Source organism: Mercenaria mercenaria, chromosome 17 (assembly GCF_021730395.1).
Source record: "Mercenaria mercenaria strain notata chromosome 17, MADL_Memer_1, whole genome shotgun sequence".
Classification (NCBI taxonomy): Eukaryota; Metazoa; Mollusca; class Bivalvia; order Venerida; family Veneridae; genus Mercenaria; species Mercenaria mercenaria.
This window is the reverse complement of record NC_069377.1, coordinates 3,060,447-3,121,394: the sequence shown is the minus strand read 5'-3', so window position 1 is coordinate 3,121,394 and position 60,948 is coordinate 3,060,447. Positions and strand designations below refer to the sequence as shown.

Here is a 60,948-nt window from a genome sequence, read left to right as displayed (position 1 = left end):
TTAAAAAGTTAGATACACAAGATTTTTGTCTATAATCTATAAAAAAACATAAAAGAGCCATAACTATAGTAAAAACACTAACAGCAAAAGTTCTTTACTTCATGGTCATCTGCACATCAAGCTTGTTCATCTGTGAAAGTTTGAAGTAGTGTGAGTGGAGTTGGACACACAAGATTTCGGGACGTACGTACGGACGTTCAGACATCAGCAACGCTATATGTCTGCCCCCCCCCCCCCCCCCCCCCCCCCCCCCCCCCCCCCCCCCAACCCAACAACCACCACATACATACATACATAAATGTGGCGGCATAAACATTGATATGAAATTGAGAAGTAGAGGACACAATTGCATATACGTAGAAAAAGGGCAATTACAATTTAGTGGCATTCAACATGCATATATCCATTTTAGACATAAAATTCTATATTGAAACCATGCAATTATTTTACAATACAAAATGTTGCGTTTTGTTCAACTATATAAATGTTTGTCATCGATCAGAGAAAAGTTATTAACGAAAAACAATATCATTTTTGCTGATTTCTTCTGTGTGAAGGAACCAGCCACACAGTTCACATATTAATATCGGAGTAGACTCCTATTCTGTTATTATTTCAACGATGTAGCTAACAGAGAAAATAACTGTCTTATACAGTAGATAATGCCGATATGTGGCTAGTTTTAAAGTAAAGCCGATATAAAAAGCAGTATCAACAGATCGTGGAATATAGCTTGATATCCATTTACTAAATGTTTTCATTTCCGCTAATTATTTGAACACATGCGCTATTGTAGACGGGAAAAGGTGATTTTATTCAAGGAAAAGGAGTGTAGTTTTAGATGGAAATTTGTTGAACTACGAAGGAAACATTATACAATATGATTGAAAATGTGTGGGCAATTTCATGCACCCAGTTGTTTTTCAGGTAATTTTATATTTGCTAGAACTTTTGCGTAATGTTTAATTCTTACACATTCTTATTATTAGTATTATTATAATATTGATATCCGTCTTAAACTTTTTCAAGACGTATGAATAAACAGATTCAAATTATGCGTCGTTTTGTAGCCTTTTTTGTTATCAAATGTTGTAGGGCACCAAATAACTCTTTTATCAATATTTTAAATAGCGCTGAAATTTTAGTTTTCAATACAGCATATGTTTAGAAATAAAAATTACTTGTAAAAGGACACCAACATTAAAAATATAATATCAAACCTTTCCGTTGTACGATTCTCTTCACTTTAAACCTTAATCCCAACTCTAAAGAAGTCCAGAAATAACCATAATACCTAGAGTTTAAAATTGATTTAGAACCTTTACATAAAAGAAAATGATATTTACACAAATTAATGACATTTTTGGTAGATATTCGACCATATATGAATTATTTGAGAGAATATTCACCTTTGTTTTCCCCGAGTCCGCTCGTTTTATACACACACATCTTTCGCTGCCTGTTTTTTTTTGCGGAATGAGGTTGTCAAAAATATCAGTGTATATTTTGTAATTGTGTTAAATTATTAGCAACACACCTTTCTAGGAGTATGGTACAATTAAAAAAAATGTACCTTTGAAATTTTCAAAGAATCAAAGATTTGATTAGAACATATATATATATATTCTGTTGAAAACTGCTTGTATTTCACGAGTAAATATGAACAGGCAGAAAAAAAATCGGTATTGTACCTTTTGTATTGTATGTTGCCGGACTTAAAAAATTTTCATTTAGTATGCATGGTCGGACAGTTCTATAAATAACACACGCTTAAACTTCACTCATTTTCATTTTAACATCGACAAACAATGACGATTTCGTTCGGTAACAAAAACAACAAACAAAAAGACGGAGGTATATAATAAAAGGGTTATTACAACAGTAGCTCGATATGGGATTTTGTATTCGGCTCTCATGGATTTTGCAAGGACGAATCACACTCGGCGGCAAAATCCACTTGAGCCGAATACAGCTTCCCAGATCGAGCTACTATTATGATAACCCTATTATATTAAATATACTCACTTGTTTATATGGAATGTTATTTATACAGACTGCAAGCCAAATAGATATACAGAAAATCAAAATCAAAAAATATATGTGTGTATTTTATCAATATTATTTTTCAAAACTTAAGTTGATTACCAAATTTAAAAAAATGTATATATATATTGTAATAATACTATGTTAAAAATATAAGTGGATGCTTATCAAAATTTAAAAAATATATGTATATATTGTAATGGTATTATGTTTCAATATATAAGTTGATGCTTAAATCGTATATCAAGTCAAGATAATTCTTATTTTATTTTCAGGTCTAATGCTGGCATTTCTGCTTCACATCGGTATCATAAACTCAGGTATTATCATGTCGGATTGTTTGTCTTATTTATTAATTGCTTAGATATTTTATGTTGCATTTTTGACAAGAAATTCAAATAATCTATTCTATTAAGTGCAATTACCAGGTAAGAAATAATTGAAAAATGACTCTTTTATATTGTGTGATTAACACAAGTGAAAATGTTATTGATGTACACAAGGTTTGTATGCAACAAAACATTTAAAGAGTAGCCATAACACACAGTATGTGTCTGTGTGTGTTCGGGTTTAACGTCTTTTTCAACAATTTTTCGGTCATATAAACGACGGTGTCTACTTGTAGCAGTGAGCACAATGACCAACTTTATAGTGCTGCCTCACTAGAATATCACGCCGTAGACAGGTGATACCCCACCAAGTCACATTATACTGACACCGGGCTGACCAGTCCTAGCACTATTCCCTTAATGCTGAGCGCCAAGCGAGGTAGCTGCTAGTATTATTGTTTACGTCTTTGGTATGACGCGGCCGGGGATCGAACCCATGACCTCCCGCACTCGAAGCGGACGCTCTACCAGTGACAATCGGAAAGAATCAATGTACATGTATCTCAACTAAGAGTACACCAGTATGGTTATTCTACACATATGAAATGTGTTTATTATACTATCCGACCCCGCATATTTTATAATATGAATTGATGTAATGTTAGTGTAAAGCAAAAACAAACCCCTCTTGATTACCTTAGATATATATGGACCGTTTAATGACAAAACCTGTATTACTGACAGCAAATAAAATTAAGGTAACAAAACGTTCAGAGAAAAATATTAAGAATATTCTTTTACCTTTCAAGTCTGAAATTTTGAGAAATTTTTCTTCACTATTTCTAGAGCTACAGTTCCTTTAAGTAAATAACGGCACAAGTCAACAAGGTTACGAAAATGAAATCAGTTTTTCATGTAATTTATGCAACAAATCATGTATACCACTTACTTGATATCATAATGTATCTTTTGTTTCACCATGGGACTTCTAACAAATAGTGTTTGGGTACTTCAGTTGTCATGACAATATATAAATAACATTTATTTGTAAAATATCTCGGAAATTATTTTGTCTTACAATGTTATAGTTTCTACATAAACACAAGAAAAGCAATTATTTTCCAACTGTTATGCAATAAATATATAATGTTACTTATACTAGTTTTCTCATGGAACGGTCAATATGTATAGTTTCGACATAAGTAAATAAGTCTTGCAGGGCCACTCTACAGAGATAAAAACAACACGGGATGTAAATCATACCACTCGATTTATATAACAACATACGCTGACCCTGAATTCATTTATGTCAAAAACTGTGTACAAGATTAAAAAGGCACATGTGAATGGAAAATGAAATAAATATGTGATCATTAGGTAACTAAAACATGAACAGTATTATTTAGTTAAATCTTTTAAGAAAGTTTAAAGAAAAGAAAATTGTGTTAACATGAGATATGCAGTTTAAAAAGTATTATATTTCAGTTGAGTTATACAAGAGCAAATATATACTTCCGGTTTTACCATCAACGCAGTACACTTTGCATGACGTCATTATATTACCTGAGAACACAGATGTTGTTGAAGCATCAATTATTTCCAGGCCATCGTCAACAGTGTTGGCTACGCTGACTCTAACACTGGGACATGGGTTTCGGCTTGGAAATGCTTATACTCTACACAATTCCTCATTAGAGTCAGGTTGGTATCATTAAATTCCAGTAGGCTTTTCTAATTTTTATAGCTTATTCAACGTTTAACAGATTTTTTTTGTAATGGTTTCTTTTGATAAAGTAGATTGTGTTAAGAAAAACACACCCAGACGCAAAAATTCTTATAAAGATAAGACGCCGAATATTATCTATCACGGTTTTCACGTGTAACAGCTAAAGGTATTTAAGCTTATATATTGTTCTAATGAAATCATTTTGCTTATGATAAATATTAATATTTAAAATATATTTGTTTTCCAGAATTATTTTACTTTACTAACAAAAGCGTAAATCAGTAAATCTTATCTATATAAAAGGAAGATTGTTTCTGATAAAAGTTATTCCCATCTGATAATTATATTTGAATACAAAATGTTTAAAGCTTAAAAACTATCATATTTTTACAGGATTACAAATTATGACCTTGAGCAAGACAACACTTGTTATAGAACTAACGACTGGTCTGTTAAAAGTACAATCCATTGATCTATCCGGGCAAAGCTATTATATGTCTACGTTTAAAGATTATGCGGACACAAATTACGATATACAACTGTTAATTCAATCGACTGTAACCGACACGACTATCAACCTTTGTAATGCCTACAATAAAGCCGACGAAACGGCAATTAGTAACGAAACACAATTTTCGCAAGAAATTCCCAAGATGGTCAACTGCACAACAAAGAAATTATTCCTTTTTGAGAGATTGCTTTTAAATAAGGTATCAAAGGTGCAAGGAATTGAGATCACCTCGGATCATCCAATTAGTATTCTACAAGGATATGAGACTCGTTCGTCTTCCCTGTTCAGAAATGGAGAGGATTTCAACACCTTAGAGCCAGAGAAGAATGACTCCCCAATCAATTGGCATATTATTAAGCCTATCTCTGACTGGAGTAATCAATTTGTTCTTATTCCCAGTGAGGACAGGCGTGAGTTTAAGCTTTTGCTAATGTGTAAGTATGTGTTAATAATTTGATACATTGACCAACAAGGCAAAAAAGAGGTATGAAGTTTACATTTAGAACAAAAATATATGAGCCGTGCCATGAGAAAACCAACATAGTGGGTGTGCGACCAGCATGGATCCAGACGAGCCTGCGCATCCGCGCAGTCTGGTCAGGCTCCATGCTGTTCGCTTTTAAAGCCTATTGGAATTGGAGAAACTATTAGCGAACAGCATGGATCCTGACCAGACTGCGCGGATGCGCAGGCTGGTCTGGATCCATGCTGGTCGCAAACCCACTATGTTGGTTTTCTCATGGCACGGCTCATATTAAGGCTGGCTTTCGTTCTGATAATTAATTAATCAGAGAGTAAAGGAAACCATGTTTCCGACTCAGTCCCTGAAAATATTTTCATTTACTAACACATATGGTACGATTACAGGCCTTTGCTGTTTTTAGATATGAACATATATAGTTTTACCCATTTATGCCGGTGTTACGGGCATGAGGGATTTTGAACATTTCATTACATCCTCTGAATAAACTGAATCGACATGAGTCTGTTGTTAATTTTCTAGATTTTAAGTCCGTGTGACAATTGCAAAAAGCCGCTCTATACATGGCCTCAGTGTTGGAATTATCTGTGGTCATTTTGGATCATGAAATCCACCCAATACTATTTATAATAGCGTTCCACTTAAGAGGTGCTAGGGGGCGTAAAAAGAATTTGGTCTGCATATATCATTACCTCTCATGTTCAGAATCAATCACCCGTGTCTGCTTTTATAATTCTTGGAAGCCTTCTATTTTTCCAATCAATTCCCATACATGTATATTTCTTTTTTATTTCTGTACGATAAAGAAGAATGCCACAAAATCCGTAAATTGGGATGTATCGTCCCATCTGGAGCGTTGATTCTGTACAATAAAATTGTATTTTCATTTTGGGTACCTTAAGGACAATATAATTTCTTGAAGAATAGAAAGCGTTCTTTATTCTTTACAATGCATTATGTTTCGTAAGAATTATTGAAACTGCTCCATTATATAGTTTTAGACGATTCCTTTTTTATAATAATGTCAAGGGTTTGTGTCACTCAATATGATATTTGTAACTTATGAAATTCAACTTCCGAAATCCATTTTTAAAATTGCCGCCTAAACTGTCTAAAATATAATTACGTCTGAAGTATATGTTATGCTTAATTTTTTTATTTCAGTTTAGTTTCAATATTGCATATGAATAATATATTTCTTAAATATTTATACCAGAATACTTAAGCACTCTAAAAAATCTTTTGGTTAATCTAAATCTGCTTTATAACAATCGTCTTGATATTTTACAAGGGCTTTGTAAGATAGGAAAATGTTTGAAATCAGACTATTTGACTGAAAAGGGAATCAAAACTTGGCACATATCGTTGCAATTAACGAATTGCATTTAAAGGCACATCTCTGAATTAGTACTTGAACACTTTTCGAAGATCTCAAAATGATTTCCATTATATAGACCAAGACTGTGAAACTATCAAAATTGCACGATGTCGGTTAAAGTTGCTTACATCAAAGCTTCAGAAAGTTTTATTATAAATGCAGCTATAGCCTGAAAATAACATTCGTCAGCAAATAAAGTATATATTACCAGTCAATTATTTGTTTTATCATTATAATTTCAGCACTTGTCAATACTTCTGTGTCCATCCAAACTGACGAAGACATCATACGACTAGCTTTGACAGCGAAGACACCCGCAAATATCAGTATATCTAATGAGCCGGGTCATACGCTCATTGTTACCGGAAAAGACCAATTTTCTATGAGTTGCGTCAAATCAGACGAAACAAGTTGTAGAAACGAACTGCTCCCTTTTAATGTAGACAATATGGCTTCCAATACCAATGATAGTAACAGAAAAGGAACTAAATCAGACGAGTATCAGTGGGTTTATATAACAGATGACACAAAGATATTGATATTTTGTCCTCTTTACATATGGATAAGTTTGTATACTTCGAACGGAACCATAGAAAGCACTGAAGAAATTCACTTTAACATTAGCAGCATATATATAAAAATTACAACTTTCACCAATTTTAGTTACGGACTGTATAAGATTTCATTTAATGATACGATGAATAAATGTGATATATTTTACACATACAAATACAGTTCACGTGGAAATAGCACAACTAACTTATATGATATTAACTACACAACAATACCTTTTTCTTCGTTTTCCAAAGTGTCTGAAAAAAGTTTGACTGTCTCTGAAAACTTCGTCACCTCAGATACCACCTCAAGAAAAGCAGAAGACGAAATGGGTGATAACTTGTCTGTCAAACTAGTAGTTTCAACAGATAAGAATACAACAGCAGATGACAATAGAAAATGGAATAAAAGTGCCTCACTACTGTCCCATGATGACATAGCAGCTCCAGCTGATGAAAAGAGCACAAAGTCGACTGTATCGCACAAAATAACAAAACAGAATAATGAAGTGATCGACACAACAAACAAGAAAAGTAATAAAGTTACCGTGGATGTTAACAACGGAAATAGAAGATTCAAAGCAGTAGTGGACATTTTACATTCAAACGAAGGAAGAAGAGATAAGTTAATTTCAAGTTCAGCCAAACAAAATAATCCAACATACACTTACACATTTGACATTAATGAAAACTTTGTTCAGGAAGGTGATGGCAAAAGTCCTGTTGCCATTATTGCCAGTCTGGTGGCAGCTATTCTGGCAGTAGGTGCTATCATTCTTATATTTTTGCTCAAAGAATTTATCTTACGAAGACAACAGATACGGAAGACAAGAATAAGACCATTTATATCATATTATTAACTTGATTTGACTGTCATGCATGCTTCATGGTATCTTCAAATTTTAAACTGTTAAATTACATTCGTGATAGTGTCTCCTTGTATTGTTTTGTTTTAGTTGAGAACTTTTAAAATATTTTAAGTCCTAAAAAAATATTAAAAACTTTATTTAATCTGATAAATTACTTTCGTGATAGTATCTCCTTGTATTGTTTTGTTCTAGATGAGAATTGAATATTTCAAACTTTAAAGTTCTAAGAAAAAAGGTTTTAATTCACGAAATTAATCTTTAAGGAAGTTCGCATAAATATAAACATTTTTTATATAAATCAATGGAGTCACCGTGATTTATAAATTACGCATACAAATTGATATTGTCAGTCTTTATTTATTTAGATATTGAATCCGTAATAATAGTCGGCAATGTACGTGTGATTAAGGACTGTGAAATAATAAAAAGTTTCATGTTGTCGGTTTGAACTTTTGTGGTTTCGCATAGAACGGCTTTTGTGTGCGGATACGAATTCGTGGATTTTAAGTTTTGAAGATAAAAATCAGGAAATTTTTATTTGTTTGATGCAATTCGATTTCAGTAATTACGTAACCATGAAAAATTAGTCGTCCACGAAAATTAATGATTTCATAGTATTCACATATGCTATTTCGGCATTCTTCGGTCGTAAATTTTGCTCAAACTGGCACGTGATTTTACGTGCTAGCAAGGGAATGCCGAAATCGCAAGCAGAGAGAATGTAATGGAATTGAAATTGTGAAACAACTGTCTTGTTGCCACTCATAGGGTAAGTCCAATCCTCAATTCTTCTATATCATTCTAATAAAAGTAAATAATGTTTTAGCAAAGACTTAAATTACAAATTTACATCACGTGAAACATTCTGCTTCATCAGAATAAATTTCATTTCAGGCAGTTATGTGAATCAAAACGTATACTTTTTTTGAGTAATTGAAACAAAAAAAAATCTTGTTCAATGAAATAGTATCTAGCTTTGTCATAGATATGCATCTGGTTTGAAATCAAGCATCCGATCAACTATATAACTAACTGAAAAAAAAACAAAAACATAAAAGTTACTATTTGCGATGTAGTCCAAAATTATAGATGACACTTTGGAATTTGTAAAGTGCCTACCTATCGTTTGCACTACATGTATGTAAAATACATGTATCGGATAAACTGATACAATCTCGTAGTACTTATTTATAGTGACAGTATGAATTATGTCCCCCTTAGTACACTGAGTAAGAATAGTCTTCTTTGAAACATGTGCATTAAGTATTGTAATACAGACTTCCTTACTGAAAAGTGAAAGGTGAATAATTTTCTCACCGACAGCAGAATCTAATGACCTGATATATGTCAATGCCATATATATAAGATGTCGTGCATACTTGTATCAAATAGGCTTTAATGCGTTCTGTTTGGATTTGAATTTGTATATATCTGGAAATTAACAGTGTTGTTAGTTGTTTAAATATCTATTAAATGTAATGCTGATTCAGTAGCAATTTATTATCACATTTATTGTACTCCAGTCCCTAGGGGTGTTTCGTGTGCAAAAAAGGTCCAGAGCTGATTTATACATCAATGTGTAGGGGAATTTCTCAACTTTCAGAAAATCTTGGGTGCATTTGCCGCATCATGGTACGTTTTTAGAAATCCAAGATGGCCGCCAAGATGGCCGCCGAAATTTTAGAAATACACTAATTTTCACTTTTGGGTCCTTATCTTATAGAAATACGAATGGATTTTTATTCTTATGTTCTAAAACAACAGAGAACACATTATGCCACTGATTTAAAGCCATTTTTGTCAGTTCTTGAGATATATATCGGAAAAAATATTGAAAATATCGTGAAATTTTCACAAAAAAAATAGCCAAAAAATGGATATGGTTGTAAATTTTCATTTGTCTTATTTAAAGGTTCGATGATAGTGACCAATTTTAGTGATTTGTTAAATTCGACAAAATTTTTCATTACCTTGATACCATTTGTCTTGTATACTGACACCTCATTGTTAGCCTATGGCTAAAATAAGTGGGTGGGGTAAATTGAAGTTTTGCTAGGAATACATTTATTGAAATGTATGAATTTTCAATGATGTTTTTGTTTCCTCAGTAATATGAAAACGATGTTTACGATGTATTATTGTCACTTACAAATGTGGAGATAAAAATACTATATTTCGTTAAAAATAATTGGTCAGTTGTGGTCGTTGCCATGGTTACAGCAGTTATATAACGAAAGTACTATTAGAACTGTTCAGGTGAGTTTGGTTTCATGAGAAAGTTAAGAATAATGTATATACTATTGTCTAAATGACAAAAGATCGAAAAACTTTATGATTCATTGTAGCAAGACCGCGAAAGCTCATTTATAAGTGTATAGGCACTCGGACAAACAAAATTTCGGATAATATTTAAATGCATGTTGGAAGTTTATAGACACTTGTGTGATATTTTCTACCCCACTCACATAGCACTTTGCGGAAATGATTTGTATAATGTCATATCTGCCATATTAAATTATATAATTATATAAAATATAGTGCCGCATAAATAGTTTTGGGGTATATGTTTTATATGTGTTTTCGGTAGAAGTATATAATGCAAATGTTATTATGTTTGAAAAAGTATACCATAAAACATAACTTCTATACTTTTATTCCAACATTGTAAGAATATTTATAAAAACTGTCTCAATATTAAAGAGGACGGGGTTTAAATTGCGCTAAAAAATTCAGTAATAAAACCTTTAAATGATTTCTGAGAAGCACCAAGTTCTGAAATTCTATTTTCAATTTACTGCATTTATTTTGGCGTTTAAAACATCTGTTGTGCATATAAATTTCAACACATGATCACATAATCATGATGTATTACACAAATTATGCCTTCATGTACAATACAATAGCAGTTGTGTTCATCAAAACATTACATATTTAAAATACTAACATTTTTCACAGGCTTGCATGAATACTACGACTGATACATTGCTACACAATTCCATTGCATTGTAGAAAGTTCTTACAAAAGCAAAAAATATTCTTGAAGCAAATTCGTGGTTGCGGGTTACAGTTTTATACAGGTAAAAGTTTTGTATAGTGACAATATTGATGTACAATGCCATTCATTCAGCATATTTCACATGAATTCTAATTCATTCACAAATTACACATGTATTAAGAAATTAAACACACAGATTACGAAATTAACACACAATACATCTGTATTATTGAGCCACTAGTAACATATATCATATAGAACTTCACGTATTTGTTTAATGAAGTTGCAGTCGTATCACAACCAGTTGAGAACATAAACTTACCACAGCTTCATATTGGTATGTTAAATGTACAGAATGGTGAACAAATATAAGAAAAATTCAGTTGATTTAATATACCAGTAAATGCATATAACGCAATGGATATATAATATACAGCCTGCGCAAATATTTACTGTCTGATCAAATTAATTGTATCAAACAAATTCGCAACCTATTTTAAAATCACAGATGAAGTTATCACAATTTGTATACTTCGGAGCATATGCATATTCCTAAATGTCTATAATACAATTTATATTCTATAAACTATAAGCTACATACTTACAGAAAGGTATAACGTTTTATAGTTTGTTATGCATATCCATATATAAGCATACTAATACAAAAAGTGTCAATACCAATATCATAATGGGTATTTCAACATTGTTGACACATGTACATAGCCTCTGATTACAGTATTCACATACATTGTTTTTAGCAAAGGTGCATTATCGGAAAAGACAAATAATGAACACGTTGTTCCACCTGTGTTTTTTTTTCATTTAAACTTAATAACATTCTTTCAATAAAGTGATACAGCACAAGTCTGTGTTATTATCTTTACATCCTAAAGAACTACTGGTACGAAAACGAGTACATGGGGATTTTTCAGAATGGTCCTAAATTGCTATTGCTACAGTGGAAGAATATGCAGCATGGTATTCCAGCTTTTTTGGCAGGTACATCGCTTGATTGAAGATTTCTTACATCGACATACCTCCACAATACTGCCTGAGACACTTCGATGATCATTAACTGGTAACAATAAATATAATCTGGAGCCATTTTAATGTTCATATCCATATAGGGCTGGATCCACATCTATGTTCTGAAGACAGTTTATCTGAATGTAGCAAGAGTACAAACACCGAAGTATGTGTGCACGCAGAGAGTAGCTACTCGGCGGCAGTGAATTTAAGTCGATAGCCTTGCTTGTGTAGTACATGGAATATCCCAATTCACCCATTGTTTTATATTCAAAGTCGTTCTTCAGAACTTTTAGGAGAAAACCACTCTGCTTTTGCCATGATTTCTTCCCGATTTTTATCATTTATTGTTTTCCCAACGTCTGACAAAGATGTTTCAGGCGATGCCTTCAATGCTAAATGCTTTGTGCCTACTTTATTGGTCGTATCACATCCAGTCAAAATATGAGCGGCCGGAAGAACACGACACAACTCAGCTTTTTTTCAGCAGTCAAATATAGTGGAATATATCTGGCCGTGTCACCTACTCCAGTGCGTACCCACAGCTCTGCCAAACCACTATTACTTAGCCTTTAGAAGAAGTGAAGTGCCATAACCATAATAGCTGTGTCACTTAAAATCGCCACAATACGCTAGGCTCTAGAATCCGTAGCACGAAGAGCATGTGGAATCAGACGCACGTCAGCTTCTTCGATTTGTGACTTTTGAAAACAATATATAATCGAAACCGATGAGAAATCATTGCAAACTGAGCAGAGTAGTTTCTCGTAAAAGTGCTAAAAGAACAGCTCTAAATATAAAACAATGGGTGAATTGAGATATTCCATGTACTACACAAGCAAGGCTATCGACATAAATTCACTACCGCCGAGTAGCTACTCTCTGCGTTCACATATACTTCGGTCGGTGTCTGTACTCGTGCTACATTCAGACAATCTGACTAAAGTACTTGATCTTCTAAACGAAGATCTGAGAACGACCCATTCACATACGTCTTCTGTATATTTTGGATATTGCTATTTTTATCTTAACCAATCAGACGACTTGTTCGAATGTCAAAGAGTAAGAAAAATGTGCAGTCATTCCAGGATTCGAACCCGGGACCCCTTACGTACAGAGCAAGTGGCCTACCGACCGAGTTAATCGGCTATCTTACGTACTTTGACATAAGAATTGTAAATATTAAAAGTCAAGGCTACAGGTAGATTTGCAAGATGTTGTAAGTTAAGCTCTGATTGGCTAGCGAAAGGGTCGTCAGAACAAGGCTATGAATAGGTCGTTCTCAGATCCTATAATGCGTAGCATAATAGGAGATGTACTTTAGTTAGATTGACATTCAGATAAACTGTCTTCAGAATATAGACGGGAATCAAAAAATGGCTTACCGTTACCAGTTGACGACCATCGAAATGGTATTGACATTAAAGGGCTGTACTACTTTATCCCCGCCACAAGTGGTAGGGGTGGGGTATAGCTCGGTCTCCGTCCGTTCTTCCTTCCGTCCGTCCTTCCGTCTGTCCCTAACACTTTTGTATCCGCTCCATATCTGCTAAACTACTTGAAGGATTCTTATGAAGCTTAAGTCAAATGATCAGCTCATCAAACGATGTACAGAACTCATGAATCAAGGTCAAGGTCACAACTCAAGGTCAAAGGTTTTCGCCTTCCATTTTGTGTCCGCTCTATATCTCCTAAAATCTTTTAAAACTTTAATCAAATGATCACCTCTTCAAGATTATGTGCAGAACCCATAAGTCAGCCATGCCGACTCAAGGGCAAGGTCACAACTTAGGGTCATAGGTTTGAGCTTTCCATTTTGTGTTATCTCCGGAACCCCTAAAAAGATTTTCTTCAAACTTGGATCAAATGATTACCTCAATGAAAATGAGCGTAACTTGTGAGTCAGCTTTTCCGGCTGAAGGTAAAGGTCACAACTTAGGGTCAAAGGTCAAAGGTCAAAAGTTTGAGCCTTCCATTTTTGAAGGATATTCATCAAACTTTGGTCAAATGATCACCTCATCAAGAACTCATAAATCAGCCATGTCAACTCAAAGTCAAGGTCACAACTCAAGGTCATAGGTTTGAGTTCTGTATCGCCTAAACCCCTTGACGGATTTTCATGAAACCTGATCAAAAGATCACCTCATGAAGACAATGTGCAGAATTTATGAGTGAGCCATGTTAGTTCATGGTCAGGGTCACCGTTCAAGGTCAAAGGTTTACCCTTTCACTATCTATAACAGTGGCGGGGGATTTAGCTGTCTTTTAGACTGCCTTGTTTCATTAGTATGCATATATTTTGATATGCATAACGAACTATAAAACGTTACACCTTATGTAGCTTATGGTTTACAGAATATAAATTGTATTATAGACATTTAGGAATATGTTTATGCTCCAAAGTATACAAATTGTGATAACTTTATCTGTGATTTTATTTAATCAGCTGAATTTCTCTTATATTTGTTCACAATTATGTACATTTAACATACCAATATGACGGTGTGATAGGTTTATATGCTCAACTGATTGTGACAACCTTATACCATTGCAACTTCATTAAACAAATACGTAAGGTTCTATATTATATATGTTACTGGTGGCTCAATAATACAGATATGTTGTGTGTTTAATTTCTTAATACATGTGTAATTTGTGAATGAATTAGAATTCATGTGAAATATGCTGAATGCATGGCATTGTACATCACTATTGTCACTATACAAAACTTTTAACTGTATAAAACTGTAACCCGCAACCACGAATTTTCTTCAGGAATATTTTTTTGGTGCAATGAACTTTTGTAGCAATGTATCAGTCGTAGTATTCACGCAAGCCTGTTAACAATGTTAGTATTTTAAAAATGTAATGTGTTGAAATCTATATGAACAACAAATGTTTTAAACGCCTGATAAATGCAATAAACTGAAAATAGAAATTCTGAACTTGTGTGCGTCTCAAAAATCATTCAAAGGATACCTCATATCAATTTTATTACTGAATTATAAGCGATATTTACCCCGTCCTCTTAATATTAAGGCAGTTCTTATAATTATTCTTACAATGTTGGTATGAAAGTATAGAAGTAATGTAGGGTATACTTTTTCAAACATAATAACATTTGCATTATGTACTTCTACTGAAAAGACATATAAAACATATACCTCAAAACTATTTATGCGACACTATAGTTTATATAATTTAATATGGCAGATATGACATTATACATATCATTTCAGCAAAAATGAGGGGCATTGTACATCACTATTGTCACTATACAAAACTTTTACCTGTATAAAACTGTAACCCACAACCACAAATATTCTTCAGGAACATTTTTTGGTTTTGTAAGAACTTACTACAATGCAATGAACTTTTGTAGCAATGTATCAGGAATGTACAATGCCAATATCTAAGGGGGTAGTATATTTCAATTAAGTGTCTATAAGCTTTCAACATACATTTAAATGTTATCCGAAATTTTGTTTGTCCGAGTGCCTATACACTTATAAATGAGCTTTCGCGGTCTTGCTACAATGAGTCATAAAGTTTTTCGATCTTTTGTCATTTAGACAATAGTATATACATTATTCTTAACTTTCTCATGAAACCAAACTCACCTGAACAGTTCAAATAGTACTTTCATTATTAAACCGTTGTAACCATGGCAACGACCACAACTGACCAATTATTTTTAACGAAATATAGCATTTTTATCTCCACATTTGTAAGTGACAATAAAAACATCGTAAACATCGATTTTATATTACTGAGGAAACAAAAAACATCATTGAAAATTCATACATTTCAATAAATGTATTCCTAGCAAAACTTCAATTTACCCCACCCACTTATTTTAGCCATAGGCTAAAAATGAGGTGTCATTATACAAGACAAATGGTATCAAGGTAATGAAAAATTTTGTCGAATTTAACAAACCACTAAAATTGGTCACTATCATCAAACCTTTAAATAAGACAAATAAAAATTTACAACCATATCCATTTTTTTGGCTATTTTTGTGAAAATTTCACGATATTTTCAATATTTTTTCCGATATATATCTCAAGAACTGACAAAAATGGCTTTAAATCAGTGGCATAATGTGTTCTCTGTTGTTTTAGAACATAAGAATAAAAATCCATTCGTATTTCTATAAGATAAGGACCCAAAAGTGAAAATTAGTGTATTTCTAAAATTTCGGCGGCCATCTTGGCGGCCATCTTGGGTTTCTAAAAACGTACCATGATGCGGCAAATGCACCCAAGATTTTCTGAAAGTTGAGATATTCCCCTACACATTGATGTATAAATCAGCTCTGGACCTTTTTTGCACACGAAACACCCCTAGGGACTGGAGTATTGGGAAAAAAAGAGAATAAAAGAAATTGAAATACTTCATCACATTAATGGAAGTAATTCTAATGAAAAATACAGCAACGATTTTTAACCCTTACCCTGCTATATTTCTATAATGGACTGGTCCATCTTTCAATTTTGACAGTACCACTTATTACTCAAAGGGGTTTTCACTGAAAATTTACTGACTGAATAGCGAACAGTGCAGACCATGATCAGACTGCACGGATGTGCAGGCTGATCTTGGTCTGCACTGGTCGCAAAGGCAGGATCATCTGCCGCCAGCAGGCTAAGGGTTAATTTGGCTTTAGCATGTTCTGTTGAACGTTTATGCCAGTTGTTTAAATGCAAACATTACAGTCTGGCCGTGAAAAATGAACATAAATCATTGACTTCTAATTGTTACCTAGGGGACTGGGTCTTGTGCATAAGTGCCAAGCAATATTAAGATTTCTTAATGAATGGAAAAGGAAAGGAGAGGACGCAAAACAGATCGTGGTAAATTTTGACATCTGATGTGAACTTGACCTTTCATCTAGAGATCTGCGCACTACACGTTGTCTCCTCATGGGGATCATTTATGCCAAGTAATATCATAATCTCTTGATTTATAGCAGAGAAATGGGCCAGACAAGAAAATATATTGTGTTAAAAACTTGTTTACCTTTGCAATTACAGTGTGACCTTATCCTTTGAGTCTTCGACACCTCGTTTCATTATGAGATTGACAATTTTATGGTAATATTAGTGCCCAAATAATTGAATTAATTAGGAATTAAGAGTAATCTTCAATCTCGTAATAATACATTTTATCGTTGAGAAATATCCTACCTAAGCTCAATAAAGTAGTTCCGGATTAAAACGTAAAACATTTTTTCCGTCAGTTGTAATTGTTAACAATCTTGATAATGTCATCGGCCGTCCGGTCATATTATGAATGGCGAATTTAGAATTAAGTCTGACTAACAAATCAAGAACATTTTTCTAAATATAGAATTCCATTGAAAATTGTCTTTCTGGAATAATTCAATCAATTGAGGATTATACAGCAAATGATTTCGGAAAGAAGAAAACAAAACCTAAGGCTCTAACTAAATGAGAAAATATCTTCTCTAAAATAAATTACATTTACATTGTATTTTATCACATATAATCTATTTCTGTTATTGTCGAAACCTATATTTAAAGTGAATAAAATATGTATTCGATTTTGCAAACAAAGCACCAACAATATCATAAAATGATATTTTACTACATGTAAACTTAACAAAACGGACTGAAAACTTTCACCACCATTAGACGAAACATTTTTTTTCCAATCATACAAATGAGTGTAACACCTTTTAGTCATTGGTAGAAGGGTGGAGGGAGGGTAGGGTCAAGGGGGAACGACAAAAGTATCATTTACGGAAAAAGTGGAACTGAAGTATTAGAATGAAGCGGCTAAACCTAACTCGTGTTTCGGTTTTCGCTATCTGCAATGAGAAGAAAACACGTTTTAAAGAATAAAACACTTTGATATTTACCCTCTTTTGGTCGATCAAGAATTCCAGAGATGATATTATAAAGTGATTCAAACTGCAATTCTACTTTGGAATACGATTTAGAATTCTCTCAGTACCTCATACATTGTACATATATTGTTAACTGCACCTTTTCGGTGTTCATGCGAAATGAACGACAGAATAGGATCGGCAAATCCATAAAAGTTTAATTTGCCGATCCTATTCTGTCGTTCATTTCGCATGAACACTGTAAAAAAAGTTTCATTTCTAATATTTACATTATATTTCCTTTCCATTTGTTAACAAGGTTATATTATAAATTTCAGACATTTTGTTGCATTTAACATTAAAATAAGCTTCCCGGCTATTCTGTTCACCAGACGGAACAACTGTGGAACTATACGCGGACGTCGTCAAAACAACGGCCCGATATAACTAAGTAGCGTTGACGTAACTTTCGCGCAACATACGAAATGAACGTCAAATGTGGAGTCGCCGTAGCGCAGTGGTAGCGCGTCCGCCTTGAGATCGAAGGGTCCCGCGTTCGATCCCGACCACTGCCTTGGTGGTAGTGTCCTTAGGCAAGACACTTTAATTCCACATTGCCTCTCTCTCTGCTCTTAGAGGTTGGTTCCTTCTGGAATGAGTCTCGAGAGCCATTAATATAAGTTGTAAGAACTTGTTTGGCAATCGAGAATAAATAAATTAGTATAAACTAAATGAACGTCATAATTTTCAATGAAAAAGAATAGGGCGAAAGTAAATATTGAACAATACGTGTAAATTTATGAGAAAAATAAATCATACCTCGGACATATCTTGTCAAATTGATTACCTCTTAGTTATGTAAATTACGTTTTTCCACATGCGCCAGGAACACGGAGATGCGGGATGATCTCGGTTAGCACTGGTCGCAAAGGTAGGATAACTTGCCGCCAGCAGGCTAAAGGTTAAATAACAAACGACGTAAGCCTACATGTTGCCCCATGTGATAACTTGACAAAGGGTTGATACGATAACATAGTATAGACAAAATGAAAAAAAAAATACAATTATCATTTTTCTTATACCTATGTTTACAGTATATGTTTTCTTCTGAAATCATCTTGCTTTAATACTAAGAATATTTCTTTGCCTGTGTAGCACGCATACTAATCGGAAATATTATGTATTTAAATATGACTTAGGTAAAACGTACCGCAAAGTCATTTTAAAGACATAGATAATGGGTGTAGAACTTGATAAACTATTCTTTTAAGCCAACAGGTGAATAAGTTGCCACAACATTTCAGAAGATATCGTGTTTTTACAACTCTTATAAACAGTAACACACATTCTTCAAACATCGATGTAACAAATTACAAAGAGATATCAATTTTACTGACATTTTCAGTCCATAAAGGCATCAGCCACTCTGTTCACATATGGATATTGGAGAAAGATTATCATTTGTATTTCCGCGATGCGACTATAAGTTTACAGTCTCGTTGCAGTCAGTAGATAATGTGTAGACAATTAATGGCTAGTTTAAAAGCAAAAATCAGAACAAACCGACAAACTAGCATAATCAGTCGTTTTGGGAATAGAACCTGATACTCATTTTCTAAAATGCTTTCAGATATAATTAGTATTACACGTACTAAAATCGTCAAAAGCTTAAAACTAGTTTTATACACTCACAAACTTATGATATATATATGTGGCTTCTTTCCAGTTTGAATGCCAGTTTTACATTACTTATGTAACGGTGTATGAAAATCATAAGATACGATATCGGAAATACAGTGGAAAATTGAATACATAAATTCTGAATAGAATAAGGAGAATAGTTCTTCACAAAATGTATTACCAATGTATTTTCAGTTTGACGTTCTTAGAATTTCGACCTGTAAATAAATGTAAATAAATGTGTGTATTCGTTTGTAAATTAACGCAACTTGTTTTATTTTCCACAGTAGGTCAAAAAGATTTAAAAAAAATGCCTCGCTTTTCCAATATTTTTTAGGCTTTTTGATAAATTCCTTTATCAATATCATAATTATTGATTAACATCATGTATTTTATACTTATGTTCTATTAAATTTCAAACATTCTAAGATATGTGAATAAAATATTGAAAACTGTTTAGAAAAGCAAGTCGTGTGTTAAATTATTAACTGGTTTACGTCTGCGATGTCGTCAATATAATATATGCACAAAATTTTCTCACATCTCCGTTAGGTACATAGTATTGCATATGTGGCATATCATGCAAATTTTCTTCTGAAAATATGAGAATTGGCAAATATTTTTTGTAATTTTTGATAAGTAACAAGTTACTGAAGCATTTGAATAGAATCACATATATTTTGTTTAACTGGATATCAGATGTACGTCAAATATAAATTATTAAATACTTTTATCTATATATGAACTCATTAAAACGATTACAAACTGTTAATATAAAAACATAGAACAAAATCAGACATGTAATACCTGACTATGTCTGACACTTTTTATGAGAGGAAATGAAAAATTGACCATCTCTCCCCTTATAGGAACACTAGACCATGTGCTGCATTTGAGACCTGTATCCCTTACGAGGTCAAGGTCACCCTTAGAGGTTATTTCTTCATTTTTCCACTTTTGTCTATAACTTTTGTATTTCTATTTACACAGACTGATATTCAAATAACTTGGCACAAGTATCCACCATGATGACGATGTGTCAAGTCTAGCACCGTGATCCCTAGACAAAATCAAATTATAACTTTGTATTTTTATATACATAGATGGATATTGAATTAATTTTGCACAAACACTTATCATAACAAGACGATGTGACAAGTGTTACAAGTAGATCCCTAGCTCAAAGGTCAACGATGTTATGTCATTTTTGATCTTTTAGCTTTTAACTAGTATATAGATAAAAGGATATTGAAATAATTTTGTACAAATGTCCTCCTAACGTTTAATCATTTGATGATGATATAAATATTTACGTAACGTTCCAGTCCGTAAGTTCAGTTGACGTAATTTATTGTTCATGTGTTATAACAGGATTCACACATTTGTGTCCTAATATCACATCCGCGTCCTACAGATATAGTTGCGGTTCCAACTAATATGGCGCTATAACACAAATACCATATTTGCAATATGGTATATACATGATTTAACATGATAACAAAACATCTCTTGTACTCTAAGATGTCGGTTCAATAGCTGAGAGTGGATTTACTTGACTTGTGAGAACGAAAAGTTAAAACCTTTTGAAAATAAATTCAGAAACGGACAATTAGATAATTATACTTATTTTTATCTTTAGGTCTGTATCAAACATTAAATTTCCTAAAAAAGCTCTTGGTTTAATTGGTTTTTCCTATTTCATGTCTGAATGTTTGACACTTCGCACAGACAGCAGAGATTAAATCTTTCCCAAGTGACAAATCTGTCGTGGAATTTAAAATGTTTAATCAAGTTTTCTTTGGTATTTCAATTTAAATTTATTAGATTACGGAAAAGTATCTCAGTGGCATTTATAAAAAGTAGTCTGCTTTATACACAACTATGAAGACTAATAACTGCGGAGAAATAGTTCTATAAAGATTGGGAAAGCAGCATATTTCGAGGGGTGAATGTGAGAGAAGTGAAAGTGCAAACAGATAAAGAAGTACTGAGACTTCTTTCGCATTCAGCCATCGATTTGGTTAATAGCATTAGATAGTATTTATATTTTTTATTAATGCACGGGATGTAGTTGTTACTTCGGCTTTTTAACAAAAAACATTAGAATTTACTCTAATTAAGAAATAATAAATATGTGCCTATATTTTATCAGTTAATAAAATATGGGCAGGAGTTCGGATGCGTAATAATTAAATCACGAGTGCGTAGCACGAGTGATTTAATATTCGCATCCGAACGACTGCCCATATTTTATTAACTGATAAAATTATTGGAACATATTTATTATTTCGATTCTAACCACGCAAATTCTTCGCATTTAACAGCACTACATTTTTGCTCGATATGTCATTCGGCTGGCCATATGCTATTATAAAAACCTCCCCACGAATGGAACGCGTTGCATAAAACGGAATTTTCCGATATTCAGCAAATTTTAATTAAAGTATTAAGTCGTTACTTCTGTAAAAATGTTATTTTCAAAAACATCTAAGGTCGGATATAGAAATCAGAAGTAAATACTTCATTCAAAGTTTATATTATGCAGTTTCTAAAAATAGTGCACGTCACCAACATGATGGCACTGAAACATACACGCCAGAAAATTGCGGCGGCATATAAACACGTAAACACTTGAGTCTGGAAGATTGGAACATGAATTATAATTTATTTACTGTCAAAGTAGAATCTAGTTGACATTTGTGGTGTCTACAACGCAGAAATTGTAAACTACACACACGACTAGACAGATGCCGCTGGTGTTGAAGTTGAAACTTACCGGGCTGAAACATTTTCTTACGGTAAAAATATAAACAAATTAATTCATCAGTTAGAAATTGTTTGTTTCAGAAAATTTGATGTACTTTTTATTACTACTAATAGCACTGAAAAAGTCGAATATTTAGTCGGCATATAACAGAAGCAGAGTAGAATCTCACAGTCATGTTACAATCGTAGGGTGGAATGGAAAAGCTATATTTTATCGTAGATTCATGTATAGGCGATTTCACTATATGTTTATATAGCAACTGCTGCGGATCGTGTTAGAATGATTCTTATTACATGGTATTCGTGATTGTGCTTCACAAACATAGCTTAAAAATGGTTACATTTAATGAAATGCAAAAGCTTCCGCTGATTCAGAACCAGTTTCATTTGAGCATGTAGGTCCAGGTCTTTTGAGCATATGGGTCCAGGTCTAGGATGTCGCATATTGATAAACTTTTATTATGTTTATAATCAGCATGTAAAAACAGTATTGCCAGGCAACATGATTTCCCCTACTAATACTAAAAATTCAAATTTTATCGTCAGTGTTATATAGATTAGACGATAAACATTTATTTTATACAACATTTTATTGATGATATATATATATTATGTCTTATCACCTGCGACATTAAAAGTGTTTTGTTTCGGTAGTCATACAAACGCAGATGTATAGTTCAAGCTTTTACGGAAACGCCGAACGTACTAAATGACGTCATAATATTACCTTTGGACAACAACAATAAGTTCTTCAATTGCATCTACAGCTAGAGTTAATCTGACAAGTAAAAACTGATTATTCTTGAATATGGTACTTCCTTACAAATCTGTGGAATCAGGTTTTAAGCATTGTACTTATATAAAACTTCATTTGGTTTTGAGATAATAAATAAAAATAACAAAAAACACAGTTTATTCGGTGATAAAGATAATTCTATTAGAATATATTCGATGATGTTACAAAAGAAGTATATATTTAATCATTGCACCAATTCATAGCTTAATAGTTTCAAAAAGTACAATTACGGAGGTTCTTTAAGGATATAAAAATGTAGCTTGGTTTATAACGTTAGTCGTTAGGTCATTTTAACATTCATATAAAGGAGTCACAAAGTGGCTGTCTTCTGTTTATGCAAAAGTGAAATAAATAATAATTATCCGGCAGTCAAAATTTAATGGTCCTATATATCAGCTTTATAAATTCTAACTACATTCAAGTTACTGTTAAGAGTGAAACTAATAAGTGTTCTGTAAAAGATTTAGTCATTTTATATTGATTTCATATTTACAGATAAATCGTTACCAATTGGTATCTTATTATAATTGGAGACTCATTAACTGCATGTTTTGAAATATATCTTCTCCTTGTTTCTTGAAACTTGATCTTATTCTTACAAATGAGTTGCAACAACAATGATAAAAACACTATAGCAAATATTTATGATATCTAGAACCATACTATATCTCCTTCTCATATCTTAACAGGGATACAAAGTGTAACAACGGGCAGATCAACATAGTTACTAGTCTATTAAAACTGTCCTGCACCGAGGACTATAGACACATTCATCACATATTTGCATTAAAAGGAAATTTGGGAGAAAACCAGGATAAACATCTGTTAATTCAATCCTCAGTTCCCGATACCTCGATCAATCTATGTGTTCTCTACAATGAAAAAGAAGAAATAATATATAACTTTGCAAATTAAATATTTACAAGAAATTCCCAAGACGACCAACTGCTACAGAAAGAAAGTACTAGACTTAGACTGTTTGCAATTAAATAATAATCAATGTTGCAAGGAATTGAAATCGCATCTAAACAACACGTGGGTATTCTAGAAGGACAAGGATATACTGGTCTCCTGTGGCCAGAAATGAACGAGATTTCAACACCTCAATTATACTTCTCCCATCAATCAGCTGGCATACCACTCCGCCGTATAACAATAGCTGTAATATGTTTTTGCCTATTCCAAGTCAAGACAAATGTGAAGTTAAGCCGTGAATAATGTGTTTATGTATTAATAGATAATTTGATACACTGATCAACAAATCCAAACATTATTTATCTTCTTATTTCATTAGACAGGCTTTGATGTTCACATTAAGTAATAAGTTTTATTACATACCTATACAAATTCTGTCAAAAATACGGCTTGTATTTTATAAGTAAATACGAACAGACAGAAAAAATCCGTATTGTACCTTTTGTATTGTATGCTGCTAGACTACTTTCGTTTAATATGCATGACCTATTAAGTTCTATAAATAGCGCACACAAAAACTACTCTCAGTTCTATTTTAAACCATTAAACATTGAATTCCATAACAAAACGACATACAAAAATAGAGGCATATAATAAAAAGGTCATCATAACAGTAGCTAAAACTTGGATTTTGCATTCGGCTCTCGTGGATTTTGCCAGGTCGCATCTCACTCGGTGCTTGCGCGCCTCGTGTAAAATTCACCCGAGCCGAATACAGCATCCCAGATCAAGCTACTGTTATAATAGCCCTGTTATATACTAAAGACTACTCTTCCAAATAACTCAAGAACACAGTAGTAATATATAGCCAACTACGGAATCCTGTTAGGGACATCGCGTTCTCGCTCCTCGCCTTTCACAGAGCCAGGAGCTAATCAACAATTCTTAACAAACTTGTTATTCATAGGAAGATTTTATTCCTGTGTCTCTGACCATGGATGACTACCTGGTGCACATGAATTGAAGGTAATACTAACATCGGCATAAGTGTCCCATGTATGTGTGCTTTACACATGGAACATGGAAAAAACATTTGAAGTGTTTGCCTTATTTTGCATTTCTTCTCACTAACTTACTAACATACTTCCAGAGGAGTCGCCAATATGGTCGATTACTAAACACAAACAAGGAGCATATAAAACATGGAGTGTAAACGGTCGGTAATTGTCAAATACAATGATTGATACAGAAGAAAATTAATGTCACTCTAGCTGGCATAAAACCGTATACAATGAAATGACGACAGGCAGCAATACTTCTCACCCAAATACCTTTAACTATTTATAATATTTCCTGAAAATATCATCAAAACTATACTACATGTAAATACTTTTTAAGAAATCAACAAGCAGGGAAAACATGGTCGTAGCAAAGAAACAACAACGCATGACCGAGGACGTAGTACATGTACAATATATAGCTACACTGAATTCAAAATACGTTTGTATTTAGATTTTTATGTCTTTTGTTATTAGAAATAAAATGATTTTTAACTTGCTAATTAAGTAAATTGTTATAATAATATCAAGGGCGACTCTTTCAGAGAGATTGTGCGAGAACTTATGCAATTCACATTAATACTTGAACACAATGTCATCGTTCGAGAAAAGATCTTTCAGAACTGGCAACCAAATTTTAAAAAGATAAAAACCGTTGTAAATTCACATTTTTGTTTTAAGACAGTAACGATCAAAGTTGAATGGACACTATATCATTTTCTGCTTGATTTAAAGAATTAGGTAATACTAAACACTTTTTTGACTGCAATCCATGAATCCGAGATCTGCGTTCCTCATTGAATTGTAACCAGGAACTATATTTAATCAAAAGATGAATTACGATTTAACTTGTGCGGGTCTATTTGTCTGCTCTATATAAATATTCTGAAGATCGATAGCTTGACATCTATCTTGAATTTCTTATACTCGTACAAAAAGCAATTTATTTTTTCTATGGAGGCACTGCAAAAATTGTAAATAGAAGGATTGAATGCTATGATAGCGTTAAGACGGATATAAACCGATTCAGAATTTGCAAAAAGGGTCCCAGTGTGGTTCATAATATTTAACCTTAAGTAATATTTTACCTTTATACCGTTTGTAAACATGGAAAATGAAATAATAAACGCAATCACATGTTTGTCGCCGTGCCTGTGCAGTAACAACATATTATATTCTTGATAACAGAACAGAATAGAACAGAACAGAAATGTATTTACACATACAGAGTACATTCAATTTAAATAAAATAGAATTCCACTCAAACCTGAGTAACGGGGCACAAGAGAAACCCAAACCTCAATCGAATAATTTATAAAAGTAAAAAAGACATGCTCTTCTAAATGCTTACTGGCAGTCACGGAATGTAGTTATATATTAAAGAGTTTTCGAAATATTAATAAAAACCGGTGGGTAGATTTGACATGAGAATATTGACTCTCATTTTTCAAAACTTTTACAAGTTAGTCACAACATATAAAATGACTTGCTTTTATAACCTAACAATGTCGTATGAAACGTGAAAATCGTTATAACAGTTACATAAAAGATTTCTGTATTATACAGGTTTTGACATGTTTTTAATTCTATGTACAAAAACAACAAAAATCGAATTTCAAATTTCGTTCAAAAAAGAACCCCCTTGCGACAGGAGAATTTTCATTATTTTTTACGTTGCTTTCAAAATAAAGATGAAAATCTCCACATTGGATACATTTTCTTTAGGAAATTGTAGAATATTTTAGTTTCTCCTGGCATTTTCTGAAACTATCTGAGTGTTCATGTTGTGTCTAGAAGCAAAGTATAATTATACATGAATTTTACTTTTGTCATAGTATGCATATATGAGCCGCGCCATGACAAAACCAACATAGTGCGTTTGCGACCAGCATGGATCCAGACTAGTCAGGATCCATGCTGTTCGCTAACGGTTTCTCTAATTGCAATAGGCTTTGAAAGCGAACAGCATGGATCATGACCAGACTGCGCGGGTGCAGGCTGGTCTGGATCCATGCTGGTCGCAAACGCACTGTGTTTGTTTTCTCATGACGTGGCTCATATGATGTATATCAGAACAACTGAGCCACAATCACGTGACACAACGGAAGTCCGACAAACGTATTTGTAGTTTGTCACAGAATGAAATAAACACGTAATAAAAGTCAACTTCTGAGTGTCTGTCACTTTTAAGTACTTATTATTATGATAAAAAATGTAATAAATTCTTGAATTGCATATCATCACGTAAAAGTGAATTCTGGTATTGCTTAAGTAAATCTTAAACTATCCCTGTGTCAAATTCGGGAAATATTTTCTCAGCAGACATCACTCGCTAAAACGGCTTAAAACGTGATATTGACAATTTTTATCTATATCTATGAGTTAATTTGTAAAAATTCGAATTAGTTAAATAGTTACATATTTTCTGTGTATTTTCCCTTCGACGACCATCAATACATGAGTTTAAATTCAGCCAAACTCTGCTATTTGAACATACCAAGCTTCAAATTAATTATCGTTAAGCTGAGCATGTATTAATTTAGCTCTCTTGTGCTCTGTAACAGTTTTCATTGACTGTGATGTAAATAAACTCTTTGCATATTCCGGTTAAAAAATATACAGCCTCTTCCGTGCTCTGCGTGTCTTTTTATTGGATGATTTTATGACATATGTACTGTATAAATAAACTTCTGAGTAATATGTTGTGTGTGACGTTCTTTAAGTAATAAAGTACTACTTTATGTACGACATTTAATGTCTCGTCTGCTAATGTGCACACGCAATATCCAACAGTTTCTGGAACTATTGTAATGACACAATTTCTTAAGCAAATTATGTAAATGTTACTTTATCAGTATAGGCAGAACGTGTACGTATGTTAAATATTTTGAGATAAATGTTTTTGTAACCCGAATTAATATATGCTAAAGGGAATGGTTTTTAGAGGTTAAAAGGTCGGCCGACCAGCCCGGGGTTCAATGTGTTCTAGATTTCCTAAAACAAGCAATATCTTGACGGAAATGAAGCACCGCCATATAAACAATAGTAAGGTCCTTTTATCCTTGAGATAAATATCATTCATGATTATTCATGTCTTGTCACGCGAACATCTTTTAAATACGTCAGAGAAAACAAATTAAATGTCTACATAGCTACTTATAACAGTTGCTGCAAATCTAGCAGAATAGATCTTTCAGACATTGCCTGTTGTTAACTTCAGACAGATGAATAATCTCATATGAAAATACGACACAGCTAACTGGGATTTTGTCTTTTTACCATAGACGGTATCTAACATATTTTTAAAGGGTTAAGGTTCTAAAATCATTTTGGAAATATTACGTTAAATGTCGCCCACATTCTGGTTTACTGTGTATCTGCCTTGTTCTTGATAATGCATCCATTTAAATTCTGCACACAAAAGCAATACATTACAGCAGTGTAAATTTATAAGACAAGCAGGTCAAGTAATTGCCACACCCTCCATATTGTCCGACCTTAGTCCCTGTGATTTGTTTCCTCTTTCCATTATTGACTGGCTTTTCCACATTTCTAGAAGCGCCCCTAATAGCTCAATATATCAGTAGCGCAAACTATACAAGGGCAATGTTTTTATTATACAATCTATATTGTATATGAACAGTCTCAAAATTTTCATTTTTCATTATGATCTAGCAGATCTCGGCCTAGACGTCACTTATTTTCGTATAAGCTGTATTTTTCTTGGCGCAAACTATACAAGGGCAATGTTTTTATTATACAATCTATATTGTATATAAACAGTCTCAAAATTTTCATTTTTCATTATGATCTAGCAGATCTCGGCCTAGACGTCACTTATTTTCTTATAAGTTGTATTTTTCTTGGCGCAAACTATACAAGGGCAATGTTTTTATTATACAATCTATATTGTATATGAACAGTCTCAAAATTTTCATTTTTCATTATGATCAAGCAGATCTCGGCCTAGACGTCACTTATTTTCTTATAAGCTGTATTTTTCTTGGCGCAAACTATACAAGGGCAATGTTTTTATTATACAATCTATATTGTATATGAACAGTCTCAAAATTTTCATTTTTCATTATGATCTAGCAGATCTCGGTCTAGACGTCACTTATTTTCTTATAAGCTGTATTTTTCTTGGCGCAAACTATACAAGGGCAATGTTTTTATTATACAATCTATATTGTATATGAACAGTCTCAAAATTTTCATTTTTCATTATGATCTAGCAGATCTCAGCCTAGACGTCACTTATTTTCTTATAAGCTGTATTTTTCTTGGCGCAAACTATACAAGGGCAATGTTTTTATTATACAATCTATATTGTATATGAACAGTCTCAAAATTTTCATTTTTCATTATGATCTAGCAGATCTCGGTCTAGACGTCACTTATTTTCTTATAAGCTGTATTTTTCTTGGCGCAAACTATACAAGGGCAATGTTTTTATTATACACTCTATATTGTATATGAACAGTCTCAAAATTTTCATTTTTCATTATGATCTAGCAGATCTCAGCCTAGACGTCACTTATTTTCTTATAAGCTGTATTTTTCTTGGTTGAAGGATGCATGCTGTCTATTACATAATATTTTACAAGTATTTTATGAGATTTGAGATGTCAGTATTATTTTACGTTAGAAAACAACTATTTCTTTGCAAGTTAGCTCCCCTGGAATATTGTACTCGTACGTCAGAATACAATTATTTCTTTACACGTTTAACATGATTAAACAGTTGATTTCCCTGACCTGTTTTACGTCAGAACAAATCTATTTCTTTGCAAGTTAAAATTAAATGATTTATTTCCATAACCTATTTCAAAAACATTACGTTAAAAATATATACTTGGCGAAAAGTGTTTCGAAAGATTTTAAAGCAACTGTTCAAACAATATTTGAAGTTAAATTGATGTATTAGTTAAAGGTCCATTACTAAGGGAAAGTGAGTTGGCAATTTTTTTCATAGCCAGTGCATAGACTTCTGCAAGACACTAATTAATGAAGATTGGCAGGTCAAAATTTACAGAAGGTCTTTGGAACTCAAAGAAATGTATGTGTATTATGTTGAAATTTCAATGAATTGACATAATGACCCCCAGGTCTTTTTAACTTTCTTCATACTTCATAGAAAAATAATTGTACATATACTGCGATTTATTTCGAATTTCTACATACCAACTTTCATTTTCCAATAAAATGAAATAGTTTCTGTGCTTTTTAAAAGAAATTAAAATGTTCACTTTCCTTAGTATTGGACCTTTAATGGATGATATATGAAAATGAAAACATTGATTTTCATAGAACATAAATACCGTCAGTGTGCACGTATTTCACACGCGAACCTATTCTGTTTCTGTAAGTAATGACATAGTTCTGTTACATCACTTACAGTATATTTGCTGTGAAATGGATCTGTAAATACATTTTTTTAAAGGAATTATTATTAAATCTTATATATAGATACGTTTTTATCATATAAATACTATAGTTTGAATCAAAAACCGCCATTATGTCAAATCATATGTTATTAGTTGTGATAAATTGTGTACTTTGGCAAAGGGCACAAAAAGATCATAACCATCCAGCCAAAGTGCTTGTGATTATGGATAGTTTCGTCTATACTTTAATAGCCAACATGTATGGACCCATATGTTAAAATGTTACTTTATATCATGTGTACTATCCTTTTAACTGTCCGTAATAGAGTGCAAGATATATCAACGTAAAGTATATTTTTAACCTTTTAAATGATATCATGTGTAGTATATAGCTTTTTACTATGTAAATTGTACCAGTAAAATACATTAGAATGCTCTTGCTATTTTCCACTGTACTTCTCTAAAAAAAAAAAACACGAATTTTTATGGCATTTTTAAACCCGGTACTGTACTTTCAGTTTTTTTTATAGTTTTTTTTTTTAAATCTACATGCACTGCAATTCAAGTATGCTTTACCCAAAGTAATAATCAGAAATTTAGATTGTTAACTTTTTATATTTAATTGTATATTGTCATCGCAAAACATTAAACTTGACATGACGTCAGTTTCAAAACTACTGTTTAAAATAAATGTTTCACGTTGATCAATACTAAACTTACAACAATATCTATTCATTCTCACAACTAAGCATGTAAGATGGAGTTTAAAACTAAATTGTAAGTGGTCCACATTTTAGAGTTCATGAATTTTAAGTGAAACCCCTCCCTTGAGCATAGGAAAACAAAATATGTCAGAGATCTAAATAAATAGTACGTAATGTATCAGAAACGTTTAACTTGCAATGTAGAGATAAACTTAAAAAGCCTTGTAAGTGGAAACATCTTTGACAATCACAGAGTTTTCGACAGTAGCACTTTTGTACCTCCGTAAGTTTATACAGCATATCGATATATACTTGTAAATATTTAGTAACATTTAACGGTTAAAACATAACTTTCTATTGATGTATCTTGCACATTATTCGTATCAGTTATAACAAAGTTAATAGGTTAGTATATAAACTTTTAGAACACCCCTCGTAGCTCCAGAAGTATACATTATTTCGTCATTCATGTACATACACACAAAACATTCATGATAATTGAACTTTGGTTTAGAAAACATATGTAACTGAATCCACACTGAACAGAAGGAAATGAATACCTGATTAAGATCATTTATACGAAACCCTCTACCAATCCTTTATGTCATGTACTAGTCATTACTGGAGATAACAGAACAGTGTAATGCGCAATATATTAATACCCTCTTTGTGCATGAATATGGAGATTACATTAACCATTTATTACGTTTTATTTCACTGAATATAAAAAAAAATGAATTGGCTGTACTGATATATTGAAACGCAATGTCTGTCATTTGATTAAAAATCATATGGTTTGGTTAGCAATACTTCTCTAGTGTAAAAACCGTCTTAACGTTGTAATTGTATCCACCTCAAATGAGACGAAGAGCATAAAACTCACTTAAAAATACAATTTTCATTATTACATATTACAGCTGATTTAAGCGTTTTGCGACAAATCTGTTCAATTGATAAATGTTTTGCAAGGATTTATACATAGAATAAAAAGTATTGTTTCCAATATTTTTCGTGTTTCAAAATATGCATTTTTCTCCGTTCTTCAAACTTTTCGAAATACTGAAAGACATTATTATTAGCAGTGAAATATATCTGAAAAGGAAATGTTAAGAATATGCTTTGGATTCAAAAGAAAAGAGTTACTTTATCAAACATGATGTAATTGTTACAAACAAGAGGTCTACTATGGTCCCCAAGTTGAATTATTTCATTTATTTTTGAAACTGAAACCAACTCTCATGTATGGGAATGGCATATTGTATGGAGAGGCAGACGTTTGAATACTAAATTTATATCAAAAATTGATATACTGCACATACAGAACAAGACTTGTTGATATCATACATACAAATAAACATAACAAACCCGACGTGCTTTATATTTCTAAAACAGAATCAGTTCAGAAAATGTCTGGTTTTACTAAAAGTAAACTGCTTATGAAACAACGTACCAAGAGTTTAAGGGTATAAACTGGTCTATGATAGACTGGTGACCTATAAATATACACACTCCATGTAAAATGTCTTCATTGATAAAAAAAACCTTTAACGTAATGCATGCATAGCAAAATCAAACTCTATTTAAAACAAAAGGAATTCTTCTTCTTGCATGCCAGACAGGATTTTCACATGTTTTTGCCAGTGCTGGGAAAACTCGTTTACACCATCGGGTGTAAGATGACTCACTAAACCACTGAAAATGCGAAAAATCTTAAGTAAGTGATTAAGACATATAGCATATTTCGAGATCTTGATCATATTTGTACTTATGACTGCATTTATTTCATCCGATTAAAATCTTTAAAATCTTTGGTATCGTTAGGTGTATGATAGCCTTTTTATTCTATATTGTATGAAGGTCATGGTATTGACCAAATAGCCGTGCTCGATACTTTCTTGTCCCGTTTTTAATGCCATTGCAGCTTTTATTGTCGAAACCAATGTGCTAAATATATAATGTTCATCCTAAGAAATAACTTCAACGTTAAAGCTTCGATGTTAAAACTATCCAGTAAGATAATTAATTATCCACTAAGACAGCGGCGTAAGAGGATTGCGAGACTACAGGACAAGAAACCTTTCGCTGCTGAATTAATGTCTGTATGTTAGTTTTGGTTTTGTTTCTGCTGAGTTTAAAGTCCCTCCAATACAATTTCATGGTGGAAAATACCCTAGGTGCCCTTACAGAGCATTATTTTAGGAACAGGCGAGAAATTTATAGAACAAACCACCAACCCCCACCCCCCACCCCGCAAGCCAGCTGGGTTGGTTCCCCACACCCCAAGCGAGATTTCAAATCTAAAGCGGCGAGGGACAAGTGATTTTATAATGTTTCAAACCAGACGATTAATGTACTTCTTTTATGTAATTTTCAGACTGAAAGCAAAACGTGTGTCTTTAGCGATGTTGTCTATTGATATATAGATTGTAAAGAGTACGCGGCGCATTGACGTAACGTAAATGTTACGTTAATGCCATGATGATCACAACACCTCGAACATAACAGATATTAATTGTAACCCAGTCAGCCTTGTTTGAAAACATTTTAACGTTCCGTGTATGATAGGTAACGTGCAAACATATATAGTATCAAAGTACATGTGTTTAGAAGAAAAGCATCACCATAAGGAACCGGAATTTTACAGCGCCATGGTACGTAGTGCGTTTTCTAGAAAGAGTGGTTGTCTTTGACAATAAGAAAATGTAGATGTGGAAATAAAGCATAAGTATGTATGGTAGATTATATTTTGTTTACATTTAAATTCAACTAAACAATACAGGCTTGTACAGCTTTGTGCTGAATTCAAACTAACCTTCAGTATTTCAAGCTAAATTTTCGTTCTTTATTTAATTTTCCTAAAATAAATACCAATGATTTAGTAGATTTCTATTTATTCATCATTGCTCTAATAATAGTAACATGAGATGGTGATAAGATAATCCAGACAGATTAAGTACATGATAAATGCATACATCAATCCTTTCTCATCAGAAGAAAATTAAGAAAAAGAAATTTGTCCAAACTCTATTTTTGAATATATAAATGGCGATGATAACAGAATATGAGGCAAGAAAGAAAGAAAGCTGCTGATACAAAAAGCTACTTTATCAGTCTTGCTGTCATAAAGGCATCTATTATTTCTGCTACGATTATTAACTCGTGTAGTATCACATTTCCTGTAAAGCTATATATAAATTCTACGAGAAATATCATAAAGAGTTGTTGTCATGGTTTCATGTTATTGATGTGCTTGTAAATGGAACATTCATGAAAAGAGTGACAAGTAAAAAATTAAATCTGTATGATTCTCCAGACTACACCAATTTTTCATAGACTTGATAAGGTGCTTAGAGGAAAATTTCAATCATTAAAAGGCGATTTAAATTTCTGCAGCACAGTAATAACTTTTCAACGTCTTTCAGTAAGACTTAATTGGAATTGAGTTAGCACATACATTTTACTACAAGAATAAAGTTCTCATAAACATTAGATAACTCTATATAGCCAAAGTTATGGTCTTGCTATAATGCGGATACTGGATGTGTAGAGAACTGTACTGAACAAAACAGCCAACCCTGCCAAACCGAGCCTGCAACATTTTCATTTTTGTCGTGTTTAACGACCATTGAAGTTTCCACTTTTCCTATTTCTTTGCCAATATCTTATAAATTACTAACATTTTGTTTAAATTAAGCATATATTTAGATCAACATGTGAGAGTAATATCAAAATTTCAAGCAAGAGTAAAATTTATTCATTTATAGATATGGTAAAGACAACAACAACAAATCAAGTGCAACATGTACACGGAAAAGCATATGATATCACTTATCCACTATAACAAGATTTAAAAATAGCACTGTGCGGAAAACTCGGGAATTTGTGACAGCGACACCGGCTTCGTTGCTTGGTAGATATAATTTCTTTTTAACTAAAAAAACGTTTTATTTATTCTACATATATATCTTTGGAACAGTTTAACTTCAAGGCATTTTTCTTATGTGCATTACAAACTTCTGATATGCCAGCGTAAAGTTTCGAGTGTGATTTTTTCCTATGCTGGGAATCAGTTGATGCCATCCATTGTAGTTCAAAATTCACCTACCGTTTTAGTAAAAGTGTAGTTAAAATATTACGATGCCAGAACGAGTTGACTCCGACTAGGTGTTGTCCATCAACATTAACATTAACATTGAGTTTTCCTGCAGTATGGGAATATTTGGTGAAATGTTGATACTTCAAACAGATTAATGCTTGTGTGTAGCTCTATATCTGTGTTGTCAAAATTGTATATATTACAACATATAGCTATAAACTGTTTCAAAATGAAACTTGTGTGAAAGCTCAGCAATATGACAATTAGATACTTCATGACAGTCATATTGTTAGATATCCAAAAAGCATGGATAACTTTTTTCTCGACGATCAAAACCAAAGGGTATAACATACACTATACAAAATGTACATATAATGCATCCGTAAATTGGCTTTGACTGGCCGTCTGCAAATGTCACGTCTGTTATCTTCAAACACCCGTACTTAGCTTTCAGCCATTTAGATAAAACTGGTAATTTGATAACTGGTCTTTTAAGTCAACAAATGCATTTCACTTATCTCTCGGTGGACGATGCCTCAATGCATTGACAAATTTGACATTTGGTAATCATAGATTTATGCGTACAAAATGTCAAGCTCTGTAAATATGTTATGATATTGCATTTTTGATCATGGCTATTTTTAACGGATGATATTAAATGTTTATGGAGATGCACGATTGGTCAGTCCGAACTGTAACAAAATTCAGTTCCAACCATTCCATAAAATTTCCCAGTCGAGTAGATTTTGAATAGTTGGAACACACAAAATCACACCGTATTACCGGCGTCAGTGTGGACAGACCACTTCCGCAATGACTATAACCAACTTTTGTCGGAGAAAAACAGGAAGATAAGATAAGTAATAGTTTAATGTAATTGCAAAATATTAGCTCAAGTTCATCTGCATGAACCTGATGTCCATCGAGAGACAGGAGAAAATAAAGGTTTTTTAGAATCGTTTTTCTGAGGAGTAAAACATCAGTTCTGTCCCGTAACACGAAGCTGTTTTTGTTTTTTTCTAAATCTCCCTTGTTTGAATGTACTAAAGTAAACTAAGGTTATTCATGAAAATATTCATAACAAAAATATTTTACTCCTCTACTGCATAACAGATCATTTAAGGCCTTAACAACAATTCCAATAAACTTGAATATAATTAAACCTGAAAAGTATATCCCTCGGAAGCACCGAGTATAAGCTCTGAAAATTTGGGAAACATCTTTTTCAGTATTCATCGACATAAACAGAAATCAAACTCTGAAATGCTAAGACAGATTAAGGTAATGTACCCATAATGTAAATCGGAAAACTCCTGTGTGAGTACGCATGCTCCGTGTGCTATTTCAACATTCTCCGGTATGAACGGAAAGTCAGGTGCTTGTTTGAGCTACATGCCGTAATGCCATATAAGAGTACGTCACAAGAAAATAACTGATTGTCATTAAATCCTAAAATATTCTCTTAAGAATAAAATATACAGCTGAGCAAAGTTGGTCTTAGTCATTTGTCTTCCTTTTCGCCATGTAAAAATATTGAATATATACCAGTCCTATTTACATTTCAAACTAATTTTAGCGTTCATATTTTGTAGTATCATCTTCACATTTGAATATGGGATGTTAGTTGTTTGTTTTGCTTCAAATACGCCGCCCCCCCCCCCCCCCCCCCCACTATGTAGACATATCATTACGATATACATCATAATTTTTTTGAGATCTTTCAGATATTTTTAATATTTTTTAGATATAATTTGTTTATTAATATCTATTTTATCATATCATTCCTAACGAATTAACAAACTGCCGTTCCAAGGCGGTACCCCACTGTGTTCCTTTATTTGTTCGTTTTGTCCTCGTGTGTTTCCTTTGTATGTGTGTGTGTCTGTTGGCAGTGTGCACATCTGCGTGCTGTGACTTTCGTTTTGGGTAGCCTGTGTTTTTGGAACGTCGCATTCCCTGTTTGATATTTATCCATGTTTTTCATATTCTTAAGACATACTTAATATCGTCTTCATACTTCCGTTACTGATATGTAAATCAATAACGTTTATTTGCAAAGAACTTACATATAACGAATACTTATTTGTAAAATACACTTAGTGATGTGTAATAAATGATAAAAATTAATAAAAATGAGATTTATATTTACGCAGAAGTGTACTCCAAGCACATCAACGAAATTCTAACGTTGAGTACATACTATCGGTCTTACTTTTACTCACTTGTATCATAGGAGCTGAACAACGCAAGGCTGCAGACTTGAAGTTTTTGAAGCAATACTGTACAGTTCCTCCAGTGTTAGGAAACGCTACCTCCGATTGTATTACAGAAGATCAAATAACGCAATGTTTCTGTCATTTTTTTCTAGTAGTCATTGAAACAAACGACAATTATGACTTACGCATGTTACATTTTTTTCCATACGCAGATATCAGTATTTCAAACATTGACATGGTTGTTATAAATTATACAAATAAACTACAGCCCAAAAGAACATACACTGGCATAAGTTGTTATTTTGTTTGACAAAATATAAAATAACAGACAAATATATGACGTTAGAATCCATCAATTATATAATATGACCATCATCATTTTAGAAATTATTTCAGCGCTATTTCTATGAGGAACAGCTTAAAGCATAAATAAGCTCCCCAATAAACCCCTTCAATCTCAGAAGAGGCTTTCTGTATTTCCGCCGAAGTAACTGATTGTGACAATTATTCGTGGACGATGATATACATACAGACTGTCTAATCTTGACAACGGGTCTCTTTGGGATAATAAGTGTATTCTAGCGTTATTGCAACTGAACATTTAAGATGGAAACATTACCATATACAAAGATTTATCACATACTAAATATACAAAAGCTCTTTAACCCTTCTAAATTTCTAAAATGGACTGGTCCATCATTCAATTTTGGCAATACCATTTATTATTCGAAGGGGTGTTCACTGAAAATTTACTGACTGAGTAGCGAAAAGTGCAGACCATGATCAGACTGCATGGATGTGCAGGCTGATCATGGTCTGCACTGGTCGCAAAGGCACCAGCAGGCTAAAGATTAATTGTCATTTCAATCAATAATATGTCTCATTATTAATATTAAACTATATTCTCGGATATAGCGACCGCTTTAGACGGTGACAAATACAGAAAATCTGCTTGTGTTTAAGTTAGTTCCGTTAAGTACATTTTGTAATGAAAATTTATGGGGTTGTTCAAATTACGGTTGCCTGAAAAACGCATTTTCAGGCAAATATTCGCTGCGCAAAATAAGTTCGTACAAAAATGCTTGGAAAATTTTATGGCGGTAAATTTTCTTCTAGTTAATATGGTGTTAGAATGATATCAATTGAATATTCAATTTGTACGGCAATATGACGAACAAAATAATTCTTTATATCCATTCCCATGATACTTTATCAGCCTACACAGACTTTATATCAAACTGTATTACTATCCTTTTCATCCAAGAAATACTAAATAATGTCGAAAGGTTAGAACTGTATTACTATCCTTTTCATCCAAGAAATACTAAATAATGTCGAAAGGTTAGATTTTAATCGACAAGCAATTTATCATATCTGATATTCAGTTATACTGGGAAGCAAGAAATGTCATGGAGCCGCTGACTAGTCTCAGAAAAATAATAGATATATGTTCAGTCAACGTCAGTATTTTGTAAATTGGTTTGTTGTGTTTAACAATTTTTAGAAAAACGATATTGCATCAATAGCTGTTGCAATACCTTATAATAGAAAAATAAGGAAACTGCACAGGCCGCTCAACACGACAAAAACGAAAATGTTGCAGGCTCGGTTTGATTGAGCCTGTTCATGGACGGTAGTTGAAATGCAAGCTACCGTCCACGCCCTCTAGCCCCGGGTTGAGCAGAACTCAACATTTACACATGCTAAAAGTACAAAAAGCAGTTTAGAGACATCCGCAGATGTATTCAAACGGCGGTGAACATGGAACCTTCAATGATATACGTGTTGAGGCGTGTAATTCCATGAAGAGCGGCGTTTGGTCCCCAGAAAAAGTAATGGGTTTGCCCCAAACGAGAAAACAATGGGCAGAACTAAACAAACGGGAATTTAGAAAGGGAAAAAGGGAATCTGAGGTTATGGAGCCTGCATATCACAGGAACTGTCAAAAGACAAAATTAATAAGCAGGCACCTTATCCAAGGAGTGATTATACAATACTCATTATGCCATATTGTATGTAACGTAACAATAAATATCTTTATGAAATATTTGTTATTTTCCATGCTCATTGAATCAAACTATAATGTGAAGTAGTTTTAAAAGACGACTCGCTGCCAGCTTCTGTTGCTCTGTATGACTGAATAATAATCATGTTGTATGACATCAAAAATTCATCTTCATCTGTCTATTGTTGAAACAGCTAATGGATAGTAAAGAATAGAGGCGACTACGGCAGTGAAAACAACATATAAACATTAGTGTTGGTAAAATGGTTCATCCATGTGAATACACTTTTAACAAAAGTTCAGCCTTTAGCGTTTTATCATGCAAAGTGGATACACTTATTGACATACAAAACAATTTTATAAGCGAAATTGGATGGGAAATAATCGCAAATGTTTTAAGTTTCTCAAAGATATTATTTCTGTTTAGTTTTATTATTTAATAGATCTGCAGACTACAAAAACAAGTGTAACATGTTTGTATGTATATCATAAAGGAGAAAATATAAATAAATTAAAAAAACAAACATTTTTATTACATTAACGATGTATACTCTAAAGACATTGAAATTTAAAAAAAAAGACACGAATAATTGAAGCTTTTAAGAAATTGAGTAAATGTGTATACTCTAAAGACATTGAAAATTTGAAAAACAAAAAACACCTCGAATAATAGAAGCTTTAAAGAAATTGAGTAAATTTAGGAAAGTGAAATAAAATAACTAAAAGGAATTACATTTCCAGATTCGCTTATTAATTTAAGTTTAGTATTTACAACGGTATATTTTACGACAATTGTATAAATTATATATATTTAAATGATGGAGAAAAGTTGGCATATGCGTCTGAGATTTTATTCAATTAATTTTCTTTTTACTACTTACATTATATCTTTGCTGGAAGCATAAAATAGTAATAAGACTTTGTTTCTTTTATTATATTCATTTAAGTAATTGATGAAAGTGAAATAAATAACATTTGTTTACATTTTTATACACTTTTCAAACGGCAATGGCGTGTCTTTACTGGCTGTTACCGCCAGTAAACCTATAATTGCACGTAGGTATAGCCCGAGTGCTACTATATGCTTAGGAGTGCTATCATCATATTAAGATACGTCATTGTCCCTTAATGAATTGCTTATCTATGCCTAAACGCAGTATCGAACACTCGACCATTTAAATCATTTAATCATATTGAATATCGACTTTTACCTGACGACACAGAATAAACGAGGTCATAAAATGAGGCCACAGAATAACCAATTATTATGCCAGCTTCGGGTTGTTGACCATGAAACTACTTTTTGTTTATTCTATACTTGGGCCACCTGGACCACAGGATTCTGTTTTCAATGTTGTTATCATTTATACTAAAGTACGTAAGCGACAAGTTACTACTTATGCTAATTTAAAAGTATGTAATAAGTCACTATTTATACGTATGTACTAATTCTAATTAATATGTTTTTGTAACAGTAGAAGTGTTTAAGAAGACTCATTATTAATTCCAATACACACTTATGGTCAATTAAAATGAAAAAGAAAAGACTGTTGGATATTGTATCCTTCGTAACCTTGAACTTGAACTGTTTAAATGACATATACCATTATAAATCGAGTAAGATAACATGACGCGTTATAGGAAGTTTATTCTATTTTCTGTAAGTAATATCACACCTTCTATTAATACAGTAATTTTTGTCACGTTTCTTAAATCTTTAAGTACCCTAAAAGAATACGTTTATATCTTTAACAGTATTTTATCATCATGCAAAAGAACTGTCATTAAGTGGTATAAAACAAGATAGTAGAAGCAACAGTGAGGAACAAATATACCATTAAATGTGTACATGTTCACTGGTAAATGTTACATTAAACTCTGAAATTAAAATGTTGTCAATTGCATAAGCTACAAGAATTTCAGTAACTGAAACACAAAATATGTATACAAGTTTGACAAGGATAATAATATCGACACGAACCGTTCAGCGTCATTTGTTATAAAATGAACGTCGTAACAAATAGATTATATCATAAAATATGTATGAAGCTTGACATTTATTGTGCGTCTGTTCTCAAACTTCTACTGTTTCCGAAATATCAAAATTGCCAATGCGATTTAGGCATTTTAGGCATGTCCATGGAGAGATAAGTGAAATGCATTTACCAGCTATGTTTGTGACTTCAAAGACCAGTTAACAAATAACTAGTTTTATCTTCATGGCTGAAAGCTAATTCCTGCTCTTTAGAAGATAACATATTGCAGTATTGTTTGCAGACGACCAGTCAAATCACATTAGGGAATGAATAATAGGCATGGTTGTACAGGATGCACGTTACATCAGATGCAATTATTCATTCCCTAAAGATAATTTTACATCTATTTACTGTTTTAGGAAAACAAATATGAAGATATCTTGAAATGAATTCCTTGCTTAAGGCAAAAATACAATAAAATTCTGAACGCATTGACAGAACACGAACCAACAAACTGCAGTTATTGTGACCATTTACAATGAAAAAGAATGTTTCCTAATTTGTGGCATAAATGTTTTCATAACAAGCTCGAGAAATATTATTTCAAAACTCGAATTTCAGTAAAACAATATATGAAAAAAAACCCAGTAAACTATGCCTTTAAATATTAAATTTCCTAATGATGTAAATGTTAATATTTTGGACACGTTACGTTACATTAAAGTATTTTATGAAACATGTTAATTTACTGCAACATGCTACAATAGTATTTTAGAACATACCTAAATTATATTTTTTTTTATTTGATGCTAACTTTTGAAATACTGAATTATCAGTGAGATATTCCCCTATATCACTCACTGTGCCGGGACTTCTTTTTTTCAGGAAAGCTTATCTCCCCTTCAAAATATTCCATAATTACTTTCCTGTGTTGTTTTTAAAAATATTGGTACTGTATTGCCATCATAAAATTCAAATCATATACAGAGTCATGTACACCTAAACAATCCTATTTAGAACAAACAAGCCCTACTCGAGTTTTCAAAGGAAATGATAGCCTTGCTCTAGAAATGTTAACTTTGTTGTTTGAACTTGCTTGTTGTTTTTTTTTTCTCCGCACGTTCTAGCTCTTTACTATCGTTTGGTAGATTATACTGGCTTAAGCACATTTAGTTGGTTGTTGTCTCAGTCATTTATAAAAAATATCAAGTCAGTATTTTTGTCGAAGTAGTTTCCCAGCTGGGATAAGATATGTTTCCGTCGTCAGTTGTGTACTCTCCCATTTTCGCGACACAATGTTTTGCTCTATGCAGCTCTTATACCATTTTTTCCGAGCTATTTACCAAGGCCTTTCGGTTATTCGTCAATTGTTTGTGGTTTCCGTGTTTCTTTTTTATCTGACCTCCAGCAGGCTGGTCAACAAAGCAAGCTTCCAATGTTATTTAACGAACTGCTTGCATTGACCCGAAAAGTTTTTAAAAGGCATACAGTCTCTTTTTAATTATTGACATTGGTCAATATCTGTTAGCCGCTAACTGTGTTTATTGCTGGGCTTTGTGACATATTTTGAATAATATAATGTTTGCATACATATGACTTTGTGAAACAGTGTGTATTTCAAAAGCTATGTAACAAACCACTAATTTGCTTTTCTAACAAAGTGGCCGAGCCTCAAAATTTTATTATAATTCGTATGTTTGAAATCGATACCGAGAGTTAATGCCGATTAAATGCATTTTAGTGATGTCAGTAAAATAAAATACTACAAATTCACATTCCAAATTATCTAATGTCATGAAAACAGATCTGAATTTGTTATACTTTATGAGATTTTATAGTGCTACAAACACACATGAGATTTAAAGTTGCATTTCTATTGTGTTGCCTCCTCTGTTTGTAATTTGTAATTCCCAGCTTATTATGCAGTTTCAAGCTGCTCTTTGATAGAAACTTTCCTATTTTTTGACCCAAATGTACTGCAACAAGATATTTTATAGAGTTCTCGTAAATCAATTTTGATTTCTACTTTTATACGATGCAACAACCTTAAATTGTTTGTATTAAATACGGGAATTTCAAATTTGTAGAACATACGCTCGTTTTAACTTTTAAAATAAATAATTGAGCTGTATTTGTCATTTTTTTAGTTTTAACTTATTTAATACGACCATCGTTTCGGGGCGATAAAACTAGCCAGCTTATTATGATATTATTCCCACAAGCATTCTAATACCCAAGTCGGCGCGGATAGCTACGTCTAGCTACGGACAGAAACGTAGTAATCCGTATCGATCAGTACCTGAGCCGTATCTCAGAGTAGTCATTCGTATTAATCCGTACCAAAACGTGGTCAAAACGTATTCAAAACTTATTCCAAACTTGCAAGTTTCTCCAACTTTTGAACATGCACAAAAGTTTGAGCGAACCGTAGCCATTTGAGCGTGACTTTAGTCCAACTTGGCTGAAACTAATTCATCCGTAGTTAAACGTACTTAAACGTAGTTATCCGTGCTGTTACGTACCTCGCCGTAGCCGAACGTAGTTATCCGAGGGTGCTCGTACTTATGGCGTGGTCACACTACACGTAGTTAATCGTAGTAAGGAATGATCGTAGTTGATCGTAATTGATCGTACTAAGCGTAGTTACACGTAGATAATCGTAGTCAAACGTAGTAATGATCGTAGTTCGAACTTATGATTTGTCCGTAGTAAGCAAATAATTTTTCGACATGTTCAAAATCTGACTACGATTAACTACGATATTTTGACCCTACTGTGACCGTAGTTTGAACGTAGTTGATCTTAGTTAAACGTACTTGATCGTACTTAACAGTAGTGTGTATAATTCTTGATCGTAGTTCAAGAAAAACACATCGACAGTACGGTTCAACTACGATCAACTAGTGCTCCACTACGGCTAAACTAAACAAGCGTTCCACTACGGCTAAACGCTTTTCCGTAGCTCAACGTAGTTGATCGTAATTTGTCGAAGTTGTTCGTACTTCGATCGTAGTATATACGTAGTGTAACGTAGTAACTCGTGGTAAGACGTAGTGATACCCTAGTTAACCCTACCCGAATTACTCGTAGTTGAACGTAGTTGTTCGTACTTCAACGTACGACAAACTACGTTTAAAATGAACTACGACCAACTACGTGCTTGAACGTAAATGTGACCATTGCTTTAAGCTTAGTTCAACGTAATTTACCGTAGACCCTTCCGTGCGCTGGGCAAGTTGCAAAGCGCAGTAAAACGTAATTCAACGTAGTACCTCGTACCTATCCGTACTTATTCGCGTCCTGTATTGATTTGTTTGTTTCCTGTTTCTCACCATTTTTCCCGTACTAAGACGTACTGCTCCGTAGTTGTTTACCCACAGACTAATCCTATCCGCACCGTACCTCAACGCACGGACATATCCGTATGTGTGACTGTAGCTTTAGATTGGTGAACATTAGATAACTTCATAAACTTTGAAGCGAACACTATCATTTTTTAAAATTTTAAGTTATCCAAGGTCCATAAATCAAGACTGACTGGGATTACGCGGTTGGTTATCAAATGTGTTCTCGGTAATATGCCTATTACCATTATGACCAAGTTGGATGACCATTGGATAAGGGATAAGAACTGCTCAAGGTAGAGTACGGACACTTTCAGTTTTCGCAGGTCTACATAATCTATGACTACTTGGAAATCAAGATAATTAGCCACCTTGGCCTCCTCATATGCCAATAAACATTCGACTAAGTATGATGAACTTTGGATAAGATCTTCTCGAGTTAGAGAGCGGACATTGTTAATTTTTACAATTTTAAATAATTCAAAAAGGTCATGGATCTATGGCGGGTCGAGCTAGTTATCAAATTTGGTCAAACTACATGTATTATGCCGATGCAAAGCTTGGTTAATAAAGAAACATCAAATTTAAAAGCGGACAACTTTTGACGACCCCGCCTGCCGCGAACAGATGACCCCGCAATGCGTCATATTAAACATTACTACTCTAACACTAAACGTATACGGAGTGTTTAGTTTTTACTTGCTGATCTAGGTAAAAAGTTATAATGCAGCTTTAACACACGAGTCCGAAAAGATAAGCTTTCATTTTAAATGTTCACTTTGTAGACAAGGAATGACGATAGAACAGCGACGAAAATAGTTAATCAGACAAATAGTCACTTAAGCGACAATAATATTATTGTCATTGTATTTTAGCAAAGAAATATCATTATACTTATTTCTCTATGGATTCCGCGACCTTATTTGTATTAAAACACTGACATTTACTTTGGTACATAAAGCATACCCTGGTCCATCTTTATGACCTAATGTACTTATGATAATTGAAACAAATGGCAAAGGGGACTTTATCATAAAATGCCTAACAGTTCCGAAGTGGATCCAGAAAGTTCTAATCCCATTTAACTCCTCTTAGAATATCTAATCAATGTTTGACAATAGTATGCCTCGGTAGATTTTACATAAAGTTTTGGTGTTGATATTAAAGGAGCAGATAGCGAATCGTTGGTAGTATGTTAAAACCTTTTCAATATCACTGATAAATGCTTTAGGTACATGTGATAAGCATCTGCCTTGAACCATAATATTCACACACAAGAACTTTAACGCCACACACATTTATTGCAATTATTTCATTCTTGTAGTTTTAATGTTTGATATTCTTTTATTATTATTCACTATATCATTAATTAGGTATTGTGGTGTTTTTGTTATAGTTATGCACGTGTATTTCCTGTTTTAATTCAAGTCATACAAAATTCGTGCATTTACGAAACATTTTAATACATGTCGAAGTCGAATACAAACTCTTAAACAAACATTGTTTTCAAGATTTCCCGGTACTGATAAAAGTAACACCCTATTCGGTTATTTCTTTATCAAAACTATGTTTCTTAATTTTGTATAAAACGACAATATCAAACATCAACAAGTTAATTAGGCATTTGAGACTCACCGAAATAATACAAGGAATGGTTGTGGATCTAGGTTTTCACGTTTGACACCACATAGTGAACGTTTTTAATTACGTCCATGTCACCAAAACGTAAATATCAAATTAACATTATATCATTAAAACATGGCCACTGTACATTTGTACATATCTTTTATTGGTTGAGCGACTTAACGTATATTCGATATTCTTTTCCATCGACGACAACCGAATCTCTATCTATCCAAAATAATCTAATCCGAATGTTAATTTCATGAGCTGTAGTCGCGTTTTCAATTACAACCTACATTTCCATATTTGCATGCTTATTTTATAATAAAGATATGCATCACGAAAATCTTCTAGAATAAAACTTTCTCAAAGCTTAAATGGGGCGATTAAAATGTCCTTCAGTGTATCATATTCTACAACAGAGCGGTACGTACTTTAGTTCTTTGCAAATTAATTCCAACTGTCGATTTGTTGAATAAGAGAATAATAGAAAGTCTTGTTAAGTTATATATATCTAACATGGTATAATCAATTAAATGCGTATTAACATCCTGCAGTTTATTATAATCAAACAAATCTTTAGGTTGATGCTTTTTTGGTGCTGAACGTTTGAAGTTAATCTGATATCAAGCCAGAAGGTATCGTAACTTATAAGCGTATGATGTACGGTTTGTATTCATTGAATGAATAATTATTTAGGTAATAAAAGTTTATGGTTTAATTGCGAAGACTTTATTTAGAGACATCTTTATGATAGTTCTTATCAAATGTTCACAAAACTTGGTCACAACGTTTATGGGCATACAGTCTCTCTAGAGTTAAGGCCCTTGAAGTATTCAAAGTTGAAAATTGATAGTGTTCAAACCTTAACTTGAAAAATGTTCACCAAACTTGGTCACAATATCTATGGTAATAATTTATCGGCAAGGGTGATAATTAGTTCAATCCTTTATGTCTCTCTTTAGTTATGGCCCTTGATTTACCCAAATTTGGAAAATAGGCCAGTTATCAAAACATTGACTTATGAATGGAGGAATACAATAGCATTTAATAAATGTTTGTATCATAGTTCGGTGTTTTTTCTTAACAAATTTGTTGCAGGTAAACACTGAGTGCAGTGATGGATAGGAAAGTATGCCAGCGTGTCTGGAACAGCAGACAGCTAAGTGTATTTTATTGATTTTCTGCGCTCGCATTGGTTTATTTTACCTGGACTTTACACATTGTAAAGCAAGGATTATAGGTACTCACTGAACTGCTGTATATGGCAATGTGGAACGCCTACTGAACTACCATATATGGATGGCTATGATACAAAACGGAAAGAACATTAAAACTCTCAGGTAAACGATTTATACTCGGGGGCTACGCTCCCTCGTACAAATCGTTTACCCTCGAGTTTCAATGCTCTTTCTATTACTTGTACTTGTTACTGTTCGGTTTAACGCAACAAAAAGTAGGTTCTTTTAACAAATGAATGTTCTTATAATCTCTGTATAATGTGAATAGGAAATTCACTTGCAATATTTTATTTCTAAGAACACAGATGCCACTGTTTTCATCAATGTTCCGTTTACAAACTCATCAATAACATAAAATATTGACAATGATCTTCGATGATATTCCTCGTAGATATTCTTTATGATTTTATAGGAAATGTAATACTGCATGAATTAATAATCATAGCAGGAATGATAGATGCATTTGCTTGAAAGATGATTGATTAGGTAGTTTTTTTCTATCAGATGTTGATTCTTGCTTCCTTTGTATTGTGATCGGGGCATTTATATATTAGAAAATGAAAGTTTGGATAAATTTTATTGTCATTTTCCTAAATATTTTATATTTGATACATTTAAGAATGAATGTGTGCGAAAATAACTTGCCTTTTTTAAATGATTGGTATATTTTACAGAATGTTAAGTGCAAATGAAGCTTGAAATACTCATTCAGCTTAGTTTACATCCAAACCAACGTTATACAAGACTTAATTGTTTTGTTGAACACGACGGTCTGCATGATATGACCTCAATAATTAAGAGAATTACAAAATATATTCTATCATAGAGCTTCATGCGTAAGTTACTTACCTGTATTTTCAGATTGTCAAAGCCAAATATTTTCAGCATTTCCAGTCATAAAATTCAACTGTTATATAAAACAGCTAGAGTAAGATGTCTTTCTACATTTTGACTAGATCAGAGAGTGGAGAAAAATAAGGTATCTCATCTCCTGAATAATAAGGAAAGCATCAGAAGTAATATTATTTATCTTTAAAAGATATTGGCAAAATATGCATCAATAGAACAAAAGTTCATATAAAAAAAAAGTGATTTTCTTCTTATTCGTCGTCTCATTTTTTATTGTTAACAAGTTTTTGGACACAGCTTCTAGACAGCTGAAAAAACTTACGTCCTTAACAAAAATCAAAATCAAACTTAAAGTCAAATGGTAGGCATTATATATTGGTGAATTGTACATGTATGACAAATTGGTATATATCTTTTTTTAGTTTCCAGAATATTTTGCCATTCTCAATACGTAAAACAGGCAATATATGCATTCATTTATATTTTGTGCTAAAAATATAAGCGTAAACAGTCATTATTCCCAAGGACACTAGCTTAATGGATATGATCTTTTTGTGTTCTTTACTAGAACGCACAGCATATCACAGCTAATGCCATATAACTGGACATAATGACGGTTTAGTATTCCATATATAGAATTTATATGACAAGAAAATAACTTTATATCAGCATTCATAACAATACCTGCAGACCGATGTCACAACTAATATGATTTCAGCGATGGAGCTGCACTAGGTAATTACTTTATTGTAAACGATTAAGTGTGTGAGTGTGAAATTACTGTGCTTTAAGAACTGCATTCACGTCATTTATGTTTGATAAATATTGTCATTTCATACATGATTTATAAAGTAATATAATTTGAGTTTGACCTCAAAAGTGTGATTTGAACTGTCGCTGTAAACCCATTTGAAACATATGAAGTCAAATATATTTGGCATTTACATTGTAATAAATGTATTTTAAAAAGTTGTTTATTTAATATAGCTTGCAAAGAATCAATTTCGATGTTAAAGGACTTCATAAAATACTTATAGCATTACAATAGTCAGGAAGCAGCCTAGGATAAGAAATAAGGTTTTTTATGCCAAAAATCTACCAGATCAAAATACAATTTCTGAGAAAGCAACCGGTTAACGGCGCGCTGAGATACCTTGCATACAGTCTTGTGTTACCCATTCACTGAATGGAACATTTCCAACAGAAACTTACAATCACATTTACACTGCGTAGATTATTATTCTATCTGAATCTAACAATTGGCATGTCTGATACGTTATTATCAATTACTACAAACAGTTTTATAGCCATTTAATTTGTTTTTTAAGTATTAAAAGCACGTTCGCGTGACAACACATAAATAGCCATACGTTATATCAAAATGCTTATTTGCAGAAAACAATGAAATCACAGATACTAACATGGAGAATGCAGTTACATATTAAAGTATTTTCTAAATTTAAATATAAAAGGGTGGATAGGGTTAACATGAGTATATTGGCTCCCAATTTCAAAGATTTTACAAGTTAATGACAACGGATAAAATAACTTTTATAGTAATGATGTATAACCTAACAATGTCGTATAAAACTTGAAAGTCGTTATAACAGTAACAAAAATGATTTCTGTATCATACAGGTCATGGCATTTTTCAATTTTATGTACAAAATCACCAAAAAATCGAACATTCATCTTCAAATTTCGTTCAAAAGGAACCCTCTTCCGACGTGAGAATTTTCATTAGTTTTACATTGCTATCAAAAAGGTAATTGTGATATATATATAAAATCTTTTCATACTCCGGTTATAAAAATATACAGCCTCTTCCGTGTTCTGCTTGTCTTATTATAATCTAAGAATGGTTTTATGAGACATATACTGTATAAATAAACTTTTGAGTAATATATTGTGTGTTGACGTACTTTAAGTAATAAAATATCACTTTATGTGTGACATTTAATGTCTTGGCTGCTTATATACACGCGCAATATACAACAGTTTCTTGAACTATTTTAACGACAAAATTTCGACTCTTTAAGCAAATGCAAAGGCTACTTTACCAGTATAGGCAGAATGTGTCCGTATGAAAAATATGTTGAGAAGAATGTTTTTGTGACCAAAAGTAAAAAAAAACAACGATAAATATCCAGCAGGAAATGCCACGTTCTGAAAACGCAGCCTTCCAAAATCACAACTCATAACACGTAGATGTGCACACTACCAATACATTCTTAACACACGCAATGGCAATAGAAGGTATGGCATGTAAATCACAAAAATGCTCCTGTATAATTATTATATAAAAAGAAAACCTGAAGAACCAAACACGCATGCATCCAATGCCTTTGCAGAAGACTGGGCATCAAGACAGCCTAAAATACCAAAGAGAATGGTTTTTTCTAGAGGTGAAAGGGCCGGCCGATCAACACGGGGTTCAAGGCGGCCTAGATTTCCTAAAACAATCATTATCTTGACGAAATTGTAGCAGCACCATTTAACCTTTATCATGCTGAACACGTGTTGACTGATTCTGCTTTCGCGACCAATGTAGATCATGATCAGTCTGCACACCCGTGCAGTTTGATCATGATCTGCACAGTTCGCTTTTCAGTCAGTACATTTTTATTGAACACCCCTTTAAACAGAAAATGGTACTGTCCAAATTGGAAGATGGACAAGTTCATTATAGAAATTTAGCAGGGTAAGGGTTAAACAATACTAATGTCCTTTTATCCTCGAGAGGAATATCATTCATTATTCATGTCTTGTCACGTGAACTTCTTTTTAATACGTCAGAGAAAACAAATTAAATGGCTGCATAGCTGCTTATAATTACTGATGCAAATCTAGCAGAAGAGATCTTTCAGACATTGCCTGTTGTTAACTTCAGATAGATAAATAATCTCACATGAAAATATAACACGGCTAACTGGGATTTTGTCTTTTTGGAAATGTTCGATTTAGTAAATGGTTAGTGCAAAATAGCGCTGCTAAAACCATACACGGTATCTAAACGTTTTAAAGGGTTAAGGTTCTAAAATCAGTTTGGAAATATTACGTTCAACGTCGCCCACATTCTGGTTTACTGTGTATCTACCTTGTTCATGACAATGCATCCATTCAAAATCTGCATACAAGAGCAATAAAATACAGCAGTGTAAGTTTACAAGACAAGCAGGTTAAGCAATTGCCGCACCTTCCATATTCGCCCGACCTAAGTCCCTGTGATTTTTTCCTCTTTCCTTAGTTGCTTGACTTCTCTACAATTCTAGAAGCGCCCTTAGTAGCGAATAGTATACAATTTATACCACTGATGTTTTTCATGTATTTATGTTATGTTTGCATTTATCCACATGTTGTAAACTCATGGGCATATTGCCTTTTGTTTGAATCTACAAAGGACAGACTACTCTAAAATTCCAGAAGCGCCCCCTAGTAGCGCAGTGTATCAGTGTCTGCATAGTATACAAAGGGCAGACTAATCTGTGGCTTTAAGGACATGAATAGCCCGGATAGATAAGTGCGTTCCTGTTAAGGATGAATATTTTGAAGTGTAAGCAATGTTTTTCCTATATTGTATACAGACTGTCTCATAATTTTCATTTTTTATCATGATCTGGCAGATTCTCAGCCTAGACGTCACTTATTTTCTTATAGACTGTCTACTTCTTGGTTGAGGGATGCATGCTGTCTGTAACATAATATTACAAGTATTTTATGAGATTTGAGATGTCAGTATTATTTACGTCAGAATACAATGATTTCTTTACACGTTAACATTAAATAGTTAATTCCTATGACCTGGTGTACGTTAGAACAAATCTATTTCTTTGCACGTTGAAATTAAATGATTAATTTCCATGACCTATTTCAAAAACATTGCATGACATGGATGTGAAAAATACATACTTGCGAAATGTGTTTCGAAATAGTTTGAAGAAACTGTTCAAACACACACAATATTTGAAGTTAAACTAATGCATTAGTTAATGAATGATATCTGAAAATGAAAACTTTCATAGAACATGAATATCGTCAATGCGCAAGTATTTCCCATTCGAACCTATTCTATTTCTATAAGTAATGACATAGTTTTGTAACATCACTTACAGTATATTTGCTGTGAAATGGATCTGTAAATATATTTTTTGAAAGAATTATTATTAAATCTTATATATAGATACGTTCTTGTCATAAAAATACTATAGTTTGAATCAAAAACCGCCATTATGGCAAATCATATGTTATTAGTTGTGATAAATTGTGTATTTTAGCAAAATGATCAAATCCATCAAGCCAAAGTGCTTGAGATTATGGATAGTTACGTCTATACTTTTAACACCCAACATATATGGACCCGTATATTAAAAGATATCAAGATATACGAAAACATGTGCAGTATATAGCCCTTTACTATGTAAGTTGTACCAGCCAAGTACATTAGAACTCCCTTGCTATTTTCCACTGTATTGCTGTGAAACATATATGGCATTATAAAAACCGGTACAGTAACTGCTGTTTCAGTTTTTTAATTAAGATTGTTTTTTCGAAATCTACATGCGCTGCAATTCAGGTATACTTTATCCGTTAACTTTTTACATTAAATTACATGATGTCATTTAAAACATAAAACTTGATATGACGTCAATTTCAAAACTACTGTTTTAAAAACATGTTCCACGTTGATAAACACTAAAGTTACAACAATATTCATTCATTCTCATAATTAAGGCATGTAAAATGCAGTTTAAGATTGAATTGTAATTGTTCCGCAATTCAGAGTTCATGAATTTTAATGAAACCCCGCGAGCATAGGAAAACGAAATATGTCAGGGATCTAAATAAAAAGTAAACATTTACCTTACAATTTACATGTAGAGATAAACTTAAAAGGCCTTGTAAGTGGAAAATTATGGAACCCATATTTGACATCCACAGTTTTCAACAGTAGCACTTTTGTATCTCCGTAAGTTTATAAAGCATATTGATATATACATGTACTTGTAAATATTTAGTACTATTTATCGGTTAAACATAACTTTTTATTGATGTATCTTGCACATTATTCGTATCAGTTATAACAAATGTATTAGGGTAGTATATCAACTTTTAGAACACTCCCTCCAGAAGTATTCATTATTTCGTCCTTCATGCATAGCAAAATCAAACTCTTTTTAAAACAAAAGGAATTCCTTTTCTTGCATGCCAGACAGGATTTTTCACATGTTTTGCCAGTGCTGGGAACACTTTTTTACACCCTCGGGTGTAAGATGACTCACTAAAACACTGAAAATGCGAAAATTCTTATGTAAGTGATTTAAACGTAGCATAGTTCGAGATCTTGATCATATTAATATTTTGTACTTATGACTGCATTTATTTCATTCGATTTAAACCTTTAAAATCTTTGTTATCGTTAGGTGTATGATAGCCTTTTTATTCTTTATTGTATGAAGGTCAAATAGCCGTGCTCGATACTTTTTTTTCCCCATTTCTTAATGCCTACTGATAGCTTTTGTTAAGGTTATTGTCGAAACCAGTGTGCTTAATATCATGTTCCCCCTGAGGAATAACTTCAACGTTAAAGCTTCGACGTTGAAGCTATACAATAAGATATTTAATTGTCCAGTAAGGCAGCGGCGTAAGAGGATTGCAAGACTACAGAACAAGAAACCTTTCGCTGCTGAGTTTAAAGTACCTCCAATACAATTTTATATATGTCACATTGCGACTTTCCAGTTTTTTATAGTGAAAAATACCCTACGTGCCCCACAGAGCATTATTTCAGGAACATGCGAGAAATTTATAGAAAAAACCATCAACCTCCCTAAAGCCAGCAAGATGGGTTCCTCGCATCCCAAGCGAGGTTTTAAATCAAGAGCGATGAGGGACAAGTGATTTAAATATTTTCAAAAAAGACAATTAATATACTGTTCGATGTAATTTTCAGATGGAAAGCAAAACGTTTGTCTCTAGCGATGTTGTCTATCTTTAGAGACTTGATTGTAAAGAGTACGCGGCGCATTGACATTACGCAAATGTTACGTTAATGCCAAGATGACCGCAACACTTTGAGCATAACAGATATTAACTCTAATCGAGTCAGCTTAGTTTGAAAACATTTTAACGTTTCGTGTATGATAGGTTACGCGCAAACATACATAGTATAAAAGTACAGTAACAGCATCCGGAACTGGACGTTTACAGCGCCATGGTACGAAGTGAGTTTTCTAGAAATATGTCTTTGACAGTATGAAAACATAGGTGTGGAAATAAATAAAGCATGGATATGTATGGTAGATTATAGTTTGTGTACATCTAAATTCAACTAAAGAATATAGGCTTGTACAGTTTTGTGCTAAATTCAAAATAACCTTCAGGTGTTGCACATTTCATTACCTCTCATAAACAGACTCAATCAAACCGAGTCTGCTATTATTCTTCTTGAATGCAGTCTTTGCTTCCAAAGGATCTTTTTACACATTTTATTCAGCTTATTTCAAGCTATATTTCGTTCTTGATTTCCTAAAAGAAATACCAAAGATTTAGTAGATTTCTATTTCTTCATCATTGTTCTAAGAACAGTAACACGAGATGGTTATAAGATAATCCAGAGAGAAAGTGCATGATAAATGCATACATCCAATGCTTTTTCATCAGAAGAAAATTAGGAAAAAGAAATTTGTCCAAACTCTATTTTTGAAAATATAAATGGCGATGATAAATGTTCGCACCAAACAGAATATAAGGCAAGAAAGAAGGAAAGTTGTTGATACAAAAAGCTATCTTATCAATCTTACAGACATAAATGCATATATCATTTCTGCTATGATTATTAACACGTGTAGTATCACATTTCCCGTAAAGCTATAAATAAATTCTACAAGAAATATCATCAAGAACTGTTGTCATGGTTTCATGTTATTGATGTGTTTGTAAATGGAACATTCATGAAAAGAGTGACAAGTAACAAAAATAATCTATATGATACTTCAGACTACACCAATGTTTTATAGACTTGATAAGGTGCTTACTAGAAGAAATATTCAATTATTGAAAGGTAATTTTATATTTTGCAGCACAGTAAATAACTTTTTAACGTCTTAATTTTAATTGATTTAACACATAAATTTTTTACTACAAGAATAAAGTTCTCATAAAATTTAGATAACTCTATATAGCCAAAGTTATGGTCTTGCTATAATGCGGGTACTGGATGTGTAGAAAACTATACTGAACTAAACAGTCAACCCTGCCAAACCGAGCCTGCAACATTTTCATTTTTTTCGTGTTTAGCGACATTTGGAGTTTCCACTTTTTTATTTCTTTGCCAATGTCTTATAAATCACTTATAATGCACTTTTTAAATTAAGCACATATTTAGATCAACTTATTAGGGTAAAATCAAATTTTCACGCAAGAGTAAAATTTATTCATTTATAGGTATGGTATCTAAGGTAAAGACAACAACAACAAATCAGGTGCAATACGGAAGAGCATATGATATCACTTACACACGATAGCAAGATTTAAAAAATAACAATATCAAAATTGTATATATTACAAAATATAGCAAACTGTTTCAAAATTAAACGAGTGCGAACCCTCTGCAATATGACAATTACTTCATAACAGTCATATTTTTAGATATTGAAAAAATAATCTTTTTCTCGACGATCAAAAACTAAGGATATACCTCATAGAAGAAGAAGAAGGAGTTTATTCAAAACAATCATAATAATACACATCACATAATATATTTGATGTAGGCCAACATGACCCATGATCAAAATTTGATACATCATACAAAATGTACCTATATTGCATCCGTAAAGTGGCTTTGACTGGCCGTCTGCAAATGTCACGTCTGTTATCTTCAAACACCTCTACTTAGCTTTCAGCCATTTAGATAAAACTGGTAATTTGATGACTGGTCTTTTAAGTCAACAAATGCATTTCACTTATCTCTCAATGGACGATTCCTCAATTACATTAACAAATTTGGCATTTGGTAATCATAGATTTATGCGAACAAAATGTCAAGCTTTGTAAATATGTTACGATATTGCATTTTTGATAATGTCTATTTCTAACGGATGGTGTTAAATGTTTATGGAGATACACGATTTGTCAGTCGGAACTGTAACAAAATTCAGTTTCAACCATTCCACACAAAAAAACATCACACCGTATTACCGGCGTCAGTTTGGACAGATCACTTCCGCAATGACTATAACCAACTTTTGTCGGAGAAAAACAGGAAGATAAAATAAGTAACAGTTTAATGTAATTGCAAAATATTAGCTCAAGATCATCTGTATAAACCTGATGTTCATTGAGAGACAGGAGAAAATTTCGGTATTCTAGAATTGTTTTTCTGAGGAGTAAAATATCTATTCTGTCCTGTAACACGAAGGTGTTTGTTTATGTTTCTAATCTCTTTTTTTTTAAAAGTACTGGTGTAAATTGAGGTTGTTATGAACACATTCATGCCACTTGTATCATAGGAGCTGAACAAGGCAAGGCTGCAGACTTGAACTTTTTGAAGCACATCTGTACAGCTCCTCAAGTGTTAGGAAACGCTACCTTCGATTGTATTACAGAAGATCAGCTAACGCAATGTTTCTGTCGTTTCTTCTAGTAGTTATGGGAAGAACCGAGAATTATATCTTACTCATGTTACCTTTTTTTCATACGTAGATATCAGTATTTCAAACATTGACATTATTGTTATAATATATATAAATAACCTACAACTCAAAAGAACAGAATGTTCAAAAACAGGAATTACTTTAAAAAAAACATAAATCGGTGCATGTTTGCTGTTTACTTTCGTCTGTTTATATAACTTTTATAATACTTGCCGTTCCAAACCAGAATGGTTATAAAGTGCTTACACTATATATAGATGAAAAAAGAAAACCAAGTACAAAGTCTACAGTAGAAACTTATCAATGGAAATCAATTTTTGGATTATACACTTCTTTCAAACGACGAAATAAGTACTTATAAACACCAAAGCTATTCAATATTGACCGCCCTTTATGAAGAAAGACATTGGCAGAAGTTGTTATTTTATGAAAAAAATAGAATAACAGACAAACAAATCAGACAAACAAATGACGTAAGAATCCGCCAATTATATATGCCATCATCACTCTGGAACATATTTCACTGTTATTTCTATGACGAACAGCTTTAGCCATAAATAAGCTCCCCACAAAACCCGTAAATCTCGGTAGGTGCTTTTTGTAAGTTTTCCGCCGAAGTAACTGATTGTGACAATTATGCGTGGACGGTGATATACATACAGAATGTCTAATCTTGACAACGGGACTCTCGTGGAAAATAAGTGTATTCTAGCATTATTGCAACAGAATATTTAAGATGGAAACATTACCGTAATATTATACAAAGATTTACCACATACTAAATATACAAAGCCTCCTTAACCTTTACCCAGCTAAATTTCTAAAATGAACTGGTCCATCATTCAAGTTTGGCAATACCATTTATAATTCGAAGGGGTGTTCCCTGAAAATGTACTGACTGAATAGCGAACAGTGCAGACTATGATCAGACTGCACGGATGTGCAGGCTGAGCTTTGTCTGCACTGGTCGCAAAAGGCAAAGGCAGAATTACTTGCCGCTAGCAATCAATAATATGTCTCATTATTAATATTTAGCTTTATTTTATGTTAACTGGTGAATACTGAAAAATATCAGTGAGATATTTCTCTATATCACTCATATTTCAGATAAAATTATCTCCCTTGAAATATATTCTTTAATTAACTCCCTTTGTTGCCTTTGGAATTACTGGTACCCTATGATTATCCTTATATTCAAGCCATACAGGAGTCATGTACAGCTAGACAATCCTATATAGGACAAGCTAGCTATAATCAAGTTTGCAAAAGAAATAATAGTAATGCTCTAGAAATGTTACCTTGATTGCTTGGCCTTGCCATTCATGTAGCTATTGATACGTGCTTCACCCACATTTCATCGGTTCATCACTATCGTATGGTAGATTTTACTGGCGACAGTACATTTAGTTGGTTGTTGTCTTAGTTTATTATCACAAGACATCAACTCAACCTTACGTATTATGCCAGCATTTCCGTCGAAATTTTTTCCCATCAAGCCAGTTGTGTTCCAACTACCATCCCTATTCGTTATGCTACACAGCTCCTAGACCAGTATTTCCATTGAATCTGTGATGATATTTAATTCTGCAGCTTGATTTTCCAAGGACATGAGGATATTCCCCAGTTGTTTACGTTTTTCATGTTGTTTTTAATCTGACCTTCAGCATGTTGTAAACAACGCTTCCGGTTATTCAACGAACTGATGGCATTGACCCGAAAAGTTTTAAATATGCTTACTTAACTACTGTCTGTTGGCAGCGGATTCTGCATTTCTTAAACAAAATATTTTAAATGCAGTTTTTGTTTTCAAAAACAAAATGGCGTCGTGTTGATGTCACGGACCTAATCACCAATATTCGACATCAATGTGCCTTAGTGTCCATAGTAATTTAGCGGATGTATCATATGTAACACAGTAGCCTAAATAAATCCGAATATCATCATTGGCCTTATTTGAACATGTTAGCATGTAATAAACAGAAAATTCGTTGATCTTCACCAATTAGCATAAATTAAAAAGAAAATGTGTTTGTTTTCAGTGAGATATCGAAATTTATCTTCACCGATAAGGGAGACAATTCTGATATTTTCGCTCCGCCTTTGTGAAAATATTCAATTGTGTCCCTTATCGGTGAAGATATATTTCGATATCACACGGCAAACAAATAAATATCCTCTATATATTCACGGATATAGCGACCGCTTGAATTGGTGACAAATACATACATTCTGCTTGTGTTTTATTAAGTACGGTAAAGTAATGAAAAAATATGGGGTTGTTCAAATTACGATAGCCTGAATAAACATATTTTCAGGCAAATATTCGCTGCACAAAATGAATTCGTACAAAAATGCTTAGAAAGTTTTATGGCGGGCAATTTTCTCCAAGTAATGATATAAATTGAATATTCAATTTGTACGGCCATATGACGAACAAAATATTTCTATATATCCATTCCTATGATACGTTATCAGCCTACACAGACTTGCTGTCAAACTGTATTACTATCTCTTTTCATCCAAGAAACATTAAACAATGCCAAAAGGTTAGATTTTCATGGACAAGCAATCTATTCCATCAGATATTCAGTTTTAATTGTTATATTGGGAAGCAAGAAGTGTCATGGAACCATTGATTAGTCTGGGAAAAGTAAGAGATATATTTTCAGGCAACGTCAGTATTTTGTAAATTGGTTTGTTGTGTTTAACAATCTTTAGAAAAATGATATTGCATCAATAGCTGTTGCAATGCCTTTTGCCTTATTGTATATAACGTACCAATACATATCTTTATGAAATATTTGTTATTTTCCATGCTCATTGATTCAAACTATAATGTGAAGTAGTCTGGATTCTGTCATTTGCAATGTTGTTATCATTTATACTAAAGTAAGTGATAAGCTAATACTTCTACTAATTGAAAAGTATGTAATAAGTCACTATTTATACGTATGTACTAATCCTAATTAATATGTTTTTGTAACAGTAGGAGAGTTTAAGAAGACTCATTATCAATTCCAATATACACTTATGGTCTATTAAAATGAAAAAGAAAAGACTGTTGGATATTGCATCCTTCTTAAACGTAAACCTGAAATGTTTAAATGGCATATACTGTTATAAATCGGATAATTTGATAACATGACGATTTATAGAAGTTTATTCTATTTTCTGTAAGTAATATCATTCTATTAATACAGTAATTTTTGTCACGTTTCTTAAATCTTGATAAGTACCTTAAAAGAAATATTTTATAGTTTTAACAATACATGCATTTTATTATCATGCAGAAGAACTGTCATTAAGTGGTATTGATGTAAAAAAACTCTGAAGTTAAAATGTTGTCAATTACATAAGCTACAAGAATTTCATTAACTGAAACTCAAAACAAGCATACAGTTTTGACAAAGATAATAATATCGACACGAACCGTTCAGCGTCATTTGTTATAAATGAACGTCGTAGTAAATAGATTATATCATAAAATATGTATGAAGCTTGACATTTATTGTGCGTCTGTTCTCAAAATTCTACTGTTTCCGAAATATCAAATTGCCAATGCGATTTAGGCAATTTAGGCATTGTCCATGGAGAGATAAGTGAAATGCATTTACCAGCTATGTTTGTTGACTTCAAAGACCAGTTAACAAGTAACCAGCTTTATCTTCATGGCTGAAAGCTAATTCCTGCTCTTTTGAAGATAACATATTGCAGTTTGCAGACGACCAGTCAAATCACATTAGGGCATGAATAATAGGCATGGTTGTACAGGATGCACGTTACATCAAATGCAATAATTCATTCCCTAAAGATAACTTTACATCTTATTTCCTATTTTAGGAAAACAAACATGAAGATATTTTGAAATGAATTCCTTG

General features: G+C 32.9%; 1 protein-coding gene across 1 annotated transcript; it reads left to right on the top strand.

The window, feature by feature from the left end:
- The first annotated feature begins 573 nt into the window (after positions 1–573).
- Positions 574–9,376, top strand: LOC123537537 (uncharacterized). Its single transcript, XM_045321337.2, has 5 exons — positions 574–927; positions 2,319–2,363; positions 3,858–4,073; positions 4,492–5,043; positions 6,711–9,376. The coding sequence occupies exons 1-5, from the start codon at positions 891–893 to the stop codon at positions 7,880–7,882; spliced, it is 2,022 nt and encodes a 673-aa protein (XP_045177272.2). The 5' UTR covers positions 574–890; the 3' UTR covers positions 7,883–9,376.
- The last annotated feature ends 51,572 nt before the right edge of the window (positions 9,377–60,948 follow it).

Coding starts and splice junctions, on each gene's coding strand:
- LOC123537537 (XM_045321337.2), top strand. CDS start 891: ATGTGTGGGCAATTTCATGCACCCAGTTGTTTTTCAG. Junction 2,364..3,857: donor CATCGGTATCATAAACTCAG/GTATTATCATGT, acceptor ATTATATTTCAG/TTGAGTTATACAAGAGCAAA. Junction 4,074..4,491: donor CAATTCCTCATTAGAGTCAG/GTTGGTATCATT, acceptor ATATTTTTACAG/GATTACAAATTATGACCTTG.